The sequence below is a fragment of the Oratosquilla oratoria genome, chromosome 33, assembly GCF_046742065.1.
Source record: "Oratosquilla oratoria isolate Oo_2021 chromosome 33, ASM4674206v1, whole genome shotgun sequence".
NCBI lineage: Eukaryota > Metazoa > Arthropoda > Malacostraca > Stomatopoda > Squillidae > Oratosquilla > Oratosquilla oratoria.
Window position 1 is genome coordinate 22,576,568 of NC_134809.1, and position 57,283 is coordinate 22,633,850.

Genomic DNA, 57,283 nt, shown 5'->3' on the forward strand with positions numbered 1-57,283 from the left:
AGACGACTAAGGCACAACCTGCTCGAGTCTCCACGTTGTTAGTCAAATAATGACCAATTCAGGGTTGTATAAAGCCGAACAGAGAGCGACTACAGAGAACCAGAGTCGAGACCCATACAGAGAGAGACAACAGAGAGAAGGCAAGAAAAGAAATATACACCCATGGTCCATCTAAATCTACGTTGAATTTTTTCTACATTCGTCGATTACGACAACTCAACTAAACAAGTTCTTTCGGCCTCTGCGATTTCGCTACGCAATCTTCAAGTACCGAACTCGTGAATTGGCTAATCTCCACACGAAGTGTGAGCCTTCGCTTATTCGGAATTATTTTGGACGTCTCCAAACTACTACTAGACTAAAGCTAAATACCTCTCCACACACTTGTACATTTCATCAACTTAGATAACTTTTGTTAACTTTCAACTTTCTTCCCAAGCTCCACCACTAATTACCTTAGAGTCTCCTCTGATCCGGCCACAAGCGCAGTGTCACCAGCAAACAACAATTGGTTCAATTGATTAATATCAACTGCAGTCTAGTGGTGGTTGGTGACGTGGGGTATTTTTTTATTTTTTATTATTATTTAACTTGTTACGCATTAGCGTCATACAGTGGGGGAGGTTTTCATAATGAATGTAGGAAGGCAACTGGTATGCACATGCTTACACACGTACACATACACTTATATACACATACAAATACATGAGTTGCAGGTAACATATACGACACTGGGTATTGTACATTCATTCAAAAGGGAATAAGACTGAGATGTCACGCAGGGCATCAGGTATTATGAGAACCCACCAAAGCGGGGGTAACGGACAAGTATTTCATCTAATCTATTTTGTGATAGGAGATGACGACAGATTGCATCTAATGGTAGTCCCTGGGGTATTAGATGTTTTACAGTGGGGCACGCTAGGCAGTAGTGCTCGATGGTGTTGGCTAGTGGAGCGTGGCATAGGCGACATTCTGTGAATACAGGCTCGCCCTCCACCCCGGCGACCTGCCACGGTGGACGGTAGCCTAGTCGCAGTCGGGCTGAGACAACATTGTGGCGACGAACCATAAGTCCCTTGCGGCGGTACTTGTATTTGTGGCGGCATACGGATTCGTAGTGGGTGATGGTGACACTGAAGGGTCTCTCGGTGTCCCGTCGACGTTGCTCAGGCAGAAGTGCAGCGGAGCGGACCCTGTTGAGGTAACATAGCAGGGAGAGAGGTCGTCCATCACCACGACGGGGGAGTCGGCAGGCTTCTTTTGCTAGGCGGTCTACTTTGGTGTTGTGGTGCAAACCTACATGAGATGGAATCCAAATAAATTCAATGCAGAGATTACGGATAGTTAGTAGGGATAGAAAGGAAAGGATTTGTTGTACAACAGAATGGTGAGTGGGATGAATAGCGGTGAGGGATTGCAGTGCAGGCTTAGAGTCACATATAATGACAGCATTCACTCCTCTTTGGCAAACGAGACTGATAGCATCTAAGATGGCGTATAGTTCACACAATGTGGAGCTGGAGTGATCTCTGAGTCGACGGCCGACCCAGCCCTCAGGAGGCGGCGGTAGGTCAGGTGAGTAGACTGCTCCTCCAGCTGCACCATCCGATTGTAGTGACCCGTCAGTGTAGAGGCGATGCGGAGCAGTGATGGAGGATGTTACCTGGGTAACATGTTCCAAGGCTAGCTGTAGTTGTAGAAGAGGTGGGTCACATTTTGCTGTAGGAGTGAAGCTAACCACAGGCGATGGTAGCGTCCACGGGGGAGGGCCTGGGGGTATGTCAGCTACTGGTACTTGTAAATCTAGGCTGCGAATGAAGGAGGAGATAGACTTTATAAGACGGCGACCGGGGGGCATGAGGCGGGGGACGGGCGGAGAGGGGCCGAGAGAATCTCTGACCAGTGCTGTGAAGTGCGGTGAGATGTGGGGAAAGTGTATACACTTAACTGTGAGGCAGGTGACATTAGAATAAATCCTCTCAACTAGGGATGGAAGCCGTAATTCCCGTTGCATGTTGACAATTCTGGTAGTCATTGGGCAACCGAGAATGATTCTCATGGCTTTATTCTGAAAAATCTCCAGTGGCTCTAAAGCATATCGAGGAAGTTGAATTAAGGCAGGGGAGAGGTAATCAACAACAGAGCGTATAAAAGTAATATAGACAGTTCTGGCCACGGGGATGGAGATACCGGAAGAGTTGTTGGTGAGCCACTGGAGAGGCCGGAGCCGACGTTGTAGACGATCTAGCAATTCACGAATTACGGTATGGGATTGACGCCGGGCAGAAAGAGTTTCCGAGATTCGTACTGGTGCACCAAGGTAGCAGTACTGGGAGCTTAGTGGGATGATGCAGTCTCCAATCATGAACTCTGGCAGCGTGGTAGGAGGGCGGTAGGAGAAAATTCTGCTCTTCTGTGGGGAAGCAACAAGGCCACAGTTAGCAGAAGCTTGGGAGAGAGAAGTAAGAAAGAGTTGTAGGTGTGTTGGGGAGGTAGTGTGAATACATAGGTCATCTGCATAGCATGTAATTGTGACCTCAGGAATAGTGGGCAAAGACGTGAGGAGACGATGCATAAGTATATTAAAGAGAAATGGACTTAGTACCCCTCCTTGAGGAGTGCCGAGATGAAAATCCCGTGAGGAGCTGTAGGCACCGCTAAAGAAGACACGGGAGGTTCGGTTACTGAGGTAGCCCTTAATCCATCGTAGTAATTTACCCTTAATTCCAAAGTCAATTAATTGATCTAAAATAACGTCTCGGTTTGCTATATCAAATGCACTTTTTAGATCTATAAATGCCACAACACTGTCACGGGAGAGGCGAGAATATAAGTCGACGAGGCAGTGATGGGTGCTGCGTTGGGGTAGAAAGCCGAAGAGACGTGGAGAAAGGCGATCTTGTAGTTGGTACATCAGTCGGGTGAGCAAGATTCTTTCCATTACTTTGCAGAAGCAGGATGTAAGGGAGATGGGCCTGAAATTTGCTGTACCGGGCTTGGGTATGGGGATTATTGTACTCGTGGTCCAGGCATGTGGGATATATCCATCTCGTAGACACATATTGTAGAGGCGAAGGAGGGGGTTACCGGGTACACGGTGCAGTAATCGTAGCACATTGTAGGTAATGCCATCATCCCCAGGGGACGTGGCTTTACCTCTCAAGAGAGCACGTCGTAGTTCATCTTCAGTGATTGGTATATTTTCTTCATCATCCTCTTGCAGCAGAGCATGTACTAAGCGGAGTCCACGAGCAAAAGCACCGGAGGAGAGGGCATCCTGGACGGGGGTAGGTAGGTTGGCAGGGTTGGACTGGTTTGACCACGTGACGATGAGCTGTTCGGCAAATACGGTGGGGGAATGATGACGGGCAGTAGCAGGAGTCTTCTTAATTACCCTGCGAATAAGGTGCCACATGGAGGCTACACTAGTTTGGTGATTAATTCTGTCCGTGAATCTCTTCCAGGAGTCAGTACTTACACATTCTAGGAGGGTTGTCAAATCGTCTCTGGATTGCTGGTAACGATGAAGTAGTTCAGGAGATGGGTTAGTTTGGAACATGAGTCCAACGCGCTCCGCTTCTTTCTGTGCGTCCTGAAGTCGGGTGTCTAGGTACCACGAGTGAGGAGGAGGGCGACGTTGGAGGTGGGGTCGTGATACGTAAAGCCTGTAAAAGTCGTGGGTGGCGGAGACAAGGCTATTGTATAACTGGTCGGGGGAGGAACAGTCTAAGGTAGGTAGTATGCAGGTCATGTATGAAATGTACGTCGGGCAGTATTTGGGGGGTATGGTGAGGCGTAGGCGTGTGATAGGGGGTGTAGGTATCGTAGGAAGAGAATAGTGGAAGAGAAGAGCAATATGGTCTGAGAATAATGCAGGTACTGAGGAGCACTGGATGCGGGATGATACCAAGCCAGAGGTGAGGACGTGGTCCAGGGTGCCTCCCCGGGAGTGTGTGGCGCCACCTGTGTCCCAGCGGGTCAGATGATGTTGTCGGATGAAGGATAGTAGGTGAACACCAGGGCGGTTAGTGGTGCCAGGACGATCTCCCAATGCAGGATGTCGAGCATTGAAATCCCCTGCGTATACTATACCTTTGATCGTAGGTGGTGGAAGAGTGGTTGGACGAAGACGTGCGGGAGCAGAGTAGATATTGCAGAGCTGTAGGATTCCGCCCCCAATTTCTATCTCGAAGAGTTGGAATGTTACGTCAGGGTCTGTAGAGGAGCGCAGAAGACGGTGTATCAGTGTATTGTGTATGTATGTTAGAAGACCGTTTCGTATCGTATGAATATAGGGGATATATCCGGGAAGGGAGGGTGCCTGTGGTGCAGTGTTGGGCCGGTTTGGAAACGCCTCCTGTAGAAAAATGACACAAGGGTGATGTGTCTGTACATATGCCTTCAATTGTGTGTACTTTTTGTGGTTGGTGATACCATTGATGTTCCATGAAAGGAGGTCTAGGTGAATGTTAGTTACGAACGTTGCGTTTGCTAGTAGGAGACCGGAGTGTGGAGGTGGATGGACGATTCGAGGAAGACTGGCTAGTACTGGGTTGTAACTTACAGAGTTTGTCGAGACGAGTTGCAATGGATTCCATTCTCTCGGCAAGCATGGAGATGGAGGAGACGAGGGTTTGTTGGGATTCCGCCAGTGTGGAGAGTCTGGTGGCAGTAGTAGTTTGGCCTGAGACAAGGCTGTCAATCCTGGTGTCAATGGAGGCGAAGCGGTCCTCGAGTGCTGCACATCGCGCCTGAAGGGCTGCAACGGCCTTACGGAGGGCAGCGTCTTGCTGAGGGGGGGTGGGAGCAGAGAGAACAGTCCGGGCAGGGGGAGGAGGTGGTGGGGCTGAGGTGGGGCCATTGGTCTGGGTCTGGCGCCGAGTACAGCCGTGCCAGACGTTGACACCTGGCTGTAGACATCGGGTGTACGGGGGGGGTGATGGGTTCGGCTGTGGTGGAGGTTCAGAGGTGGAAGTAGTCGCAGATGGGGGCGGGGGCGCACTTCGGACGGGACATTCTCTGGATTCATGGGCGGCGGCACACCAGGCACACTTAGGGGAGGCGGAGCAGTACCTGGATATGTGACCGATACCCCAACACCTGTAGCACCAGGGTCGGTCGTCACGGAGTCTTTGGACTTGACACGGGGGGAGGAGAGGGAGGAAGTCAAAGGTAATGGTGTCGGGGGGTGTTTCGGGGAGGCTCCACACAATAACAATGCGGTTGATGGGGGTACCGTTCTGCATGAAGCGCCTGGCTGAGTGTACTCCTGGGAGCTGTAGGGCAAGCTTGTGATCCACGTCAATGGGATAGCGAGTGAGCAGGTATTGGGGGTACTTACGTGGTCTTTCGGGGGAGTCTTGAGGGAGAAGAGGCAGTGACATAAATTCATTTGTAGTAACTCGGTCCAGGATGTCTGTGCGTTGTCTTGATATGTAGATGAATCGAGAGGTGAGTGCAGCCATCTTAACCTCGGCCGTATCCCGTTGCAGGTGGAAAGTCTTGGTGATAGTTGACAGCCAGCGGAGTTTAACTTCTGTGGATGGGTTCCCGCTAAAGGCCAACTTAATATACTTGTCTCGGGGAGCAAATGCTGGAAGGGCGGGTGAGGGTCGGGTGGGGGCAACGGGAGTAGCACTGTGATTAGGCAGGGTAGGGCGAATAGGAGCCTTATTACACTCACTTGAGGTTCCCTTGATCGTCTTGGCAGCAGGCGGTTGACATTCTCCTGCGGGGAAGGTAGAGGTGTCGTCGGCCCGCCGTTTGGTACTGGGGAGCGCTGTTGACTGGTGGGTATCATGCTGGGTGGTTGTTGGAGGGTGATGGGGAGTGGAGGTAGGACGAGGCAGGTCGGGCCAGTGGTTAACACTAATGTCGTCATCAGTGTCGGAAATCATTAAGTCCTGCTCTAAGCTGGACGCCGCTTCCGACCCCGAGTATTCCATCGAGGAAGGGAGGGCCTTGATAAGAAGGTAGGCTGATTTACTAGCGCGCAGTAGTTTGTAGCACTGTAACACAACTTGAGACAGCCGGTACGAGTCGTTAACGACGAGCACTGGATTCAAGTAGTTGACGGCGATAGTTTCGCACCTTCAGGTGTAGGTCCGTTCTCGACGAGAGCCAAGCACGGGACGTGGGGTACTGTGGATAGATCCATGCTTGTAAAGCCGTATTTTGCAATGGAAGGAACACAGGGCCGGGGCATTGGAAACGGCGTGAGATGTGTTGGTTTAGCATGAATGCGTCCCATTTTAATAAGTATTTTTTTTTTTTTTTTTTTTTTTTTTACTATATCGTTACCAAACAAAAAATGGGCTATGTGCGATTAGGTATGAAAAAATTGCATATATTTTCATTTGTCGATGGTTACATATGTTGAGGTAATACAATATCACAAGGCGTCAAATATTCCCGAACTTAATTTACTCGGGGAGTATTTTTGACAAAACGAATCCTATTGTTATTAGGAAACAAAGTATTTGTAAAAATTAGTGACGATGGCAGGACTGGAATCGACGATTGAACACTTGTTCGTGGTCAGCACATGAACCCTTAATACGCTCGGCCGCCCATATAAACCGATATTTGATGAATAAGAGGCAGGTAGAAAAGAGGGTAGAAAGAGGGGTAGAAGACGGGTTGTTGCATTATATAAGTATGTTGTTTATAAAATAATAAGCCGAGAGAGCTGCCTGAGTCCGCCTTTCCGCCTTTCCACCCGTGAGCAGAATGAAATAACTTAAGTAAAAATGAATTGTCTGTTGAGAAGGCAAGAGAGATGATAAGAAATGGGTGTTATATGAATAGACAACAAATTGACGAAGTGTAAAGTGATTTATCAGGTTCTTTACTATTTTCGCACGAAAGGACAAAGAGGGAGGGGCACCATATAGATAAAGTGGTAGGGGTAAAGCAAATTAGGCTGCTGTCCCTGCTGTGGATGTGCTGTGCCTTGCTGCATTGCTACTGACCCGGACAGTGGGCGGAGGACGGGAGTGACTCTTTGTCCACGAGGAGTATATATTCGACTTCCGTACATCCCTCACCATGCAAGGTATGGTCAAGATAATTTTCTTTACTGTTTATGGAGCACTGTTTTCAACGTGATATTCTCTACTTTCGATACTAAAAACGAGATTCGTGATGGATGAACCCAATTTCCCAGCAGAGCAGAAAGCATAAAACTATAAATGGATAGATAAGTAAACTCTATAGACAGATAAATACAGTAGATAGAAAGATACATATATATATAGATTGATAGATAGATAGATAGATAGATAGATAGACAGATAGAAAGATGATCAGATACACATATCCAAGTATCCACACAGTGTAATAACTACCACGTAATCACCTTATGTAACTAAGTATGTGGAGACTCGGGATGGTTTGTGCCTTTGTGCACTCTAATTGATATCCTTATATATTTGGACGATGTTGCTCAGCAGGCCTTGGCATATATGAAAACCATTTGTTTCCAAATATTCCTGTATTAAAAAAATAACGTTTTTGAAGACCAAGCAAGTATTGTTGGTTTCAGAATTTTTTTTATGGATCATAAAATTGCTTGTCATATGAGAAAGTTTATAATGGAATTTTTTGGAAAAGAAATAATGGGTAAAGATATGGTCGTTCTTGTTTTTTATTTATATATAAACTATGGTCATATAGATATATGGAAGCCATGTGGCAAAACAATAAATTACAAAAAGAAAATATGTACAGAGTAGTGGTGTGTTCAAATAGCCATTTAACAGAAGAGAACTCCCATAGATAGGCAATCTGCTGAGGGTTACCTTGGCTAAATAAAGGCAACTGGTGGCAGCCACAACAGAATAACACAAATTCAAATATAATTTGCCGAGGAGTCTGAGTTCCAAGATAAAGCCAGGAACAGGATGGTGGAAGAGACATTGTAGTGTTGCTGAATATCTCATTACTGTTCGACGAGAAGGATCTCCCTGTCCCCAGTGTCTTGGATTGGCCGGTTGTTGGTCACCAGAGGTATGCCATCCTTTCCGATCCACGATCGAAGGAGCATAGTCTGCAAAGACCAAGAGCATTATTCAAGAAGACTATCACATTCAGAGTAATCTTACAGCATTGTCCTCAGATTTCCTGACAACGGAGAAAAACTTGGGGTACTTACGTCAATGCGAGAGATGGGGAGTTTCTCCTCGAAGACGGTCCACGTCACGTTGGCTATACAGGGCGGCACAGTCGTCGAACCCATGTATCTACAGGAGCAATAAATTGGATCTTGTGAGAATGATTCCACTCTGGGAGTTGGCACAACGCCAAACCTCACTTGAATATAGACACATAAAAGAGACCTGCCTTAAGCAGTAACTGTACCTGTAGAACCTGCTGGTGCTGGAGGGAAGAAGATCTTCGATGACGATTGCAGACTTTTTCTTCAGAGGACACTTGTCTTCAAACTATTCAGTAAGAGGAAAGAAAAATGATACATTATACATGTTTCTCAGCTTTTGTGATGAAAAACTGCAAAAATGATATCAAATCTCAAGTGAAAGAAATACAGGTCATCAACTAACCTTTTCCATGCGAACAAAACACGGCCACAAGGGAAACAGAACACTGTCTCTTGGATTTTCCTCATCAATGTAGGTCTTGATCCCCAAGACGGCCAAAGCTCCAGAGTCACTCTGGTGAACAAAGTGAATTTCCAATGGTGATCTAGAAAAAAATAAAAGAGTCAGTAAGTCAGAATCTTGAATTACAAGTTATTTGTTGTTGTGAAGTGGATGTGCATCGCATTCCTGTTCTTCCCTGTCCAAAGCAAACTTACGCTTCGCCTCCTATGTTGTGTTCCGATCCAGCTTCGTCTGTTGTTGACCAGTGGAAGTGAAGCTGGAGGAACTTGTATGTGTCGTCGAGGAGTCCTCCAGAAATGGACGGAGCCTTCTTGTAGTTACCAAGAAGTTTTGCTGGATGAAGAACATTTACGTTATTGAAAATCAGGTGAGAGTCTGTATATACATAATATGTAAACTCAAATATACATGTATTAAGACTGATAATTTGTTTTTTGATAGACACCTCGCCTTCTATATCTATCACTTATATTGTTAAAATGTACCTGCCCATCCATCGTGATATAAGTATTGTCCTTTGGCTTTCTTGTCATAGCCCACGAACTTGATTGGTTCCGAATCGACCACATCTAAGTCGGAGGGGCTCGGCAGATCGATGGGCGACTGGAAGGATGTTCCACAGCCAGGATAGTTGGTCGCCCATGTTTCGGGACCTAGAAGGTGCACATCATTTTTTAAATAGGAACTAAATATTTCATCCAGTGTTACTTCTAAGCTTGTATATTTGCTGAGCATAAGACAATGTAATGCCATTGCCATACGGGTTGTTTTCTTACCTGTGTCTTTTCCCTGGAAGCTCCAGTCGTCCTCCTGGGATGCTTTGGTTGTCCTGGGCTTTGGCTTTCTTTTCGGTTGCGTCTACAATATCCAAAAACAGAGTTTCTAACCATTTTGTTTATCATGTGTTTACATTATTGTCTGCACATCTCCATATTTATCACAAATAATCATAATGCAGAATTGGCTTACCCTTCGTCTGGCCTCCAAAGATGCGCACATCATCTGTAGAAAAGACAGTGATATTTATATCAAATTGCATGAAGAACAAATTACTCTGCCATGACAAATCACCTCATTCAGTCTGAAGACTCGTTGTTTTTGTGATTCCTTTTAACTTTTAACTATTGACAATGACATGTTAAGAAATAATATGCATGGTAGAGATTGCTACATACTTGTTTGGAGAAAGAGCTCGGTAACACTTACTGATAAAACAAAGAGGATTTTGACCAGCTGGACCATTGTAGTGTTTAGTAAGTTGATTGGAAGAAAAAGGCAGGCACCTCGAACGTGACTGATAGTGTTGGACAAGGTGTCAACTCTTTATGATGATTTTCTTGGAGAGTGTGTCCTTCGGCGGCTAGTCTTTCTGTTGTCCCGGGAAAAAAGTACATCTAAATTTACGTAAAGACACAGGTAAATTATTCCATCATACCTAAGTGGGGATCTAAACACTAGAATCCGTAATAAATCATCATGTACTGCCATTAACATGCAATCGTGCCTACTGGTTGGAAAAGAAACACCCGTTTACAACATTGGTAGCTGCGATGGTACTTTGCGAGGATAAATACAAGAATAGGCATTGGTTGTTTCCAATCTAGTATGGGACACTTATTCTCCCTTACCAACTGCTTATGAACAAGTGAGGTGATGTCTCCTCAGGATGTCTGCATTCTCTCACCTCTGACGACGCGCTTATAAAGAACGCCTTCACAGGTGTAGATGGAAATATGACCTTTCGATACAATACTTCCGGAAGGTGAATGTAGACTACTTGACACAGCTGCATATAAGGAGGTCACTGTCATCTTAGTGGATGAAAATAACGTTTTGGTCGAAACATTATTCATTATAATGTACCTACATATTGTGTTCTAAGGCAATAAAAGTATTGGGAAATGGAGAAAGGTGTTATCTTTAAATACATTAACATATACATACATAATCATTCTTGAAATTATCAGACAAATCCTCCCACCGGCAGGCGACGCTGGTTGGTGTTCCGGCAAGACACGTTGCCACGTCCCTTTCTTGTTATGTATAAACTGGCCAGCTTGACTTCGAGGATTATTCCTCTAAATAAGCCACTCAGGCGAAACTAGTTAGGAATAAAAGTATTCCCTCAGCCCATGTTCCCTTTACCACCTCTCCAACAATAACAATAAAAATAACAATAACAATAACAATAACAATAACAATAACAATAACAATAACAATAACAATAATGATAAAAATAACTAACAATAACAATAAAAATGACAATAAAGATAACGACAAAGATCACGATGACGATAAAGATAACGTACTCGATTTGGTCACAAGAACCGTCCAACAGACGGTAATCTCACCTTAGTTCCAGACATCTGTTGGGTCATACAAGAAAACATATGCGAGTTTGAGTACCAAATGCTTCTGGACTCTATTGACACCAAAAGTAGTCCATTGTGTTTCTCACAAAGCAATCCGTCTATGAGCTTCACACGTCTATGGTTTCCTATCCGGAAATACAGTACACCAGCGAGTATACAATAGTGTAGTCTAATCAGTGTATAAGAAACTGTACTTGCTTACATAAAAATGATAATATGATTATTTATTGGATTAAGCTATGAACATAATTAAAAGGTGATGTAATATGAAATTCATCTTTGGAGGACCTACAAACCAAATGGACATCACTTGGCCTTTTAGGGCGAGTGCGTGTATCAGGGCCATGTGGGACTAGTTTGGTGTCTGTGGTGGCCATCTTTGTGGATCTCGGGTGTGGGGCCGGGCTGAAGTAGTGTGCATATCGTCTTGGACTTCATGCTTCGAGTCAGCACAAACTCCGAAGTTAAGGAGGGTAGGGGAGATAAGGAGGATACTGGCGAGAAGCTCTTCCATACACTGAACTTCTTGTTTCATGGTTTCTGCTGAAGAATGAATCTCGTTTGGACTCTGTCTTCTCGAAAGTTGGCGGGTTTTCAACTGTATAGAGGACGCTGCATGGTCTTGACCATATTTAGCTCTTTTGAATGGATTTAGGCATGAAAAAGGATGGGAGGGGTTCGAACGGTGCATTTATCAGCTTACTGGACAGTGACATTGTTCTTTTGTGGATTCAGAGTGTGGCAGTGATGTGAGTGTGGTTACTGTATTATATTTGTCGCCAATCATTCCCTAGTTCTTAGATTCTTATGGGTGTCGCTTCGTAGTCGAGATATATGATGTTGGTTTCACTCGTAAGAAGGAGTATATATTGAAGTATAGTATATCTTAGCTATGGAAATGGTCTCAGTATTGAGTTGTACAGTCTCAGTCTCATTGTTCTTGATACTGACCTTTTATTGAACAATTATATTAGGCTGTAGCAACATCGATTTCCTGCTCCGATTCTGTCTTCCACTTCCTGTTTCAGTCTTCCGTCACTGGTCATCTTTATTCCTAAGTATTTAAAATCTTTAACACTATGTCCATCCCCGTAAGCTATACCCTTTCTGACAAATATACATATATACATATACGTATACATATACATATACATATACATATACATATACATATACATATACATATACATTGTATATGTATATGTATATGTATATGTATATGTATATGTATATGTATATTTATATGTATATGTATATGTATATGTATATGTATATGTATATGTATATGTATATTTATTTGTATATGTATATGCATGTTTGTAGACGACACCCCGATAGTACAGCTAAACAAAAATGACACTCTCATCCCTGTTGTTGAAGAGACTCGATTTATATGAATGATCCTTGGCTCTCACCTTTCTTCGATACATCACCTGAAATATTTCAAAACTTTCTCTTCGAGCCTGTCATCTCTTCAGATTATCATCTTACAGAAGTTAGGGACCCAATAGACGATTCATTTGGAATCTCTACCAAATCATCATACAAAATGAAAATTATTAGATGAATGTCAAGCACCTCTACCTCATTATAGCTTTCGGAAAATATCCCTACCATATGATTACTTGACCTGCGCCACAGTATTGGTGAATTCCTCGGTCCTTCTTTGAAAAGCATATGTGCAGAAAACGGATGCTTCCTTTAGACCTCCTTCGTAATTTTACATAAACGAAATACCTTTTTCGGATAAAGAGTTCCCCATTACCTCAAGTTATCGTTCACTCTCCAGTCCTTCAACTTGCACTCAATACTTGAAATAACTAACAACACAAACACAGAAACCCTGGTTACTCCACCTCCTTTCGAACACAGAATCATTATCCCTCTCACCCTTCTCCTCTATCTTCTCTCCATACGTCTCAACAAGAAACACGTTTCCATACTATGATTGCTTATATACTGTATACACCTTTAGCATTAACATATCAACATTTCCATAACTAAGAAATACTATTCTTTAATGTATACCCACTTCCTACGAATGAAACCAACATCAAGATTCTGAGGTATTGTCCATAAGAGTATAAGAGCAGGGGGATTGTTGACGTCAGATACAATACAATACCCACACTCACGAGCGAGCTGCCTGAGTCCGCCTTTCCGCCTTCTTTATAAACAAGAGCCCGGGAGCAGAAGGAAATAACTCGGGAACTATCACTGAAAGAGAGTTGACCGTGTCTCTCTTCATACAAATAATGCTATTGGACGTAATATAATCGTCTGCGTTATATATTCTCTACATAAATATCAGTTCTCACTAGAAGTTATGAACACCCTGTTTAAGGGTCAGTGACATGTTAGTGACATCAATATACAATTCTACTTGCTGCGTCCTGACCCTATTTCCCATCATTGAGGGTGAAGTTTATGAATCTATCTCGGTAGATTCTTAATGGATAAAAATGAAGTTTTGTATAAAAAAAAGTCTTTTGAGTAATACAATCTGTTCAGTACTGGGTCCATCCACCTTCCATTTCAATTACTTGAGGCAGACTGTCCTGAAAAGGTATGATTTCCTTCGGAACATATCCCACGTGGCATGCAACGTGTTTAGATAGATAGAGTGAAAAATGAGGAGGTGAGGAAGAGACCGGGAGTGGAGAGGGAGCTGATACATAATGGTGATGAGAGAATACTCAAATGATTTGGACATATGGGAAGAATGAGTATAGAGGGACTAGTGAAAAGGATGTGGAAGGCAAAGGTGGACGAAATATTAGATGGATGGGTTGAAAAGTGGCTTGAGTAAAAGTGGATTGTCTGTTGAGAAGGCAAGAGAGATGATAAGAAATGGGCGTTAGTGAAGAATTGCTGTGAATGGACAACAAACTGACGAAGTGTAAAGTGATTTATCCGGTTCTTTACTATTTTCGCACGAAAGGACGAAGAGGGAGGACCACCATGTAAATAAAGTGGTAGGGGCAAAGGAAATTAGGCTGCTGTCCCTGCTGTGGATGTACTGTGCCTTGCTGCATTGCTCCTGACCCGGGCAGTGGGCGGAGGACGGGAATGACTCTTCGTCCACGAGGAGTAAATATTCGACTTCCGCACATCCCTCACCATGCAAGCTATGGTCAAGATCATTTTCTTGACTGTTTATGGAGCACTGTTTTCAACGTGATATTCTCTACTTTAGATACTAAAAATGAGATTCGTGATGGATGAACCCAACTTCCTAGCAAAGCAGAAAGCATAAAATAATAAATGGATATATAAGTACAGTCTATAGACAGATAAATACAGTAGATAGATAGATAGATAGATAGATAGATAGATAGATAGATATATAGATAAATAGATAGATAGACAGACAGATAGATAGATGATCAGATACACATATCTACGTATCTACAAAATGTAGTAACTACCATCTAATCACCTCATGTAACTAAGTATGTAGAGACTCGGGATGGTTTGTGCCTTAGTGCACTCTAATTGTTGTCCTTATATATTTGGACGATGTTACTGAGCAGGTCTTGACATAATTGAAAAACATTTGTTTCCAAATATTCCTGTATTAAAAAATAACGTTTTTGAAGACCAAGCAAGTATTGTTGGTTTCAGAAATTTTTATGGATCATAAGATTGCTTGTCATATGAGAAAGTTCATAATAGAATTTTTTGGAAAAGAAATAATGGGTAAAGATATAGTCGTTCTTGTTGTTTTTTATTTATATATAAACTATGGTCATATAGATACATGGAAGCCATTGTGGCAAAAAAATAAATTACAAAAAGAAAATATGTACATATTAGTGGTGTGTTCAAATAGCCTGTTGACAGAAGAGAACTCCCATAGATAGGCAATCTGCTGAGGGTTACCTTGGCTAAATAAAGGCAACTGGTGGCAGCCACAACAGAATAACACAAGTTCAACATAATTTGCCGAGGAGTCTGAGTTCCAAGATAAAGCCGGGAACAGGATGGTGGAAGAGACATTGTAGTGTTGCTGAATATCTCATTACTGTTCGACGAGAAGGATCTCCCTGTCCCCAGTGTCTTGGATTGGCCGGTTGTTGGTCACCAGAGGTATGCCATCCTTTCCGATCCACGATCGAAGGAGCATAGTCTGCAAAGACCAAGAGCATTATTCAAGAAGACTATCAGATTCAGAGTAATCTTACAGCATTGTCCTCAGATTTCCTGACAACGGAGAAAAACTTGGGGTACTTACGTCAATGCGAGAGATGGGGAGTTTCTCCTCGAAGACGGTCCACGTCACGTTGGCTATACAGGGGGGCACAGTCGTCGAACCCATGTATCTACAGGAGCAATAAATTGGATCTTGTGAGAATGATTCCACTGTGGGAGTTCGCACAACGCCAAACCTCATTTGAATATAGATACATAAAAGAGATCTGCCTTAAGCAGTAACTGTACCTGTAGAACCTGCTGGTGCTGGAGGGAAGAAGATCTTCGATGACGATTGCAGACTTTTTCTTCAGAGGACACTTGTCTTCAAACTATTCAGGAAGGGGAAAGAAAAATCATACATTATACATATTTCTCAGCTTTTGTGATGAAAAACGGCAAAAATGATATCAAATCTCAAGTGAAATAAATACAGGTTATCAACTAACCTTTTCCATGCGAACAAAACACGGCCACAAGGGAAACAGAACACTGTCTCTTGCATTTTCCTCGTCAATGTAGGTCTTGATCCCCAAGACGGCCAAAGCTCCAGAGTCACTCTGGTGAACAAAGTGAATTTCCAATGGTGATCTAGAAAAAAAAGAGTCAGTAAGTCAGAATCTTGAAATACAAGTTATTTGTTGTGAAGTGGATGTGCATCCCTATTCTTCGTTGTCCAAAGCAAACTTACGCTTCGCCTCCTATGTTGTGCTCCGATCCAGCTTCGTCTGTTGTTGACCAGTGGAAGTGAAGCTGGAGGAACTTGTATGTGTCGTCGAGGAGTCCTCCAGAAATGGACGGAGCCTTCTTGTAGTTACCAAGAAGTTTCGCTGGATGAAGAACATTTACGTTATTGAAAATCAGGTGAGAGTCTGTATATACATAATATGTAAACTCAAATATACATGTATTAAGACTGATAATTTGTTTTTTATAGACACCTCGCCTTCTATATCTATCACTTATATTGTTAAAATGTACCTGCCCATCCATCGTGATATAAGTATTGCCCTTTGGCTTTCTTGTTATAACCGACGAACTTGATTGGTTCCGAATCGACCACATCCAAGTCGGAGGGGCTCGGCAGATCGATGGGCGACTGGAAGGATGTTCCGCAACCAGGATAGTTGGTCGCCCATGTTTCGGGACCTAGAAGGTGCAAATCCTTTTTTTAAATAGGAACTAAATATTTCCTCCAATGTTACTCCTAAGCTTGTATATTTGCGAATCATAAGACAATGGAATATCATTGGCATACGGGTTGTTTCCTTACCTGTGTCTTTTCCCTGGAAGCTCCAGTCGTCCTCCTGGGATGCTTTGGTTGTTCTGGGCTTTATCTTTCTTTTCGGTTGCGTCTACAATATACAAAACAGATTTTCTAAACATTTTGTTTATCATGTGTTTACATTATTGTCTGCACATCTCCATATTCATCACAAATAATCATAATGCAGAATTGTCTTACCCTTCGTCTGGCCTCCAAGCATGCGCACATCATCTGTAGAAAGAACAGTGATATATATATCAAATTGCATGAAGAATAAATTACTCTGCCATGACAAATCACTTCATTCAGTCTGAAGACTCGTTGTTTCTGTGATTGCTTTTAACTTTTAACTATTGCCAATGACATGTTCAGAAATAATATGCATGATGGAGGCTGCTACATGTTTGCTTGGAGAAAGAGCTCGGTAACACTTACTGATAAAACAAAGAGGATTTTGACCAGCTGGACCATTGTAGTGTTTAGTAAGTTGATTGGAAGAAAAAGGCAGTCACCTCGAACGTGACTGATAGTGTTGGACAAGGTGTCAACTCTTTATGATGATTTTCTTGGAGAGTGTGCCCTTCGACGGCTAGTCTTTCTGTTGTCCCTGGAAAAAAGTACATCTAAATTTACGTAAAGACATAGGTAAGTTATTCCATCATACCTAAGTGGGGATCTAAACACTAGAATCAGTAATAAATTATCATGTACTGCCATTAACATGCAATCGTGCCTACTGGTTGGAAAAGAAGCACCCGTTTACAACATTGGTGGCAGCGATGGTACTTTGCGAGGATAAATACAAGAATAGGCATTGGTTGTTTCCAATCTAGGATGGGACACTTATTCTCCCTTACCAACTGCTTATGGACAAGTGAGGTGATGTCTCCTCAGGATGTCTGCATTCTCTCACCTCTGACGACGCGCTTATAAAGAACGCCTTCACAGGTGTAGATGGAAATATGACCTTTCGATACAATACTTCCGGAAGGTGAATGTAGACTACTTGACACAGCTGCATATAAGGAGGTCACTGTCATCTTAGTGGATGAAAATAACGTTTTGGTCGAAAAAGGATTCATTATAATGTACCTACATATTGTGTTCTAAGGCAATAAAAGTATTGGCAAATGGAGAAAGGTGTTATTTTGTAAATACATTTACATATACATACATAATCATTCTTGAAATTATCAGACAAATCATCCCACCGGCAGGCGACTCTGTTTGGTGTTCCGGCAAGACACGTTGCCACGTCCCTTTCTTGCTATGTATAAATTGGCCAGCTTGACTTCGAGCATTATTCTTCTGAATAAGCCACTCAGGCGAAACTAGTTAGGAATAAAAGTATTCCCTCAGCCCATGTTCCCTTTACCACCTATCCAACAATAACAATAAAAATAACAATAACAATAACAATAACAATAAAGATAACGACAAAGATAAAAATGACGATAAAGATAACGACAAAGATAAAGATGACGATAAAGATAACAACGTACTCGTATTTGGTCACAAGAACCGTCCAGCAGACGGTAATCTCACCTTAGTTCCAGACATCTGTTAGGTCATGCAAGGAAACATATGCGAGTTTGAGAACCAAATGCTTCCGGACTCTATTGACACCAACAGTAGTCCATTATGTTTCTCACAAAGCAATCTGTCTATGAGCTTTACACGTCTATGGTTTCCTATCCGGAAATACAGTACACCAGCGAGTATACAATAGTGTAGTCTAATCAGTGTATAAGAAACTGTACTTGCTTACATAAAAATGATAATATGATTATTTATTGGATTAAGCTATGAACATAATTAAAAGGTGATGTAATATGAGATTCATCTTTTGAGGACCTACAAACCAAATGGACATCACTTGGTCTTTTAGGGCGAGTGCGTGTATCAGGGCCATGTGGGACTAGTTTGGTGTCTGTGGTGGCCGTCTTTGTGGATCTCGGGTGTGGGGCCGGGCTGAAGTAGTGTGCATATCGTCTTGGAATTCATGCTTCGAGTCAGCACAAACTCCGAAGCTTAAGGAGGGCAGGGGAGATAGGAAGGATACTGGCGAGAATCTCTTTCATATACTGGACATCTTGTTTCATGGTTTCTGCTGAAGAATGAATCTCGTTTGGACTCTGTCTTCTCGAAACTTGGCGGGTTTTCAACTGTATAGAGGACGCTGCATGGTCTTGACCATATTTAGCTCTTTTGAATGGATTTAGGCATGAAAAAGGATGGGAGGGGCTCGAACGGTGCATTTATCAGCTTGCTGGACAGTGACATTGTTCTTTTGTGGATTCAGAGTGTGGCAGTGATGTGAGTGTGGTTACTGTATTATATTTGTCGCCAATCATTCCCTAGTTCTTAGATTCTTATGGGTGTCGCTTCGTAGTCGAGATATATGATGTTGGTTTCACTCGTAAGAAGGAGTATATATTGAAGTACAGTATATCTTAGCTATGGAAATGGTCTCAGTGTTGAGTTGTACAGTCTCAGTCTCATTGTTCTTGATATTGACATTTTTTTAAACAATTCTATTAGGCTGTAGTAACATCGATTTCCTGCTCTGATTCTGTCTTCCACTTCCTGTTTCAGTCTTCCGTCACTGGTCATCTTTATTCCTAAGTATTTAAAATCTTTAACACTATGTCCATCCCCGTAAGCTATACCCTTTCTGACAAATATACATATATACATATACATATACATATACATATACATATACATATACATATACATATACATATACATATACATATACATATGCATATACATATACATATACATATACATTGTATATGTATATGTATATGTATATGTATATGTATATGTATATGTATATGTATATTTATTTGTATATGTATATTTATTTGTATATGTATATGCATGTTTGTAGACGACACCCCGATAGTACAGCTAAAAAAAATGACACTCTCATCCCTGTTGTTGAAGAGACTCGATTTTTATGAATGATCCTCGTCTCTCACCTTTCTTCGATACATCACCTGAAATATCTCAAAACTTTCTCTTCGAGCCTGTCATCTCTTCAGATTATCATCTTACAGAAGTTAGGGACCTAATAGACGATTCATTTGGAATCTCTACCAAATCATTATACAAAATGAAAATTATTAGATGAATGTCAAGCACCTCTACCTCATTATAGCTTTCGGAAAATATCCCTACCATATGATTACTCGACCTGCGCCACAGTATTGGTGAATTCCTCGGTCCTTCGGTGAAATGCTTGTGTGCAGAAAACGGATGCTTCCTTTAGACCTCCTTCGTAATTTTACATAAACGAAATACCTTTTTCGGATAAAGAGTTCCCCATTACCTCAAGTTATCGTTCACTCTCCAGTCCTTCAACTTGCACTCAATACTTGAAATAACTAACAACACAAACACAGAAACCCTGGTTACTCCACCTCCTTTCGAACACAGAATCATTATCCCTCTCACCCTTCTCCTCTATCTTCTCTCCATACGTCTCAACAAGAAACACGTTTCCATACTATGATTGCTTATATACTGTATACACCTTTAGCATTAACATATCAACATTTCCATAACTAAGAAATACTATTCTTTAATGTATACCCACTTCCTACGAATGAAACCAACATCAAGATTCTGAGGTATTGTCCATAAGAGTATAAGAGCAGGGGGATTGTTGACGTCAGATACAATACAATACCCACACTCACGTCACTGCCACGCTTTGGACCCACGAAGGAACAACGTCGCTGTCCAGCAGGCATATGTGTGCACAGCTCGAGCTCCTCCCGCCCTTTCCCTTCCCTAAATCCATCAAAATGAGCAAACTATGGTCATCAAGACCATATAGCATCTTCCTTATAGGTCAAATCCCATCATCTTCCGAGAAGAAAGAATCCGAATCAGATTCATGGTGGATGAATCCAACTCCCAAGCAGAAACCGGAAAACAAGAAGTCCAAGATATGAAGAAGTATCTCGACACTATCTTCCGCATCTCAAAAGCGCCACCAAGGCCTCAAATACTGCGTGGTTTTCTCCAATGACCTCCTAACCCTTCGAAGTTTGTGTTGGCTAGAGACATGAAGTCCAAGACGAAATATACACCACTTCTCCATCAGCCCCACAACACCAGATCCACAAAGACGGCCCCCACAGAGACAAAACTAGACCCTCATATCCCTGATACACGCACTCGCCCTAAAAGAGCTGATGGTGTCCATTTTGTTATGTAGGTCTTCGAAAGCTGAATTTCATATTTCATAACCTTTCAATTATCTTCATAACTTAATCTAACAGATAATCAAATCTTCATTTCTTATGAAAGCATGTACAGTTTCCTATACACTGACTAGACTACACAATTGTATAGTCGCTGGACACAAAAGACACATTGGACTATTGCAGATGTGAATAGAGTCCGGAACCATTTGGTACTCGAAGTCGCTCGCATATGTGTACCCAACAGATGTGTACCCAACAGATGTCTGGAACTAAGGTGAGATCACCATCTGACCTAGCATGTCGGACGTTTCATGTGACCAAATACATTGTCGTTATCGTTATCTTACTTGTCATCTTTATCATCGTCGTTATGTTTATCGTCGTTATTGTTATTGTTATTGTTACACATGCACAAAGACATACACACATAAACACGCACACACACACAAACACACTCACACACACACACACACACACACACACACACACACACACACACACACACACACACACACTCACACACACACACACACACACACACACACACACACACACACACACACACACACACACACACACACACACACACACACACACACACATGTACACACCCATGTACACACACGCACATTCGAGGAAGAAAAACAAATCACGTAAGAAAGATATGGTTCAGAATAGAGCCAATTATACACACAAGGAAAGTATCACAAGGAAATGAATTGCGGATGTTAGCAAAATATAGGTTATGTGCTGACACAGACGAAGAAATACGGCAAGTACTTGACCCCCTTACATATATGGTGCCACTATTTATGTTATTCTGGCTAACGCCAGGCTATTTCGTTCATAGTTTGAGGCAGTTTCTGTTTAACAATCACGTCCTCCGTCTTGGGTAGTACTTCATCTTGTCCTCGAACACCGCCACTGATCTCCATCAGTTGCACACATCGGCAGTGTAGGTCTTGATGGTGTATTTCGTGCAGGAAGAGGCGAATGAAAATCTTCGTTGTGCAGGCAAGAGATGATAAGATATAGTGGGTGACCAACCTGCACCCAATCGACCCAGCATGTCTGAGTATTGAACCTCCACGGGGTTCACGAAAATACTATACTAAACCATGGCTGGCTTCATGCACAAAGTGGAACAGTAAGAAAGTGAGCGTAAGTGTCCGCAGGCCAGACGCAGAGTATCTAATCTATTTGTAACAGTTTTGGTAAATACTTTGCATACATTTATGGCGATTTTCCAAATGAAAGAGATCACCAACCCAGCCATCACCAGTGACTCCTTTGTTGGAGAGGTGGTAAAGGGAACATGGGCTGAGGGAATACTTTTATTCCTAACTAGTTTCGCCTGAGTGGCTTATTTAGAGGAATAATGCTCGAAGTCAAGCTGGCCAGTTTATACATAACAAGAAAGGGACGTGGCAACGTGTCTTGCCGGAACACCAACCAGCGTCGCCTGCCGGTGGGAGGATTTGTCTGATAATTTCAAGAATGATTATGTATGTATATGTAAATGTATTTAAAGATAACACCTTTCTCCATTTGCCAATACTTTTATTGCCTTAGAACACAATATGTAGGTACATTATGATGAATCATTTTTCGACCAAAACGTTATTTTCATCCACTAAGATGACAGTGACCTCCTTATATGCAGCTGTGTCAAGTAGTCTACATTCACCTTCCGGAAGTATTGTATCGAAAGGTCATATTTCCATCTACACCTGTGAAGGCGTTCTTTATAAGCACGTCGTCAGAGGTGAGAGAATGCACACATCCTGAGGAGACATCACCTCACTTGTCCATAAGCAGTTGGTAAGGGAGAATAAGTGTCCCATCCTAGATTGGAAACAACCAATGCCTATTCTTGTATTTATCCTCGCAAAGTACCATCGCTGCCACCAATGTTGTAAACGGGTGCTTCTTTTCCAACCAGTAGGCACGATTGCATGTTAATGGCAGTACATGATAATTCATTACGGATTCTAGTGTTTAGATCCCCACTTAGGTATGATGGAATAACTTACCTATGTCTTTACGTAAATTTAGATGTACTTTTTTCCAGGGACAACAGAAAGACTAGCCGTCGAAGGGCACACTCTCCAAGAAAATCATCATAAAGAGTTGACACCTTGTCCAACACTATCAGTCACGTTCGAGGTGACTGCCTTTTTCTTCCAATCAACTTACTAAACACTACAATGGTCCAGCTGGTCAAAATCCTCTTTGTTTTATCAGTAAGTGTTACCGAGCTCTTTCTCCAAACAAGTATGTAGCAATCTCTACCATGCATATTATTTCTTAACATGTCATTGTCAATAGTTAAAAGTTAAAAGCAATGACAAAAACAACGAGTCTTCAGACTGAATGAAGTGATTTGTCATGGCAGAGTAATTTATTCTTCATGCAATTTGATATATATATCACTGTCCTTTCTACAGATGATGTGCGCATGCTTGGAGGCCAGACAAAGGGTAAGACAATTCTGCATTATGATTATTTGTGATAAATATGGAGATATGCAGACAATAATGTAAACACATGGTAAACAAAATGGTTAGAAACTCTGTTTTTGGATATTGTAGACGCAACCGAAAAGAAAGATAAAGCCCAGGACAACCAAAGCATCACAGGAGGACGACTGGAGCTTCCAGGGAAAAGACACAGGTAAGAAAACAACCCGTATGGCAATGACATTACATTGTCTTATGCTCAGCAAATATACAAGCTTAGAAGTAACACTGGATGAAATATTTAGTTCCTATTTAAAAAATGATTTGCACCTTCTAGGTCCCGAAACATGGGCGACCAACTATCCTGGCTGCGGAACATCCTTCCAGTCGCCCATCGACCTGCCAAGCCCCTCCGACTTAGATGTGGTCGATTCGGAACCAATCAAGTTCGTCGGCTATAACAAGAAAGCTAAAGGGCAATACTTATATCACGATGGATGGGCAGGTACATTTTAACAATAAAAGTGATAGATATGGACGGCGAGGTGTCTATCAAAAACAAATTATATTATCAGTCATAATACGTGTATATATGAGTTTACATTTTACGTATATACAGATTCTCACCTGATTTTCAATAATGTAAATGTTGCCCATTCAGCAAAACTACTTGGTAACTACAAGAAGGCTCCGTCCATTTCTGGAGGACTCCTCGACGACACATACAAGTTTCTCCAGCTCCACTTCCACTGGTCAACAACAGACGAAGCTGGATCGGAGCACAACATAGGAGGCGAAGCGTAAGTTTGCTTTGGACATGGAACAATAGGGATGCGATGCACATCCACTTCACAACAAATAACTTGCATTTCAAGATTCAGACTTACTGACTCTTTTTTTTTTTATTTTTCTAGGTCACCATTGGAAATTCACTTTGTTCACCAGAGTGACTCTGGAGCTTTGGCCGTCTTGGGGATCAAGACCTACATTGACGAGGAAAATCCAAGAAACAGTGTTCTGTTTCCCTTGTGGCCGTGTTTTGTTCGCATGGAAAACGTTAGTTGATAACCTGTATTTATTTCACTTGAGATTTGATATCATTTTTGCCGTTTTTCATCACAAAAGCTGAGAAACATGTATAATGTATCATTTTTCTTTCATCTCACTGAGTAGTTTGAAGACAAGTGTCCTCTGAAGAAAAAGTCTGCAATCGTCATCGAAGACCTTCTTCCCTCCAGCACCAGCAGGTTCTACAGGTACTGTTACTGCTTAGGGCACGTCTCTTTTACTTATCTATATTCAAATGAGGTTTGGCGTTGTGCCAATTCTCACAGTGGAATCATTCTCACAAGATCCAATTTATTGCTCCTGTAGATACATGGGTTCGACGACTGTGCCGCCCTGTATAGCCAACGTGACGTGGACCGTCTTCGAAGAGAAACTCCCCATCTCTCGCATTGACGTAAGTACCCCAAGTTTTTCTCCGTTGTCAGGAAATCTGAGGACAATGCTGTAAGATTACTCTCAATCTGATAGTCTTCTTGAATAATGCTCTTAATCTTTACAGACTATGCTCCTTCGATCGTGGATCGGAAAGGATGGCATACCTCTGGTGACCAACAACCGGCCGATCCAAGACACTGGGGACAGGGAGATCCTTCTCGTCGAACAGTAATGAGATATTCAGCAACACTACAATGTCTCTTCTACCATCCTGTTCCTGGCATTATCTTGGGACTCAGACTCCTCGGCAAATTATGTTGAACTTGTGTTATTCTGTTGTGGCTGCCACCAGTTGCCTTTATTTAGCCAAGGTAACCCTCAGCAGATTGCCTATCTATGGGAGTTCCCTTCTGTCAACAGGCTATTTGAACGCACCACTACTATGTACATATTTTCTTTTCTTATTTATTTTTTTGCCACAATGGCTTCCATGTATCTATATGACCATAGTTTATATATAAATAAAAAACAACAAGAACGACCATATCTTTACCCATTATTTCTTTTCCAAAAAAGATCATTATGAACTTTCTCACATGACAAGCAATCTTGTGATCCATAAAAAAAATTCTGAAACCAACAATACTTGGAATATTTGGAAACAAATGGTTTTCATATATGCCAAGGCCTGCTGAGCAACATCATCCAAATATATAAGGATATCAATTAGAGTGCACAAAGGCACAAACCATCCCGAGTCTCCACATACTTAGTTACATACTTAGTTAACGTGGTAGTTATTACACTTTGTACATACGTTGATATGTCTATCTGATCATATATCTATCTGTCTATCTATTATCTATTTACCTATCTATCTATATATATATATATACATATACATATACATATATATATATATATATATATATATATATATATATATATATACATACAGTGGTACCTCTACCTACGAAAGGCTCTACATACGAAATTTTCAGGTTGCGAAACACTTCTTCGGAAAAATGTTGCCTCTTGTTACGAAAGAAATTTCAGGATACGAAAAGCGAAAATTTCAAAATACGCGCTGCTACTCACAGCTCCCAGAGTCCACCGAACGTAAACATACATGTAGCATCCTGTATCTTGGTTTGAAAGTGGCGCGTCCGAGCTGCTCTGCCATTGGCTATTGCCCAGCATCTTCCTGGCATCCCATTGGCTAGGAGGGACCTCTGTGTGTATGTCCGTATACCCAGAATCCTCTTCGTTTTCCCGTCGGCCCACGAGGATCACCGAAGCCTCAGTATCACACTAGCGAAATTCAGTAAAGCACGAAGTGTTCGGACAGATTTTCGTCAGCTTTTGTTAGTGTTTATTGCAACTTTACGTGTGTGTATTAACTTTTATTCACTATGGGCCCCAAGAAAGTGATGGAGAAAAGTGGTGAGAAGAAGAGAGTTGTTTTGTCTATACAAACAAAGCAAGAGATAATAGAAAAGTACAAAAAGGGATGCGTTTGGTTGATCTCGCCAAAGAATATGGTCGTAATCCATCTACGATCGGCACGATATTAAAACAAAAGAAAACCCTAAAAGCTACGACTCCTTCCAAAGGCCTCTCTGTCATTTCGAAGAGGAGGTCGGCAGTGAACAAGGAGATGGAGAGGTTGTTACTCGTGTGGATAAAGGAGAAAGAGATAGCTGGAGACACAGTAACCGAGACCATAATTTGCGAAAAGGCGACCGCCATCTTTAATGACCTCGTAAAGATGGATACAGGCAAGGGCACTTCGGCGCAAGAACCACACCAGGAGTTTAAGGCATCACGTGGGTGCTTCGAGAAGTTCAAAAGGAGGACTGGAATTCACTCTGTTGTTCGGCATGGCGAGGCATCTAGCGCCGACCAGAAAGCGGCCGACGAATCTGTGCGAAAATTTGAACAATTGGTGATCGATGAAGGCTACGTTGCACAGCAAGTTTTTAATTGTGACGAGACTGGCCTTTTTTGGAAAAATATGCCTCGCCTTTTCACTAGTCCCTCTATACTCATTCTTCCCATATGTCCAAATCATCCGAGTATTCTCTCATCACCATTATTTATCAGCTCCCTTTCCAGTCCCGCTCTCTTCCTCACCTCCTCATTTTTCACTCTATCTATCTAAGCACGTTGCATACCACGTGGGATATGTTCCGAAGGAAATCATACCTTTTCAGGACAGTCTGCCTCAAGTAATTGAAATGGAAGGTGGATGGACCCAGTACTGAACAGATTGTATTACTCAAAAGACTTTTTTTTATACAAAACTTCATTTTTATCCATTAATCTACCAAGGTAGATTCATAAATTTCACCCTCATTGATGGGAAATAGGGTCAGGACGCAGCAAGTACAATTGTATATTGATGTCACTAACATGTCACTGACCCTTAAAAAGGCTGTTCATAACTTCGAGTGCGAACTGATATTTATGTAGAGAATATATAACGCAGACGATTATATTACGTCCAAAAGCATTAATTGTATGAATAGAGACACGGTCAACTCTCTTTCAGTTATAGTTCCCAAGTTATTTCATTCTGTTCCCGGGCTCTTATCTATAAACGAGGCGGAAAGGCGGACTCAGGCAGCTCGCTCGACTATTATATGATAAACAACATACCTATAAAATGCAACAACCCGTCTTCTGCTCCTCTTCCTACCCTCTTTTCTACCAGCCTCTTATTCGTCAAATATCGGTTTATATGGGCGGCCGAGCGTATTAAGGGTTCATGTACTGACCACGAACAAGTGTTCAATCGTCGATTCCAATCCTACCATCGTCACTAATTTTTACAAATACTTTGTTTCCTAATAACCATAGGATTCATTTCACCAAAAATACTCCCCGAGAAAATTAAGGTCGGGAATATTTAACGCCTTTTAATATTGTGTAATTTCAACATATGTAACCATCGACAAATGAAAATATATCATATGCAATCTATTCATACTTAATCGCACATAACACCTTTTTTGTTTGGTAACGATATATTAAAAAAAAAAAAAAAAAAAAAAAACTTATGAAAATGGGACGCATTCATGCTAAAGCCACACATCTCACGCCGTTTCCAATGCCCCAGCCCTGTGCTCCTTCCATTGCAAAATACGGCTTTACAAGCATGGATCTATCCACAGTAGCCCACGTCACCAACCACCACTAGACTGCAGTTCATATTAATCAAATGAACCAATTGTTGTTTGCTGGTGACACTGCGCTTGTGGCTGGATCAGAGGAGAGCTTGGGAAGAAAGTTGAAAGTTAACTAAAGTTATCTAAGTTGATGAAATGTACAAGTGTGTGGAGTGGTACTTAGCTTTAGTCTAGTAGTAGTTTGGAGATGTCTGAAATAATTCCGAATAAGCGAAGGCTCGTATTTCGTGTGGAGATTACCAATTCACGAGTTCGATACTTAAAGATTGTGTAGCGAAATCGCAAAAGCCCAAAAAACGTATTTAGTTCAGTTGTCGTAATCAACAAATGCAGAAAAAAAATCTACGTAGAGTCAGATGAACTGTGGGTGTCTACTTCTTTTCTTGTCTTCTCTCTCCACTCTCTTTTTTTCCATCTCTGTTGTCTCTCTCTGTGTGGGTCTCCACTCTGGTTTGTAGTCACTCTCTGCCCGTCCTTATACAACCCCGAATTGGTCATTATGTTTCTTGGATGTCGATATGTACTTAAACTAGGCACCTCTGCTACTTCTAACCAATAGGAAAGAAAAACATGATTTCGCGCCAAACTATGTAACGTTTTCTGAGCTGGGCGTCATCTTATAGAACGTATTCGAAGCGCCCTAACAGAGAGCTATTGTGCAATGGTTTACTTTATAACATACACACATACATATTATGAAATATAGACAAAATTTCTTTCCACAAGTGAAAACAAGAACATTAATGATAATACACAACACATCATATTCAAGCATGGCGTGTCTTAAAAAATAAAAACATGAGACTTTATTACGCAAGGGCCTAACACAGCAAACCATGGAATTCTATTCACGCTAAGGACGTGGCGGCTTTCATTACTGTGTGCTTTCACAAAATGTAGTATTTACCTTTATAATCACTTCATTTGACTAGCAACGTTGTGCCTTAGTCGTCTCTATTTGATATCCTTATACAAATACTCCCCGAGCAAATTAAGGTCGGGAATATTTAACGCCTTTTAATATTGTGTAACTTCAACATATGTAACCATCGACAAATGAAAATATATCATATGCAATCTTTTCATACTTAATCGCACATAACCCATTTTTTGTTTGGTAACGATATAGTAAAAAAAAAAAATACTTATGAAAATGGGACGCATTCATGCTAAACCCACACATGTCACGCCGCTAAGTGAATCTATGCATGTATATGAGTAACCTCTTTTTCCAAACATTTCTGTTTTGAAACTATTTTCAGGATCATTCAAGCATTACTGGTTTCAGAAATCTTTGCCAACCACAAGGGTGTTTTTCACATTAGAAAATTCATAATGAAAATTATTTGGAAAAGAAATAATGATAAAATATATAGTTTTTACTGTTTGGTCTTTTATTTATATAAAAACTATGGTCATATAAATACATGGTAGTCATTGTGGCAAAAAAACGTACCAATCACTTACATAAAGAAAATATATACATAGTGGTGTGTTCAAATAGGCTAGTCGAAGATGAGCAATATCATAGATAGGTAATCTGCTGAGGGTTACCTTGGCTAAATACAGGCAACTGGTAGCAGCCACAACAGAATAACACAAGTTCAACATAACAGCCGAAGATAAATATAAACCCAGGAACAGGATGGTGGAAGAGTCATTGTAGTCTCGCTAAATGTTTTATTACTGCTCCACGAGAAGGATCTCCCTGTCCCCAGTGTCTTGGATCGGCCGGTTGTTGGTCACTAAAGGTATGCCATCCTTCCCAATCCACGATCGAAGGAGCATAGTCTGCAAAGACCAAGAGCATTATTCAAGAAGACCATCAAATCCAGAACAAAATACAGCATTTGTCTGACATTTCCTGACAACTGGGGCAAAGTTGGAGTACTCACGTCAATGCGAGAGATGGGGAGTTTCTCCTCGAAGACGGTCCACGTCACGTTGGCTATGCAGGGCGGCACAGTCGTCGAACCCATGTACCTACAGGAGCAATAAATTGGATCTTGTGAGAGTGAGTCCACTGTGAAGGTAGTTGGCACAACACCAACCCTCACTTGAATATAGACACATAAAAGAGACCTGCCTTTAGCAGTAACAGTACCTGTAGAACCTGCTGGTGCTGGAGGGAAGAAGATCTTCGATGATGATTGCAGATTTTTTCTTCAGAGGACATTTGTCTTCAAACTATTCAGAAAGAAAAATTACACCTTCTATAATTTTCAAAGCTTTAGCGATTAAAACAGCAAAGATGATAGAAAAATTCATGTAAAATAAGTAAAGTTTCTCAGTTAACCTTTTGCATGCGAACAAAACACGGCCACAAGGGAAACAGAACACTGTCTCTTGGATTTTCCTCATCAATGTAGGTCTTGATCCCCAACACAGCCAAAGCTCCAGAGTCACTCTGGTGAACAAAGTGAATTTCCAGTGGTGATCTAGGGATAAAAAAAAATGAGTCAGAAAATCAGAATCTTGAAATACAAGTTATCTGTTTGGAAATGAAAGTATATCGCATTCCTATTCTTCCATGTCCAAAGCAAACTTACGCTTCGCCTCCTATGTTGTGCTCCGATCCAGCTTCGTCTGTTGTTGACCAGTGGAAGTGAAGCTGGAGGAACTTGTATGTGTCGTCGAGGAGTCCTCCAGAAATGGACGGAGCCTTCTTGTAGTTACCAAGAAGTTTTGCTGGATGAAGAGCATTTACATTATTAAAAAACAGGTGTGAATCTGTACAGTATATACATAAATGTATATACACAAAAATACATATATATTCTATGAATGTCAATCTGGTCTTTATCTATCACTTTTATTGTCAAAATGTACCTGCCCATCCATCGTGATATAAGTATTGCCCTTTGGCTTTCTTGTTATAGCCCACGAACTTGATTGGTTCCGAATCGACCATATCCAAGTCGGAAGGGCTTGGCAGGTCGATGGGCGACTGGAAGGATGTTCCGCAGCCAGGATAGTTGGTCGCCCATGTTTCGGGACCTGGAAGGTGCACATAATTTGTTAAATAAGAACTAAAATTTTACTCCGATGTTACTCCTAAGCTTGTATATTTGCGAATCATAAGACAATGGAATATCATTGCCATGCGGGATGTTTCCTTACCTGTGTCTTTTCCCTGGAAGCTCCAGTCATCCTCCTGGGATGCTTTGGTTGTCCTGGGCTTTGTCTTTCTTTTCGGTTCCCTCTACAATATCCAAAACAGAGTTTCTAAATATTTTGTTTACCATGGGTTTACATTATTGTCAGCACATCTCCATATTCATCACAAATAATCAGAATGCTATAATGTCTTACCGTTCGTCTGGCCTCCAAGCATGAACACATCACCTGAAGAAAATTATATTTGTATTAATTTGCATGAAGACCAACTACTCTGCCATAATGAATTACTTCACTCAGTTTGAAGAATCGTTGTTTTTGTAGTTACTTTTTGTTTCTGACTATCGCCTATAACATGTTAAAAATTATGTCCATAATACATTAATTGCTACATTTTACTTGGAGAAGGAGCTCGATAACACTTACCGATAAAACAAGGAGAACTCTGACCAGCTGGACCATTATACTCTTTAGTAATTTGATCCGAAGAACAAAGCAGACACCACGAACGTGACTGATAGTGTTGGGCAAGATGTCAACTTGGAATATTATGATGATTTTCTTTAAGAGCGTATCCTTCGGCCGAAAGTCTTTCTGTCGTCCCGGGAAAAGAAAAATAAATCTAAATTCCCTCAAAGTCATAAATAAGTTATTCCATTATACCTAAGTTGAGTCTTAAACACCAGAAACCGTATCATATCATTATGCACTGCCATTGACGTGCAATCGTGCCTTCTGGATGGAAAACAAGCAACTGTTTACAATATTGGTGGCAGCGATGGTACTTTGCGAAGTTTGATACACGAATGGACATTGGTTGTTTCCAATCTACATTCGGACACTTATTCTCTCTTACCAGTTACTTATGGACGAGTGGGGTGGTGTCTGCATTATCTCACCTCTGACGACGTGCTTATAAAGTACGCCTTCACATCTGTAACTAGAAATTTGACCTTCCAACACAATACCTCCGGAAGATGAGTACAGACACAGCTGCATGTAAGGAGGTCATTATCATCTTAGCGGGTGACAAAAGCACTTTGGCAAAAAACAATCCATTGCCATGTTTTAACATTTGACAGTCTTAAGGCAATCAAAATACTAGCAAAAAAAAAAGGGATTCTTTTTTGTATATACATGTGCATATCTATAGCAATAAATGTATATGCATATGCATATGCATATGTATATGTATATGTATATATGTCAGAAAGGGTGCAGATTGCGGGGACGGACATAGAGAGTGTTAAAGGTTTTAAATACTTAGGAATAAAGATGACCAGTGACGGAAGAATGAAACAGGAAGTGGAAGGCAGAATCAGAGCAGGAAATCGATGTTACTACAGCCTAATAGAATTGTTTAAAAAAGGTCAATATCAAGAACAATGAGACTGTGACTGTACAACTCAATACTGGGACCATTTTCATAGCTAAGATATACTGTACTTCAATATATACTCCTTCTTATGAGTGAAACCAACATCATATATCTCGACTACGAAGCAACACCCATAAGAATCTAAGAACTAGGGAATGATTGGCCACAAATATAATACAGTAACCACACTCATCACTGCCACACTCTTAATCCATAAAAGAACAATGTCACTGTCCAGCAGGCTGATAAATGCACCATTCGAACCCCTCCCATCCTTTTTTATGCCTAAACCCATTCAAAAGAGCTAAATATGGTCAAGACCATGCAGCGTCCTCTATGCAGTTGAAAACCCGCCAACTTTCGAGAAGACAGAGTCCAAACGAGATTCATTCTTCAGCAGAAACCATGAAACAAGATGTACAGTATATGAAAGAGATTCTCGCCAGTATCCTCCCTATCTCCCCTGCCCTCCTTAGGCTTCGGAGTTTGTGTTGACTCGAAGCATGAAGTCCAAGACGATATGCACATTACACTACTTCAGCCCAGCCCAACACCCGGGATCCACAGAGACAGCCACCACAGAGAACAAACTAGTCCCACATAGCCTTGATACACGCACTCGCCCTAAAAGACCAAGTGATGTCCATTTGGTTTGTAGGTCCTCAAAAGATGAATTTCATATTTCATCACCTTTTAATTATGTTCATAGCTTAATCCAATAAATAATCATATTACCATCTTTATGTAAGCAAGTACAGTTTCTTATACACTGATTAGACTACACTATTTCATACTCGCTGGTGTACTGTATTTCCGGATAGGAAACCATAGACGTGTAAAGCTCATAGACAGATTGCTTTGTGAGAAACTCAATGGACTACTGTTGGTGTCAATAGAGTCCGGAAGCATTTGGTGCTCAAACTCGCAAATGTTTCCTTGTATGACCCAACAGATGTCTGGAACTAAGGTGAGATTACCGTCTGTTGGACGGTTCTTGTGACCAAATCGAGTACGTTGTTATCTTTATCGTCATCTTTATCTTTGTCGTTATCTTTCTTGTCATTTTTATTGTTATTGTTATTGTTATTGTCATTGTTATTGTTATTGTTATTGTTTTATTGTTATTTTTATTTTTATTTTTATTTTTATTGTTATTGTTATTGTTTTATTGTTATTGTTATTGTTATTGTTATTGTTATTGTTATTGTTATTGTTATTGTTATTGTTGGAGAGGTGGTAAAGGGAACATGGGATGAGGGAATACTTTTATTCCTAACTAGTTTCGCCTGAGTGGCTTATTTAGAGGAATAATCCTCGAAGTCAAGCTGGCCAAATTATACATAACAAGAAAGGGACGTGGCAACGTGTCTTGCCGGAACACCAACCAGCGTCGCCTGCCGGTGGGATGATTTGTCTGATAATTTCAAGAATGATTATGTATGTATATGTAAATGTATTTACAAAATAACACCTTTCTCCATTTGCCAATACTTTTATTGCCTTAGAACACAATATGTAGGTACATTATGATGAATCATTTTTCGACCAAAACGTTATTTTTATCCACTAAGATGACAGTGACCTCCTTATATGCAGCTGTGTCAAGTAGCCTACATTCACCTTCCGGAAGTATTGTATCGAAAGGTCATATTTCCATCTACACCTGTGAAGCCATTCTTTATAAGCGCGTCGTCAGAGGTGAGAGAATGCAGACATCCTGAGGAGACATCACCTCACTTGTCCATAAGCAATTGGTAAGGGAGAATAAGTGTCCCATACTAGATTGGAAACAGCCAATGCCTATTCTTGTATTTATCCTCGCAAAGTACCATCGCTGCTACCAATGTTGTAAACTGGTGCCTCTTTTCCAACCAGTAGGCACGATTGCATGTTAATGGCAGTGCGTGATGATTTATTACGGACTCTAGTGTTTAGGTCCCCATTTAGGTATGATGGAATAACTTACTTGTGTCTTTACGTAAATTTAGATGTACTTTTTTCCCGGGACAACAGAAAGACTAGCAGTCGAAGGGCACACTCTCCAAGAAAATCATCATAAAGAGTTGACACCTTGTCCAACATTAGCATTCACGTTCGAGGTGACTGCCTTATTCTTCCAATCAACTTACTAAACACTACAATGGTCCAGCTGGTCAAAATCCTCTTTGTTTTATCAGTAAGTGTTACCGAGCTCTTTCTCCAAGCAAACATGTAGCAGTCTCCATCATGCATATTATTTCTTAACATGTCATTGGCAATAGTTAAAAGTTAAAAGCAATCACAAAAACAACGAGTCTTCAGACTGAATGAGGTGATTTGTCATGGCAGAGTAATTTGTTCTTCATGCAATTTGATATAAATATCACTGTCTTTTCTACAGATGATGTGCGCATGCTTGGAGGCCAGACGAAGGGTAAGACAATTCTCCATTCTGATTATTTGTGATAAATATGGAGATGTGCAGACAATAATGTGAACACATGATAAACAAAATGGTTAGAAAATCTGTTTTGGATATTGTAGAGGGAGCCAAAAAGAAAGACAAAGCCCAGGACAACCAAAGCATCCCAGGAGGACGACTGGAGCTTCCAGGGAAAAGACACAGGTAAGAAAACCCGTATGGCAATGATATTCCATTGTCTTATGATTCGCAAATATACAAGCTTAGGAGTAACACTGGAGGAAATATTTAGTTCCTATTTAAAAAATGATTTGCACCTTCTAGGTCCCGAAACATGGGCGACCAACTATCCTGGTTGCGGAACATCCTTCCAGTCGCCCATCGATCTGCCGAGCCCCTCCGACTTGGATGTGGTCGATTCGGAACCAATCAAGTTCGTCGGCTATAACAAGAAAGCCAAAGGGCAATACTTATATCACGATGGATGGGCAGGTACATTTTAACAATAAAAGGGATAGATATAGAAGGCGAGGTGTCTATCAAAAAACAAATTATCAGTCTTAATACATGTATATTTGAGTTTACATATTATGTATATACAGACTCTCACCTGATTTTCAATAACGTAAATGTTCCCCATCCAGCAAAACTTCTTGGTAACTACAAGAAGGCTCCGTCCATTTCTGGAGGACTCCTCGACGACACATACAAGTTCCTCCAGCTTCACTTCCACTGGTCAACAACAGACGAAGCTGGATCGGAACACAACATAGGAGGCGAAGCGTAAGTTTGCTTTGGACAGCGAAGAATAGGGATGCGATGCACATCCACTTCACAACAAATAACTTGTATTTCAAGATTCTGACTTACTGACTCTTTTTTTTCTAGATCACCATTGGAAATTCACTTTGTTCACCAGAGTGACTCTGGAGCTTTGGCCGTCTTGGGGATCAAGACCTACATTGATGAGGAAAATCCAAGAGACAGTGTTCTGTTTCCCTTGTGGCCGTGTTTTGTTCGCATGGAAAAGGTTAGTTGATAACCTGTATTCATTTCACTTGAGATTTGATATCATTTTTGCCGTTTTTCATCACAAAAGCTGAGAAACATGTATAATGTATCCTTTTTCTTTCCTCTTACCGAATAGTTTGAAGACAAGTGTCCTCTGAAGAAAAAGTCTGCAATCGTCATCGAAGATCTTCTTCCCTCCAGCACCAGCAGGTTCTACAGGTACAGTTACTGCTTAAGGCAGGTCTCTTTTATGTGTCTATATTCAAATGAGGTTTGGCGTTGTCCCAACTCCCACAGTGGAATCATTCTCACAAAATCCAATTTATTGCTCATGTAGATACATGGGTTCGACGACTGTGCCTCCCTGTATAGCCAACGTGACGTGGACCGTCTTCGAGGAGAAACTCCCCATCTCTCGCATTGACGTGAGTACCCCAAGTTTTTCTCCGTTGTCAGGAAATCTGAGGACAATGCTGTAAGATTACTCTCAATCTGATAGTCTTCTTGAATAATGCTCTTGGTCTTTGCAGACTATGCTCCTTCGATCGTGGATCGGAAAGGATGGCATACCTCTGGTGACCAACAACCGGCCGATCCAAGACACTGGGGACAGGGAGATCCTTCTCGTCGAGCAGTAATGAGATATTCAGCAACACTACAAGAACTCTTCCACCATCCTGTTCCTGGCTTTATCTTGGAACTCAGACTCCTCGGCAAATTATGTTGAACTTGTGTTATTCTGTTGTGGCTGCCACCAGTTGCCTTTATCTAGCCAAGGTAACTCTCAGCAGATTGCCTATCTATGGGAGTTCTCTTTTGTGAATAGGCTGTTTGAACACACCACTAATATGTACATATTTTCTTTTTGTAATTTATTTTTTTGCCACAATGGCTTCCATATATCTATATGACCATAGTTTATATATAAATAAAAAACAACAAGAACGACCATATTTTTACCCATTATTTCTTTACCAAAAAATTCATTATGAACTTTCTCACATGACAAGCAATCTTATGATCCATAAAAGATTCTGAAACCAACAATACTTGCTTGGTCTTCAAAAACGTTATTTTCTAATACAGGAATATTTGGAAACAAATGCTTTTCATATATCGCTTGTTTGCGAAAACGTCGTCATAACTCAAAAAATTGAATTTTTGAGTTATCTATATAGACATATTCACCTTCAAACACGGATTTTTTTGGTAACAGTGTCATATCTGTAGCTCAAAAATTGACCGCTAGGGAGTGCTAAATGTCCCAACGACATAACCTTACATGTTCCAACTTGTTCCAACAAATATTTTATAAAGATTATGATTGTTTCAACTTCTATAATTTTTAGAGGCGTATTTGATGCTCCAAAAAAAATTCCACCTATGGTGTTTGAGGGCTTTTTATTATATTGAGAGCGTTTAGAAACTTTAAAATGCCTCTCCTGAAAAATTCGATATTTTGAGTTATGACGACGTTTTCGCAAACAAGCGATATGTCAAGGCCTGCTAAGCAACATCGTCCAAATATATAATGATATCAATTAGAGTGCACAAAGGCACAAACCATCCCGAGTCTCCACATACTTAGTTACATAAGGTGATTATGTGGTAGTTATTACACTTTGTACATACGTAGATATGTCTATCTGATCATCTATCTATCTGTCTATCTATCTATTTATCTATCTATCTATATATATATATATACATATATATATGTATGTATATATATATATATATATATATATATATATATATATATATATATATATATATATACACACAGTGGTACCTCTACTTAAGAAAGGCTCTACATACGAAATTTTCAGGTTACGAAACACTTCTTCGGGAAAATATTGCCTCTTGTTACGAAAGAAATTTCAGGATACGAAAAGCGAAAATTTCAAAATACGCGCTGCTACTCACAGCTCCCAGAGTCCACCGAACGTAAACATACTTGTAGCATCCTGTATCTTGGTTTGAAAGTGGCGCGTCCGAGCTGCTCTGCCATTGGCTATTGCCCAGCATCTTCCTGGCATCCCATTGGCTAGGAGGGACCTCTGTGTGTATGTCCGTATACCCAGAATCCTCTTCGTTTTCCCGTCGGCCCACGAGGATCACCGAAGCCTCAGTCTCACACTAGCGAAATTCAGTAAAGCACGAAGTGTTCGGACAGTTTTTCGTCAGCTTTTGTTAGTGTTTATTGCAACTTTACGTGTGTGTATTAACTTTTATTCACTATGGGCCCCAAGAAAGTGATGGAGAAAAGTGGTGAGAAGAAGAGTTGTTTTGTCTATACAAACAAAGCAAGAGATAATAGAAAAGTGCAAAAAAGGGATACGTTTGGTTGATCTCGCCAAAGAATATGGTCGTAATCCATCTACGATCGGCACGATATTAAAACAAAAGGAAACCCTAAAAGCTACGACTTCTTCCAAAGGCCTCTCTGTCATTTCGAAGAGGAGGTCGGCAGTGAACAAGGAGATGGAGAGGTTGTTACTCGTGTGGATAAAGGAGAAAGAGATAGCTGGAGACACAGTAACCGAGACCATAATTTGCGAAAAGGCGACCGCCATCTTTAATGACCTCGTAAAGATGGATACAGGCAAGGGCACTTCGGCGCAAGAACCACACCAGGAGTTTAAGGCATCACGTGGGTGGTTCGAGAAGTTCAAAAGGAGGACTGGAATTCACTCTGTTGTTCGGCATGGCGAGGCATCTAGCGCCGACCAGAAAGCGGCCGACGAATCTGTGCGAAAATTTGAACAATTGGTGATCGATGAAGGCTACGTTGCACAGCAAGTTTTTAATTGTGACGAGACTGGCCTTTTTTGGAAAAATATGCCTCGCCTTTTCACTAGTCCCTCTATACTCATCCTTCCCATATGTCCAAATCATCCGAGTATTCTCTCATCACCATTATTTATCAGCTCCCTTTCCAGTCCCGCTCTCTTCCTCACCTCCTCATTTTTCACTCTATCTATCTAAGCACGTTGCATACCACGTGGGATATGTTCCGAAGGAAATCATACCTTTTCAGGACAGTCTGCCTCAAGTAATTGAAATGGAAGGTGGATGGACCCAGTACTGAACAGATTGTATTACTCAAAAGACTTTTTTTTTTATACAAAACTTCATTTTTATCCATTAAGAATCTACCGAGGTAGATTCATAAATTTCACCCTCAATGATGGGAAATAGGGTCAGGACGCAGCAAATACAATTGTATATTGATGTCACTAACATGTCACTGACCCTTAAACAGGTTGTTCATAACTTCCAGTGAGAACTAATATTTATGTAGAGAACATATAACGCAGACGATTATATTACGTCCAAAAGCATTAATTGTATGAATAGAGACACGGTCAACTCTCTTTCAGTGATAGTTCCTAAGTTATTTCATTCTGCTTCCGGGCTCTTGTTTATAAACAAGGCGGAAAGGCGGACTCAGGCAGCTCGCTCGGCTATTATCTTATAAACAACATACCTATAGAATGCAACAACACGTCTTCTACTCCTCTTCCTACCCTCTTTTCTACCAGCCTCTTATTCATCAAATATCGGTTTATATGGGCGGCTGAGCATATTAAGGGTTCATGTGCTGACCACGAACAAGTGCCTACCATCGTCACTAATTTTTACAAATACTTTGTTTCCTAATAACAATAGGATTCGTTTTGCCAAAAATACTCCCCGAGTAAATTAAGGTCGGGAATATTTAACGCCTTGTGAAATTGTGTTACCTCAACATATGTAACCATCGACAAATCAAAATATATGCAATTTTTTCATACTTAATCGCACATAACCCATTTTTTGTTTGGTAACGATATAGTGAAAAAAAAATACTTATGAAAATGGGACGCGTTCATGTTAAACCCACACATCTCACGCCGTTTCCAATGCCCCAGCCCTGTGCTCCTTCCAGTGCAAAATACGGCTTTACAAGCATGGATCTATCCACAGTAGCCCACGTCACCAACCACCACTAGACTCCACTTGATATTGATCAGTTGAACCAATTGTTGTTTGCTGGTGACACTGCGCTCGTGGCTGGATCAGAGTAGACTCTAAGGTAATTAGTGGTGGAGCTTGGGAAGAAAGTTGAAAGTTAACTAAAGTTATCTAAGTTGATGAAATGTACAAGTGTGTGGAGTGGTACTTAGCTTTAGTCTAATAGTAGTTTGGAGACGTTCAAAATAATTCCGAATAAGCGAAGGCTCGCACTTTGTGTGGAGATTACCAATTCACGAGTTCGGTACTTGAAGATTGCGTAGCGAAATGGCAAAGGCCCAAAGAACTTATTTAATTGAGTTGTCGTAATCGACGAATGTAGAAAAAATCTACGTAGATTCAGATGAACTGTGGGTGTCTGCTTCTTTTCTTGTCTTCTCTCTCTACTCTCTTTTTTCATCTCTGTTATCTCTCTCTGTATGGGTCTCCACTCTGGTTCTCTGTAGTCGCTCTCTGTCCGGCCTTATACATCCCCGAATTGGTGACTATGTTTCCTGGATGTCGATATGTACTTAAACTAGGTACCTCTGCTTCTTCTAACTAATAGGAAAGAAAAACATGATTTCGCGCCAAACTATGTAACGTTTTCTGAGCTAGGCGTCATCTTATAGAACGTATTCGAAGCGCCCTAACAGACAGCTATTGCGCAATGGTTTACTATAACATACACACATACATATTATGAAATAAATAAATTAAATTCTTTCCACAAGTGAAAATAAGAACATTGATGATAATACACAACACAACATATTCAAGCATGGCGTGTCTTAAAAAGAAAAAGAAACATGAGACTTTATTCACGCAAGGGCCTAATACAGCACAACCATGGAATTCTATTCACGCTAAGGACGTGACGGCTTTCATTACTGTGTGCTTTCACAAAATGTAGTATTTACCTTTACAGTCACTTCATTGACTAACAACGTTGTGCCTTAATCGTCTCTATTTGATATCCTTATATAATTAGAAAAAGTTGCTAAGTGAATCTATGCATGTATGTGAATAACCTCTTTTTCCAAACATTTCTGTTTTAAAAGTATTTTCAGGGTCATTCAAGCATTACTGGTTTCAGAAATCTTTGCCAGCCACAAGGATGTTTTTCACATTAGAAAATGCATAATGAAAATTATTTGGAAAAGAAATAATGATAAAAACTAGTCTTTACTGTTTGGTCTTTTATTATATAAAAACTATGGTCACATAAATACATGGTAGTCATTGTGGCAAAAAAAAAAACATACCAATCACTTACAAAAAGAAAATATATACATAGTGGTGTGTTCAAATAGGCTAGTCGCAGATGAGAAATATCATAGATAGGTAATCTGCTGAGGGTTACCTTAGCTAAATACAGGCAACTGGTGGCAGCCACAATAGAATAACACAAGTTCAACATAACAGCCGAAGAGATTGTGTCCTGAGATAAAGCCAGGAACAGGATGGTGGAAGAGTAATTGTAGTCTTGTTTAATGTTTTATTACTGCTCCACGAGAAGGATCTCCCTGTCCCCAGTGTCTTGGATTGGCCGGTTGTTAGTCACTAGAGGTCTGCCATCCTTTCCGATCCACGATCGGAGAAGCATAGTCTGCAAAGACCAAGAGCATTATTCAAGAAGACCATCAAATCCAGAAGAAAATACAGCATTTACCAAATATTTCCTGACAACTGGGACAAAGTTGGAGTACTCACGTCAATGCGAGAGATGGGGAGTTTCTCTTCGAAGACGGTCCACGTCACGTTGGCTATGCAGGGCGGCACAGTCGTCGAACCCACGTATCTACAGGAGCAATAAATTGGATCTTGTGAGAGTGAGTCCACTGTGAAGGTAGTTGGCACAACACCAACCCTCACTTGAATATAGACACATAAAAGAGACCTGCTTTTAGCAGTAACAGTACCTGTAGAACCTGCTGGTGCTGGAGGGAAGAAGGTCTTCGATCACGATTGCAGACTTTTTCTTCAGAAGACATTTGTCTTCAAACTATTCAGAAAGAAAAAATACACCTTCTATAATTTTCTAAGCTTTAGCGATAAAAACAGCAAAGATGATATCAAATTTCATGTAAAATGAGTAAAATTTCTCAGTTAACCTTTTGCATGCGAACAAAACACGGCCACAAGGGAAACAGAACACTGTCTCTTGCATTTTCCTCATCAATGTAGGTCTTGATCCCCAAGACGGCCAAAGCTCCAGAGTCACTCTGGTGAACAAAGTGAATTTCCAGTGGTGATCTAGGGATAAAAAAATATGAGTCAGCAAATCAGAATCTTGAAATACAAGTTATCTGTTTGGAAATGAATGTATATCGCATTCCTATTCTTCCCTGTCCAAAGCAAACTTACGCTTCGCCTCCTATGTTATGCTCCGATCCAGCTTCGTCCGTTGTTGACCAGTGGAAGTGAAGCTGGAGGAACTTGTACGTGTCGTCGAGGAGTCCTCCAGAAATGGACGGAGACTTCTTGTAGTTACCAAGAAGTTTTGCTGGATGAAGAACATTTACATTGTTGAAAAACAGGTGTGAATCTGTATAGCATATACATAGATATATGTACACAAAAATATCTATCCCTTTTATTGTTAAAATGTACCTGCCCATCCATCGTGATATAAGTATTGTCCTTTGGCTTTCTTGTTGTAGCCCACGAACTTGATTGGTTCCGAATCGATAACATCCAAGTCGGAGGGGCTTGGCAGGTCGATGGGCGACTGGAAGGATGTTCCACAGCCAGGATAGTTGGTCGCCCATGTTTCGGGACCTGGAAGGTGCACATCATTTGTTAAATAGAAAGAAAATAATTCCTCCAGTGTTACTCCTAAGCTTGTATATTTGCGAATCATAAGACAATGGAATATCATTGCAATACGGGGTGTCTTTTTACCTGTGTCTTTTCCCTGGAAGCTCCAGTCGTCTTCCTGGGAAGCTTTGGTTGTCCTGGGCTTTATCTTTCTTTTCGGCTCCCTCTACAACATACAAAACAGATTTTTTAACCATTGTGGTTGTCATGTATTTACATTATTGTATGCACATCTCCATATTTATCACAAATAATCAGAATACAGAATTGTCTTACCCTTCGTCTGGCCTCCAAGCATGCGCACATCACCTGAAGAAAGAACATTGATATATGTATCAAACTGCATGAAGAACGAAATTCTCTGCCATGACAAATCACTTCATTCAATTTGAAGAATCGATGTTTTTGTAATTGTCTTTAACTTTTATCTATTGCCAATGACATGTAAAAAAATAAGGATGGAGAATGATACAGATTTGCTTGGAGAAAGAGCTCGGTAACACTTACTGATAAAACAAAGAGGATTTTGACCAGCTGGACCATTGTAGTGTTTAGTAAGTTGATTGGAATAAAAGACAGGCACCTCGAACGTAACTGACAGTGTTGGACAAGGTGTCAACTCTTTATGTTGATTTTCTTGGAGAGTGACCTTTGACGGCTAGTCTTTCTCTCGTCCCTGGAAAAAAGTACATCTAAATTTACATAAAGACACAAATAAGTTATTCCATTATACCTAAGTGGAAATCTAAATATTATAAACCATAATAAATCATTCATGTACTGCCATTAACATGCAATCGTGCCTTCTTGTTAGAAAAGAAGCACCCGTTTACAACGTTGGTGGCAGCGATGGTACTTTGCGAGGTTTTATATAGGAATAGGCATTGGTTGTTTCCAATCTTGTATCGGACACTTATTCTCTCTTACCAGTTGCTTATGGACAAGTGAGGTGTTGTCTCCTCAGAATGTCTGCATTCCCTCGCCTCCGTCGACGCGCTTATAAAGTATGACTTCACAGGTGTGAAGGTGGATGTAGACACAGCTGCATGTAAGGAGGTCATTATCATCTTAGTGGGTCACAATAGTGCTCTGGTCGAAAATAATATGTACTCACACATTGTGTCGCAAGGCAAGAAAAGTATTTGCAAAAACAAAAGGGGCTACTTTCTACATACATTTACATATACATACAAAATCAATATTTTGAAATTATCCTCCAGATAACCTGTAAATACTTTTTACAAATTTGTATCGCTCTATCGCACTATCTTTCGATCATTGACTTTTCTGTTCTCTAGGTAGTCAAATTACAGCGGTAGGCTACCTTTCGCATAGATGTTTTCAAGAACCATTATAATGTGTTCGTTTGCACCCTGTTTGGGGTAATGAGTTTAGTGTTGCTATTTGTTCTGCTGAGTGAAAGGCCTTCTCATAAACTACAAAAGCTAAATAGATTTATAAATAATAATCTGTCGTTTTCTCCATTAGTTGATTCAATGGCTTTCAAATGGACTAAAGTCGAATATCCGCTACTGAAACATGCCTATTCTCTTGGTTGGTTTCCATCATAAATTTGATTAGTCTATATGTATCTTGGAACATATTCTATATATATTCATTAACAACCTAATTGATCGGTAGTTACTAACGCCTTTCTGGTCTCCTTTCTTGTGAAGTAAAATGGGTGGTCGATTGTCCTGGAGGAGATAAAGAATGATCCAGACCCGTGCATGGAGAGCCCGCAGGAGGTTCACCCCGGGATTGGCTCGACCTTGCTGTACCTCATTTGCAACACCTCGGCAACCCGCACAACCAGCTTTGTGACACCATAGTATCATTTATGGATGTCATGTTGATATGTCTATGATTCTTCCTCACACACACACACACCAACCACCGAGCCCGACGGGGCGAGGCTAGGATTTGGGTATACACATTAACCCAAAAGTCCTAGAGTCAAGGGAATGTATACTTACACAACTCCTTGACACCATATGGAGAAATTCGTGGATCGTGTGATGTCGGCCCTGGTGGTAGGAACTCCACTTCCATATGGTGACGCCTACGTAGGCGGCATGAGGAGCAAGTGGGTACTCGATGATGCCGACGTCGACATCTTGATTATATTTATTGTAGTCGTACCTACGTAATTTCCATTCTCTCTAAACTGGCTTCATCAATTTTCTATGGTTATCAAAATACACGGGTGAAAGAGAACAAACGATTGAGCACTGACTTTATTTTTTATAGTGCGACTATTAAGACGCAACATCGCACGTCGGGCAGCTAATGCTGCCAGACGTGCGATGTGCCCCGGAGTAAAGAGGTAATACAGGGCGTGCCCACTCTTAAAGATTCAAGTAAAGTAGCCCAGGCGATTGTGTGTGTGTGTGTGTGTGTGTGTGTGTGTGTGTGTGTGTGTGTGTGTGTGTGTGTGTGTGTGTGTGTGTGTGTGTGTGTGTGTGTGTGTGTGTGTGTGTGTGTATGTGTGTGTGTGTATTTACCTAGTTGTATTTACCTAGTTGTATTTTACGGGAAGGAAAGCTATGCTTGTGGGGTCCCGTCTTCATATCTCATTTTATCTAAACTATTTTTAAATTCATGTATTGTTTTTGCACACACCACTTTCTCATCTAACTTGTTCCAACTGTCTATTACTCTGTGAGGAAAGCTGTTCTTTTTCAAATCTCTTCTATAGCTGTCTTTTTTTATATTCTTTCCGTGTCCTCTTGTATTTCTGTCATCCCATTTTATCAGATTCTCTCTATCAGTAATTTCTATGCCTTTCATGATTCTGTAAATAGCTATCAAATCTCCTCTCTCTCTTCTTTGCTCTAGTGTCTGTAGTTCAAGTTTTTCTAGTCTCTCTTCATATGATAGTTTTGAGAGTGTTTGTGCCAATTTTGTAATTGCTCTTTGTATTCTTTCAAGTTTTGTTATACATTTTTTTGTACTTGGTGACCATATCGTTGCTGCATATTCCAATCTTGGTCTTATCAGGGTGATTAGGATTTTCTTCACCATTTCTTCATCTAGGTATGTAAATGCAACTTTGACTGTTCTTATTAAATTATAAGTTTCTCCAAAAATCTTATTTATATGTTTCTCAGGTGACATATTATTCATAACAATGACTACCAGGTCCTTCTCATTTTCTATTTTTTTTATTCCTTCTTCTCCCAATTTATATGCTCCTGTTATTCTGTTTTTGCTTTTTCCAAATTCCATTATACTACATTTTTTTGTATTGAACTCCATCTCCCACTTCCTACTCCATTCTTGTACTTTATTTAGATCTCTCTGTAGTGATTCACAATCTTCTTCAGTTTTCACTCTTTTCAGTAGTTTTGCATCATCTGCAAAGAAGCTCATATAGCTTTCAATTCCTTCATCCATATCATTAATATATATAGCAAACATTATTGGGGCCAGAACTGTTCCCTGCGGAACACCGCTTATTACTTCATCCCAATTTGAGTGCTGGTTTCTTATCACTACTCTCATTTTTCTTTCTTGCAAAAAGTCCTCCATCCAATTTAGTAGTTTGCCCTGTATTCCTCCTTCAGTTTCTAATTTCTTAAGCAACTTCTTATGTGGTACTTTGTCAAAAGCTTTCTTTAGGTCTAAAAATGCACAGTCCGCCCATCCATCTCTTTCTTGTATTATATCTATTAGCCTTGAATAGAAACATATTAAATTGGTGACGCATGATCATCCTTGTCTGAATCCAAATTGCCTTGGATTTAGCACAGTGTTTTTTTTCTTCTAAATACCTTACCCATCTACATACATATACCAAGGCTTTTTCCCCCTTCCAAGGGAGGTAGCCAAAAAGGGAAAGGCATAAAAACACTCCCACCCATTTCATCCCTAAATACACTCCACACCCCTCCCACCCTCCCTCTCATCTGAGCACCTCCTGGATGACGGGTCATCCCTGCACCCTGCCCACCGCCCTGGGTCAGAAGCAGTGTCGCAAGACACAGCACATCCACAGCAAGGGTCTGAAAAAGGTTGCTAGTGATATTGATAAGTCCGAGAGAATAAAAAAACAATAAGGTTTCTATTGAAATTAAGAAGGAATTAATACCGAACCATGAGAGTCTTATGCGTGTAGCTGATCTTGCATCATTTTATAAGATGCCATAGTCCACTGTTTGTATGATTTTTAAAAATAAAGCTCAGTATAAATCGGCAGAAGAGACTAAAGGTATTATTCGTTTCTCATGCAAATATTCCCAGTCTATGGAGAAGATGGAGAAGCTCATCCAAACCTGGATAAATTAAAAACAATTGGCTGGTAATATGATATCTGGCAATATCATCTGTGAGAAGGCGAGATGTCTCCACGGCGATAATGTCAATTTGCTTCCTATGTATAATCTTGTGTTGGGAAGTTTTTTCTATCTTAAACATTTCTATATAACAGTAAACAACTTATTCATATCTAATTCTGCCGCTCCATGTTTTACGCCTTTATGAATATCAATTCGCCTCGAAATTTTCAAACCAGGTTTTACATACAAAGCAATTTTTTTTTCCTCTTACAACGTAGGTAGCCAAAATCAAATGGCAAAGTGAAAAAAATGACAGAATTTTACTTTGTTGTTTGAATACACAATATTCTAACCTTATATGTATTGCAATGCTTTATTGCTTTTCCTTCAAAAGAAAGGAGACCAGAAAATCCCTAGAAACTGCCGATTGATTAGTTTTTTATCAAATGTATACAAATTATCTAAGACTCTTTCAAATAGACTAGAAATATCTTAGATGAAATATGCATGAAACTCAAAGTTTACAATCAACGAATGTTTCCAGACATGAACTAGAAGACGATGGAGGTCAGAAGGATTCACTAGTAATGGCTGGGTTGGTGATCTCTTTCAGTATGAGAATCACCATAGATCATAGATGTATGCAAAGTATTTCCCAAGATTCTTACAAATAGACTAGATACTCTGCGTCTGGCCTGCCGACACTTACGCTCACTCTCTTACTGTTCCACTTTGTGCATGAAGCCGGCCATGGTTTAGTAAAGTATTTTAGTGAACCCCGTGGAGGTTCCATACTCAGACAGGTTGGGTCGATTGGGGGCGGAGTGGTCCCCCACTCCTGTTGCAGCAGTGTAGGTGGGGTCGACATGGAGACAACATACAGTCCTCAGACGTTCTACGATTTAGGACCCGACTAAGGGGATGTGACGTAATTCACAGGCTCCGACTCCCCTGCACGTGGACAGCTTTGGCATACTTAGACTATGTTTTATCAACCATTGCCTGCACAATGAAGATTTTCATCGCCTCTTCCTGTACGAAATACACCATCAAGACCTACACTGCCGATGGGTGCAGCTGATGGAGATCAGTGGCGGTATTCGAAGACAAGATGAAGTACCACCCAAGACGGAGGAGGGGATTGTTAAACAGGAGCTGGCTGAAACCATGAACGAAATAGCCTGGTGATAGCCAGAATAACATGAAAAGTGCCACCATATATGTAAGGGGGTCAAGCACTTGCCGTATTTCTTCGTCTGTGTCAGAACTTAACCCCATATTTTGCTAACATCCGCATTTCATATCCTTGTAATACTTTCCTTGTACAACTCATATAATTGGCACTACCATTATTCTAGGTCGTCCTTCTCTTTCACCTCTACGTGTGTATTTACCTAGTTGTATTTACCTAGTTGTATTTTACGGGAAGGGGAGCTATGCTCGTGGGGTCCCGTCTTCATATCTCATTTTATCTAAACTATTTTTAAATTCATGTATTGTTTTTGCACACACCACTTTCTCATCTAACTTGTTCCAACTGTCTATTGCTCTGTGAGGAAAGCTGTTCTTTTTAAAATCTCTTCTATAGCTGTCTTTTTTTATTTTCTTTCCGTGTCCTCTTGTATTTCTGTCATCCCATTTTATCAGATTCTCTCTATCAGTAATTTCTATGCCTTTCATGATTCTGTAAATAGCTATCAAATCTCCTCTCTCTCTTCTTTGCTCTAGTGTCTGTAGTTTAAGTTTTTGTAGTCTCTCTTCATATGATAGTTTTGAGAGTGTTGGTGCCAGTTTTGTAATTGCTCTTTGTATTCTTTCAAGTTTTTTTATACATTTTTTTGTACTTGGTGACCATATCGTTGCTGCATATTCCAATCTTGGTCTTATCAGGGTGATTAGGATTTTCCTCACCATTTCTTCATCCAGGTATGTAAATGCCACTTTGATTGTTCTTATTAAATTATAAGTTTCTCCAAAAATCTTATTTATATGTTTCTCAGGTGACATATTATTCATAACAATGACTCCCAGGTCCTTCTCATTTTCTACTTTTTTTATTCCTTCTTCTCCCAAATTATATGATCCTGTTATTCTGTTTTTGCTTTTTCCAAATTCCATTATACTACACTTTTTTGTATTGAACTCCATCTCCCACTTCCTACTCCATTCTTGTACTTTATTTAGATCTCTCTGTAGTGATTCACAATCCTCTTCAGTTTTCACTCTTTTCAGTAATTTTGCATCATCTGCAAAGAAGCTCATATAGCTTTCAATTCCTTCATCCATATCATTAATATATATAGCAAACATTATTGGGGCCAGAACTGTTCCCTGCGGGACACCGCTTATTACTTCATTCCATTTTGAGTGCTGATCTCTTATCACTACTCTCATTTTTCTTTCTTGCAAAAAGTCTTCCATCCAATTTAGCAATTTACCTTGTATTCCTCCTTCAGTTTCTAATTTCTTAAGCAACTTCTTATGTGGTACTTTGTCAAAAGCTTTTTTTAGGTCTAGAAATGCACAATCAGCCCATCCATCTCTTTCTTGTATTATATCTATTAGCCTTGAATAGAAACATATTAAATTGGTGACGCATGATCGTCCTTGTCTGAATCCAAATTGCCTTGGATTTAGTACGTTGTTTTTTTTCCAAGTATTTTACCCATCTACTTTTGATAATTCTTTCACATATTTTTGCTATTGTACTTGTTAGAGAGACTGGTCTATAGTTGGTAGGTTCTTCTTTATTTCTTCCTTTATATATAGGTACTATATTTGCTTTTTTCCAATCTTCTGGAACTTTTCCTTCTTTTAAGGAACTGCTTATTATGCTATGTATTTTGTCTGCCAGTTCATTCCTGCATTCTTTCAGAATCCAGTTTGCTATTTCATCTGGCCCATGCGATTTTCTGACATCAAAATTACCCAAGTGTGTCAATATTTCATTCTTTGTTACTTCTATTTCTTCCATAGGGGGGACTTTTTCCTTCCACTCAATCTCTTCAGGTTGTATATTTTCCCTTGTAAACACTGATTTAAAATGTTTGTTCATAATTTCTGCCATTTCCATTTCCTCAGTGTATTCAACTCCTCCTTGTCTTAATTTCTCCAAGTCTTGTTTGTTTTTCAGTTTATTGTTTACAAATCTGTAGAATAGTTTTGGTTGATCTTTACACTTTTCTATAACATCTTTTTCATATTTTCTTTTTTCCTCTCTGCACTTTTGTACATATTCATTTCTATAACCAGTATATATTTTCCATTTTTCAGGTCTTCTGTCTTTTTTCCATCTGTTCCAGGCTTTGTCTCTTTTGTCCTTTAACTCCCTACAACTTTTGTTGTACCAGCATTTTACATATTCTTTTTCTTGTTTTTGTCTTGGGACATACTTTTCCACTCCTTTTCTGTAAATTTTTGTCAAAATATTCCATTTCTCTTCCACTGATGTTTCTTCTTTGTATATTTCTTCCCAGTTTTCTTGTTGGAAGAATTCTCTTATTTTATCAAAGTTTGTTTTTTCATACATCATTCTTCCTTTTCTATATTGTTCATTTCTTTTCATATATTTTTCTTCATTAAGTTCCAGTTCAATCAATATGTGGTCACTTTTACCTATTGGTGTTTTATATTCAATCTTGTCCACTATTCTAGGTTCAGATGTAATTATTAAGTCTAGCCTCGATGGTTCTTCTTCATTTCTATACCTAGTGTTCTCTTGTATCCATTGTGTCATTGAATGGTCAGTAATCATCTCAAGTAGAGCATTTCCCCATGAGTCATCACCACTCTTTACTGTCATCTCTTCCCAGCAGATTTCTTTGCAATTAAAGTCGCCCATCATAACTATTCTTCCTCCGTCTTCCATTATTTTAGTTAATGCTATCTTTGTGTCCTCTAACATACTTTTATGTTCACTCTCCTCCCATGAGGCTGTTTTCGGAGGCACATAATTGATCACAAATTTTCTGCTCTTCTTATCTCGGTCTTCCACTTCTATCATAATCATCTCTACTGTATTCTTTCCATATATGACACCTTTCACGTTTATATCCTTCTTAGTCAGGAACATAACTCCACCCCCTTGTTTTTTCTCTCTGTTTCTAATCCAATAATTGTATGTATCATGTCCTACACTGTTGGGTGGTAGTGGGCCTTTTAATTTTGTTTCTACAATTCCCATTATGTCCGGTTCTTTTTCTTTCAAATAATCATTCAGTTCATTCAATCCTGTTATCAATCCATCTATATTTGTGTAAGACACTCTTAGTTTTCTGCCACTTCCATTGTGTTCTCTGTTTCCCTTATGTTTTTCTTTAGTATGTCGAACTGCTTTATTTTCATGTTCACTACTCTCCAATAGAATCTCTCTTTCTCTGACTCCGTTCTTTCCTCGTTTTTTGCCTTAGCTTCAATTCTTTTCTGCTTTTCTGCCTCTCTTTCCTCCTTATTCATTTCTCTTTTTATCCATACCTTTTTATATTGATCATTTGTTGCTAGTTTCCCTGTCTTGGATAGAATTTTCTCTGCCGTTGTTTGTGACCTGAATTTAATCTTAATTGGTCTGGTCTTATCTGTACTATATTTTCCGAGTCTGAATTTTTCCTCAATTTCCTTTATAATTTCTGGTTCATCTTCCTGGACTAATTTTAATAAACTGCTTACTCTTTCATTTTCCTCCTTGATTCTTGCGGTTCTATCTGGGTTATGTTTCTCTTCCATTCCTAATATAATTATACATTTCTTTTTGTCAGCTAATTCTCTTACTATATTCTCCTTCTGTCTCATCACTTTAATAACTGAGTCTTCATTATGTTCTTTCAATTGCTGTTTGACTATGTCAGTGAATGAAACCTTATTCCCTTCTTGAGTTATTCTCCAATTTTTAGCTTCTGTAGCTATTTTCTCTCTGTTTTCATTACTATTCTTCTTCAATTTCTCATTCTCCTCCTTTACATTTCCTAACTGTCTTTTTATGTCCTCTACTTCTTCAGTTAAGTTTCTGTTAGCCTTCTCTAGTTGTTCCAACCTTTCAATTCTCTGGAAAATGGAGTCTACATTACCTAACTTACGTTCCAAGTCCTCGATCACCTTATCAACTCTCTCCTCTAGTCTTATCAGTCGGGGGGGGGGGGTTGTGTCCCCCCCACCCTCTTTAAATCCCTGGAACATATTCTCGTCACTTTCTACTGTATTGCTCCTCTCTATACTTCTAATCTTTACATTTTTATTTGCCATTTCGTCATCACTGAGCTGGTCCGGTGGTCGTTTCATGTTGACCTTACGCCCGTCTGCCTGGGCCAAGTCCTCCACATCCTCATTTCCTTCCATTTCCCCAGCAATCCCTCCCCTTCTCCTCTTTTCCTACTTACCTACTGCCCCACGAGCAATTTCCCCCCACCCTGCAAATACAAAAAGGTACTTCTCTTTGCGTTGGGATCCACAATCGGCACTTTTCTTCAGAACGTTCTTCAAGCCGTCCGTTCGTTGAAAGTGTGTGTGTGTGTGTGTGTGTGTTACCACGATAATGACAACGATAACAACGTATTTAGTCACGTGCACCGTTCAGCAATCCAGGTCAGACACTGATATCACGTTAGTTCCAGACATCTGTTGGGTCATACAAGGAAACATGTGTGAGTCAGAGTACCAAATGCTTCCGGATTCTAGTCACACCTACAATAATCCATTGTTTTTCTCACAAAGTACTTCCCATATGGATCTTAAATATATATATCTACGTTTTTCTGTCCGGAAGTACAATACACCAGCGACCGTACAATAGTCTACTCTGTATAGGAAACACGACATGCTTACACAAGAAAGAATGATTATATGATTATTCGTTAGATTAAGCTACAGGAAGTATTGATAGGTGATGAAATGGCTTTCGAGGACCTGAATAACAAAATTGGACAGCATCTGGATGTTTAGGGTGAGTGTGTGTATCAGGGACATGCTGGTCTAGTTTACTCTGCGGGGGCCGTCTATGTGGATCTGGGTTGAAGTGGTACGTATTTAAACATAGACTTCATGCTTCGAGCCAGCACAAACTTCGAAGGGTATTGAGGACAGTAGTGAAATTCTTCAAGTGTTTGGGGCTGGAATGCCTTCATAGCGCTTTTGAGATGCGGAGGATGCTGGCGAGATACTTTTTCATATACTGGGTTTTGAGCATATTATGGGTTTTGAAAATCAAAATCAAAGGGTTTCACGTTCAAACCCATACACCGTGATCTGCAAAGAGGATGCTGTATGGTCTTGACCATAGTTTGCTCATTCTGATGGATTTAGGCATGGGAAAGGGTGTGCGGGGGCCGAACAGTGCACACATATGCCTGCTGTACAGCGACATTGTTCCTTCGTGGGTTCAAATCTTGACAGTGTGGTTACTATATTGTATTTGTTGCCAACGATTCCCCAGCGCTTGTATTCTTATGGACAATATCACATCGTAGTCTAGATATATCTCAGTCATGATGTTGGTTTCACTTGTAAGAACCGGGCGTATATTGAAGAATGGTATTACTTACCTATGGATATGTTGATATGTCACTACTAAAGGTGTATGAATAGTAATCATAGTATGGAAATGAGTCCCGTCTCTTGTTGAAACGTTTGAAGAGAAGATAGAAGAGAAGGGTGAGAGGGATAATGATTCTGTGTTGGAGGGGAGGTGAAGTAACCAGAGTTTCTGTGTTAGTGTTTTTAATCATTTTAAGTGTTGATGATAAGCTGAAGGACTGAAGAATGAGCGATGGATTGAGATAATGGAGAACTTTTTATCTGGAAGAGGTATCTCAATGATGTAAAGAAACGAAGGATGGCTAAAGAAGTCATCCAGTTTCTTTATATAAGCTTTTCACCGAGGTGCTGAAGATTTCACCAATACTATGGCGTAGACCGAGTGACCGTATGAGAGGGAAATATTCCAAGGGCTATGATGTGTCAGATGAATAGGCTTGTCATTCAGCTAATTTTTTTTTTTTTTTTTTTTTTTTTTTTTACATGAGGATTTGGTAGAAATTCCAAAGGAATCGTCTGTTGAGCCCCCCAACTTGAGTAGGATAACAAGGTGGAAGACAAAGTTTTGAGATATTTCAGTTGAGGTATCGAAGAAAGGTGAGAGCCGAGGATCAGACATAAAAATCGAGTCTGTTCAACAACAGGTATGAGATTTTCATTGTAGTTTACCTGTATTGGAGGAATATCCTTGCTTTAGCGACGTCTCCAGAAATGCATATATATATACACACACACAACATATATACACACACACACATATATATATATATATATATATATATATACGTATATATATGCGTGTGTGTGTGTATTTACCTAGTTGTATTTTACGGGAAGGGGAGCTATGCTCGTGGGTGCCCGTCTTTATATCTCATTTTATCTAAACTATTTTTAAATTCATGAATTGTTTATGCACACTATTTTCTCATCTAACTTGTTCCAAATGTCTATTACTCTGTGAGGAAAGCTATTCTTTTTCAAATCTCTTCTATAGCTGTCTTTCTTGATTTTCTTTCCGTGTCCTCTTGTATTTCTTTCATCCCATTTTATTAGATCCTCTATATCAATAATTTCTATGCCTTTCATGATTCTGTAGTTATCAAATCTCCTCTCTCTCTTCTTTGCTCTAGTGTCTTAGCTCAATTTTTGCTAGTCTCTCTTCATATGATAGTTTTGAGAGCATTGGTGCCAATTTGTAATTGCTCTATGTATTCTTTCAATCTTTTTAAACATTTTTTTTTTACTTGGTGACCACATCGTTGCTGCATATCTCCAATCTTGGTCTTATCAAAGTGATTAATATTTTCTTCACCATTTCTTCATCCAGGTATGTAAATGCAACTTTGATTGTTCTTATTAGATTATAAGTTTCTCCAAAAATCTTGTTTATATGTTTCTCAGGTGACATATTATTCATAACAATGACTCCCAGATCCTTCTCATTTTCTACTTTTTTTATTCCTTCTTCTCCCAATTTATATGATCCTTCTATTCTTTTTTTGCTTCTTCCAAATTTCATTATACTACACTTTTTGGTATTGAACTCCATCTCCCACTTCCTACTCCATTCCCATACTTTATTGAGATCACTCTGTAGTGACTCACAATATTCTTCAGTGTTCATTTTTTTTTAACAGTTTTGCGTCATCTGCAAAGAAGCTCATGTTACTTTCAATTTCTTTATCCATATCATTAATATATATAGCAAACATTATTGGGGCCAAAACTGTTCCTTGTGGAACACCGCTTATTACTTCATCCCAGTTAGTGTTTGTCTCTTATCACTACTCTCATTTTTCTTTCTTGCAAAAAGTCTTCCATCCATTTAAGCAGTTTGCCCTGTATTCCTCCTTCAGTTTCTAATTTCTTAAGTAACTTATGTAGTACTTTGTCAAAAGCTTTCTTTAGGTCTAGAAATGCACAATCAGCCCATCCATCTCTTTCTTGTATTATATCTATTAGTCTTGAATAGAAACATATTAAATTGGTGACGCATGATCGTCCTTGTCTGAATCCAAACTGCCTTGGATTTAGTACGTTGTTTTTTTCTCAATACTTTACCCATCTACTTTCGATAATTCTTTCACAGATTTTTGCTATTGTACTTGTTAGAGAGACTGGTCTATAGTTTGTAGGGTCCTCTTTATTTCCTCCTTTGTATATAGGTACTATATTTGCTCTTTTCCAATCTTTTGGAACTTTTCCTTCTTTCAAGGAACTGTTTATTATGCTTTGTATTTTGTCTGCCATCTCATTCCTGCATTCTCTCAAAAACCAGTTTGCTATTTCATCTGGTCCATGCGATTTTCTGACATCAAGATTACTCAAGTGTTTCATTCTTTCGTTCTTTGTTACTTCTATTTCTTTCATAAGGGGGACTTTCTCTTCCCATTCGATCTCTCCAGGTTGTATGTTCTCCCTTGTAAACACCAATTTAAAATGCTTGTTCATAATTTCTGCCATTTCTATTTCCTCTGTGTATTCAACTCCTCCTTGTCATAATTTCTCTAATTCTTGTTTGTTTTTCAGTTTGTTTACAAATCTGTAAAATAGTTTTGGTTGATCTTTACATTTTTCTATGACATCTTTTTCATATTTTCTTTTTTCGTCACTGCACACTTGTACATATTCATTTCTATAACTAGTGTATATTTTCCATTTTTCAGGTCTTTTGTCTTTCTTCGATTTGGTCCAAGCTTTATCTCTTTTGTCTTTTAACTCCCTACAACTTTTGTTGTACCAGCATTTTACATATTCTTTTTCTTGTTTTTGTCTTGGGACATACTTTTCCATTCCTTTTTTATCAATTTTTGTCAAAATATTCCATTTCTCTTCCACTGTTGTATCTTCTTTGTGTATTCTTTCCCAGTTTTCATTTTGAAAGAATTCTCTTATTTTATAAAGAAAAAAAATTCATACATCAATCTTCCTTTTCTATATTGTTCATTTCTTTTCATGTATTTTTCCTCATTTAGTTCTAGTTCTATCAATATGTGGTCACTTTTACTTATTGGTGCCTGGTATTCTATCTTTTCCACTATTTCAGGTTCTGATGTGATTATTAGGTCTAGTCTTGATGGTTCTTCTTCATTTCTATACCTAGTGTTCTCCTGAATCCATTGTGTCATTGTGTGGTCAATAATAATCTCAAGTAGAACATTTCCCCATGAGTCTTCTCCACCCTTTACTGTCATCTCTTCCCAGCAGACTTCTTTGCAATTAAAGTCGCCCATCATAACTATTCTTCCTCCATCTTCCATTATCTTGTTTAATGTTATTCTTGTTTCTTCTAACATACTTTTGTTCACTCTCTTCCCACGAGGCTGTTTTTGGGGGCACGTAGTTTATTACAAACTTTCTGCTCTTCTTATCTCTGTCTTCTACTTCTATCATAATCATCTCTACTCTATTCTTTCCATATGTGACACTCTTCACGTTTATATCCTTAGTCAGGAACATAACTCCACCCCTTGTTTTCTCTCTGCTTCAAATCCAATAATTATATGCATTGTGTCCTATGCTATTGGGTGGTAGTGGACCTTTTAATTTTGTCTCAACAATTCCCATTATGTCCGGTTCTTTTTCCTTCAGATACTCGTTCAGTTCATTCAGTCCTGTTATTAATCCATCTATATTTGTGTAGGACACTCTCAACTTCCTGTTATTTCCATTGTATTTTCTGTTTCTTTTTTGTTTCTCTCTGTTATGGTCCATTTCCTCACTTTCATATTCACTACTCTCCAATAGAATTCTTCTTTTTCTGAATCCGTTCTGTTCTCGTTTTTTTCTTTAGCTTCTTGCCTTTTCATTTTTTCTTCCTTTCCTCTTTATTCGTTTCTCTTTTTATCCATACCTTTTTATATTGTTCACTTGCTGCTAGTTTCCCTGTTTTTGCTAAGATATTCTCTCCTGTTGTTTGTGACCTGAATTTAATCTTAATTGGTCTGGTCTTATCTGTACTATATTTTCCGAGTCTGAACATCTCTTCAGTTTGTTT

The 57,283-nt window shown here is 40.0% G+C and overlaps 3 protein-coding genes across 3 annotated transcripts; 1 reads left to right on the top strand and 2 right to left on the bottom strand.

Annotated features, from left to right (window-relative positions):
• Window positions 1-15,014: 15,014 nt before the first annotated feature.
• On the bottom strand, window positions 15,015-17,491 carry LOC143017936 (putative carbonic anhydrase 3). Its single transcript, XM_076172973.1, has 9 exons — window positions 17,365-17,491; window positions 16,964-17,058; window positions 16,458-16,539; window positions 16,166-16,333; window positions 15,876-16,014; window positions 15,634-15,775; window positions 15,434-15,516; window positions 15,228-15,315; window positions 15,015-15,122 (listed from the first exon to the last, which is right to left on the bottom strand). Exons 1-9 carry the CDS (start codon window positions 17,489-17,491, stop codon window positions 15,015-15,017), a joined length of 1,032 nt encoding a protein of 343 aa, XP_076029088.1.
• Window positions 17,492-33,827: 16,336 nt separating this feature from the next.
• On the top strand, window positions 33,828-36,306 carry LOC143017937 (putative carbonic anhydrase 3). Its single transcript, XM_076172974.1, has 8 exons — window positions 33,828-33,954; window positions 34,637-34,669; window positions 34,982-35,149; window positions 35,302-35,440; window positions 35,546-35,687; window positions 35,805-35,887; window positions 36,006-36,093; window positions 36,199-36,306. Exons 1-8 carry the CDS (start codon window positions 33,828-33,830, stop codon window positions 36,304-36,306), a joined length of 888 nt encoding a protein of 295 aa, XP_076029089.1.
• A 4,859-nt stretch (window positions 36,307-41,165) lies between these two features.
• Window positions 41,166-43,027, bottom strand: LOC143017938 (putative carbonic anhydrase 3). The gene is made up of 8 exons (XM_076172975.1): window positions 42,992-43,027; window positions 42,569-42,650; window positions 42,278-42,445; window positions 42,032-42,170; window positions 41,779-41,920; window positions 41,587-41,669; window positions 41,378-41,465; window positions 41,166-41,273 (listed from the first exon to the last, which is right to left on the bottom strand). The coding sequence occupies exons 1-8, from the start codon at window positions 43,025-43,027 to the stop codon at window positions 41,166-41,168; spliced, it is 846 nt and encodes a 281-aa protein (XP_076029090.1).
• Between the last annotated feature and the right edge of the window lie 14,256 nt (window positions 43,028-57,283).

Bases quoted from the DNA above. Each gene is read 5' to 3' on its own strand.
- LOC143017937 (XM_076172974.1), top strand. From the start codon at position 33,828: ATGACAGTGACCTCCTTATATGCAGCTGTGTCAAGTAGCCTACATTCA. The intron at 35,150-35,301 runs GTACATTTTAAC...TTCCCCATCCAG, and splicing joins ATATCACGATGGATGGGCAG to CAAAACTTCTTGGTAACTAC. The intron at 35,441-35,545 runs GTAAGTTTGCTT...TTTTTTTTCTAG, and splicing joins CACAACATAGGAGGCGAAGC to ATCACCATTGGAAATTCACT.
- LOC143017938 (XM_076172975.1), bottom strand. From the start codon at position 43,027: ATGGTCCAGCTGGTCAAAATCCTCTTTGTTTTATCA. The intron at 42,651-42,991 runs GTAAGTGTTACC...TGTATGTTGTAG, and splicing joins AAATCCTCTTTGTTTTATCA to AGGGAGCCGAAAAGAAAGAT. The intron at 41,466-41,586 runs GTACTGTTACTG...TTGCTCCTGTAG, and splicing joins AGCACCAGCAGGTTCTACAG to ATACGTGGGTTCGACGACTG.
- LOC143017936 (XM_076172973.1), bottom strand. From the start codon at position 17,491: ATGACAGTGACCTCCTTATATGCAGCTGTGTCAAGTAGTCTACATTCA. The intron at 15,776-15,875 runs GTAAGTTTGCTT...TTTTTTTTCTAG, and splicing joins CACAACATAGGAGGCGAAGC to ATCACCATTGGAAATTCACT. The intron at 15,123-15,227 runs GTAAGTACCCCA...TGGTCTTTGCAG, and splicing joins TCCCCATCTCTCGCATTGAC to ACTATGCTCCTTCGATCGTG.